The following is a 72,089-nucleotide window of genomic DNA, read 5'->3' as shown; positions in this document are numbered from 1 at the left end:
TAAGGTGCTTAGAACTGTGATTGGAACATAACACATGCTCAAAACATTTTAGATGCTGGTAAAAATGGCTTAGGTTTATAGCATCCTGGAAATTCACATGGTTCTCTGATTTTAATCTGGTAAGTTTGTAAGCATAAAGCAATTTTTCCAGGAAGGCACATAGCCCTAACTCAACTTTGTCATGATAGGATGGTTCCTTTTTAATCCTCTTGACAGGGCTACCGGCACAGAAGTAATGTTATACTACTTGCAAAATAAAATTAAGAGATGTATATTTAGCTCATTTATTTAAGGAGAGTCACTGTTTTACCCTTCTTCCTTTCCATTTCTGAAATGAATTTTTCTAAAATATTGAAAAATAAAGACAAACTATAAAGATTTTCCTTTAGTTGTTTTAAGATCTTTGCCTAGTTATTTCACATGACATTATAGAGATAGTCATGTCTGAGAAGTGGGGTGCAACTCTCGAAACACTCTTTTCTTTTAACTTAGCCTTTCAAACTATTAGTCTTCTTTGTCCTTCAAATCATTTTATATTGCATAGCCAGACAAATCCAATTATTTTCTTAATGCTGAGGTCTGTGACTAACATTCATTCCTTTGGGATTTGGTTAGAAACATTAAACCTGCATGATGTATAATATGAAGCAGAGCATATTTACTAGCTGTGACCTTTATCATCCATAGCATCAATAAGCAGTTTAGACAAAGTCGGGGAAAAGGTCAGGTTAAAGATAAAGAAGCTGGTCTCAAAGAATGGCCTTTAAGTGATATTTAATTTAATTGTCTGTTTTATCTTAAAAATTATGGAACCTTTCCCCTTTCTCCATAACCTGTGTCCTACATCTCCCATTCTGTGATTCTAACTACTGTACAACTTTGCTTAGTTGTGCTTTTAAAATCATTTTTTAATCAATTTTGCTACATGACAATGATACTTTCTGATGTAATAGAAAAAAATATCTTTTTCATTAAGATAATTAAGAGTGTGATGTGTGTAAATGTATAATACGTTTAATATTTCAACCTTTAACTTCCCTTATGTTCAGCATGTCTTAGAATGTGTTGTTAGTACAACTAAATTACCCATATATTTAGCTATCCTACTGCAGTTTATTTACTCAACCAGTAGTTATCCATTTGTTTTAGAGTACTAAGCATTCACTCTCTAACACTTTCACTTGTACCTCATGTTAGTTTGACTCCTTTACCTAGCCGACCTTGTTTTGACACAGTTGTCACAAATGTAAATGTTTATAGGAGCCAGGCAAATACAATTAATGCCCAAAGCAGGTGTAAGATGATTTTTTTTTTTCTTTGAGACAGAGTCTCACTCTGTCACCCAGGCTGGAGAGCATTGAGGTGATCTTGGCTCACTGCAAACTCCGCCTCCTGGGTTCACACCATTCTCCTGCCTCAGCCTCCCGAGTAGCTGGGACTACAGGCGCCCACAACCATCCCGGCTCATTTTGTGTGTGTGTGTGTGTGTGTGTGTGTTTATTTTTAGTTGAGACGGGGTTTCACCATGTTAGTCAGGATGGTCTCAATCTCCTGACCTTGTGAAACGCCGCCTCAACCTCCCAAAGTGCTGGGATTACAAGCATGAGCCACCGTGCCCAGCCAAGATGAGTATTTGTATGTGTTAAGTTATGTTTTCAGGGAGCCATATAATACAACGTGGAATTAATATTATTTTGCAAAGTATAGCGTATACTTTTTGAGTGATAATGTCCTTTTTTTTTTTCTGTGAGCAACTGATCTGCTAGATTTAGATGAGAAAAACTTATGCCAAGCTCTTACAACTATGTCAGAATTTCCTCAAAAAAATTGTCCATGTGGAATTCTGGCCTGGACCAGAACAAAGCTAGCCCAATGTCTAGGCTCTGTGATTATACAGCAAGACTCTTGACTCATTTGATTTTTGGAATTTTACACAGCAGAAATGGGCTCTGTTCACTTTTCAGGCTAAAAGAGTACATGATTTTGGTTAATATATGTTAATGCTTCAAACCTCCACATACTGAGTTCCATCTTACAGAATACATTGCGGCATCCACAGTAAGTTCATTGCATAGAACCCATGGAAAGATTCCCAGGTGCACATCATCACTAGGGGACAGAGGCCGTCTTAGTGGATGGCCTTTAAGGATCTTGATCTTACTGTCCACTACATCACTCTTGCCCTCACAGATTTTCTTTTTTCTTTTCAACCAAATCGTTATACTCAAATCTTTATTTTTTTCCAAGAAAAAATAAAGTACTCTAAATCTTGTTAACAGACAGGATTCTAGTAGCAAATGATATAAATAAAATTTTAAAAATAGATACATAAAAGGAATAGTCATAGTAACCTTGAAATTTATTTCAGGGCTACACCAAACTTGTATTTTATTTAATTGTAATTTCTTTGTTTTCTCTTTTTATTTTATTGTATTCTTTTTTTAAACAGAGGCAGGGTCTTCTTATGTTGCCCAGGCTGTTCTTGAACTCCTGGGCTTAAGGGATCTTCCTGCCTCAGTCTCCCAAAGTGCTAGTATTACAGGCATGAGCCACCATGCCTGGCCTTTAATTTCAATTTCTATCAAAAATTTAGCATAAAAAAAGTCTTTACAGAAACAAAAAAGCTTTTGAGACATGCTAGTAGGTGTTTAATTTATTGTGGTACCACTGCGGTTAACTTTACCCCCCCACAAAGTATTTAAAAACAGTTGCTGACCCAGAAAAATGCTCCCCAACCTCTGAGCGATATGCATCTGCTCTCACTGCACCAACATTTTATTGTGGTCCCCAGTAGTGTTGTCCCCAGGTGAATTTTTTTTTGCAGCATCCCAATTTACTAATTCTTAATTAGTAAATTAGGATTTACTAATAATTTGATTTTTAAATGTATTATAAATTGACCCATAGGGAGTATAGTGATTTATTAATGAAGATCTAGAATAATAGATATAGAAATGGTACTTATTTAGTTTTTGTTCAATCAGTGCTTGTGAGGTATCTTTATACTTTGTGTAAAGTGAATGAGAATCACCCCAAATCATTGTGTCAGCATCATTCTGGTACCCTAATTGCAAACAATTCAACAAAAGTAATGTTGCGCTGAAGAGAAAGAGTGATACATGTCTGAGCCCCACTCTTGGAACCTCAGCCTGGTCAAGGCGCAACATGGCCTCATATGTGCAAGTTCTGAAACACCTTGGGGCATGTGTTTCACTTCACTGGTCTGATACACAGGCAGAGAATGAGAGAACTCCTGGAAGGAGAGAAATGGGTTCAGAGCCCACACATTTTTCCAGTTCAGCCTCTGGATAAGGAAACAGCACTGCTTTCTTCAGCCCCACCATGTCCAAGATACCAGCACTGGGAGACATAGAAAATTTCCAAAAATGCAACTCAAAGTCACAGCAAAGGCATTGTTTGCTATGGTCAGAAACTATGCTGGACCTCAAAGAAGATCTAACTCAAATCATCCCTGAACTAGATTTTATTCACTACTGCTCAGTGGACACAAACTAACTGAAAAATAAAATCCGCTGGGTAAACTACCATTCTAAAATGATCAAAACAGCCAGACTTGAGTTTTTCTGTTACCAACTGCCTCATCCTAACTCATTTCTATACATACATCTCCTAACTTGCTCTCCACTGTCAGACTGCTCTCCTTTTTCTGTCTAGGTTCATCAGGAACCTGTATCTTAACTGTTGCTGACTGTTAGGACAACTTGTCTTTATAAACAACACCTTTATGTTCCCAGTCTTCCCAACACACTGGCACTGGCATAAGTCTGACTTTCTCCTTACCTATTGGCTTTCTTCCTCCTCCCTCTTAATATTATTAAATTTTACTTTCCCTATGTCTGGTTCATGATTATCAAGAAGCTATTTAATCTGTAGAACAGGTTTGTGAACATGTATTGGGGAGTTGGAGCAATTTAATGAAATGAATTAAGACTTCAGACGTAAATAGACTAGTTTTGGCCGGGCGCGGTGGCTCACTGTGCTCAAAGTGCTGTAACCCCAGCACTTTGGGAGGCTGAGGCAGGTGGATCACTCGGTCAGGAGTTCGAGACCAGCCTGGCCAACATGGTGAAACCCTGTCTCTGCTAAAAATACAAAAAAATAGCCAGGCATGGTGGCACATGCCTGTAGTCCCAGCTACTCAGGAGGCTGAGGCAGGAGAATCACTTGAACCTGGCAGGCGGAGGTTGCAGTGAGCCAAGATCGCGCCACTGCACTCCAGCCTGGGCAGCAGTGTGAGACTTCGTCTCAAAAACAAAAAAAGACTACTTTCAAGTGCCTGCTTCCTGTGCTTCCGTAATACAGAGAATGCACACACTTTGGGAGTTTTATACATCATAAATGAGATGGCTGAAATGACTAGCAATAGTGTCTGGCGTATGACTATTATTTTAAAGCTTAATAATCATTAGAGTGACATGAGTCTGTATAAAAGTATCTTTTGTGGAATCTAATAATATAAAAGACCAAACCCTTAGAAAAAATGTGTGGTCATGTTAAAGGGTAATTGAAGATGAAATAGAGAGGACAAACTTGGCTGTTTTTGCTTAGAGGCACGTTTACCATCATATTCCCCATCCTTGTCTTTCCTTGAACACTCGCAAAGTTGCTTTGAATCAATGACTGCAGTCAGACTTGGCTTTTAAAAAATTTTAGTTGCATCAAGAATTCCTCCTGTTCTACCATATTGTTCCCCCTGAGCTGCCATGATGTCTGAAAAATCTCACTTGTGAAGCCAGTATTTTGAGTTAATTGTAGTAGATGCTTCTTTCAATCCAGGGAAGTTATTTGAGTGGGATAACACATTAAACCATTATCATGCCATTAGTCTCTTGAATGAATTAGCTGTCACAGTACACAGAGTAAAGCCCCTAGGAAAAATGAAGGGCAAGCAGTGATGAAGAAAAAAGAATTTTTTGTGTTTAGATTTTGCTGTCCAGTTGAGCAAAGTTCACATGAAAAACCTGAATGAACTCTGTATAACTTAGAGTCCCACTGAGGATCAAGGATCAGGGAGGGCAGAGACAAATTGGTAGAAAACAAGGCTTACAAGAGGTCTTGATCCTAAACAATACATCTCCCCACTCCAAAGCATTTTTCTTACTTTCCTCTTTTTATATTTTAGTAGGTTCAAAAAATCTATATTTTATAATCTATGTTGTTAATTACATGGAATATTTTATTGAAGGCAAGCTATTTAATGTTTATGATTAGAGTAGATATAGTCTCTGGCACAAAAATACACACCTATATTCAATGTTTTTGAGCACTTTCCACACATCAGTTTCCTTGTAAGGTAAAGGTAATTCAGAGAAAAAGAACTTAAGTTTTCTAGCCCAGCCAGCATAACACTCTAGTGCAAGTCAATACATTCAAGACAACTAAATTGCAGAAGAACTCTCCCTTTAATATTTCAGTCAAATATCTCATCTATCAATCCTTGACTTATCCAAATCCAAGCAATTTGTTCATCCCCCTATAAAAACACCATCCCTTGCACATACCTTGTACTGTGCTTACCACCCTGAGTAACAATCATATTTACATTTCCATCTCCAGAATTAAATCTTAAGTTTCTTTAAAGCCAAAGGTCAACTTTTGTTGAATTCTGTGCCTTTAGTACCTAACACAGAGTTTGATTTGTAATGGGCACTCAAATATTTAATGAATGAATAAATGAATACTATAATCACATCACAAACTGTCTTTGAAGAGAGCATAAAAAGACAAAACATTAATTCTAGCAAAGAGGAAGGCATCACCGAGGAGATGACCTTCAACTTGGATTTTGGAGGCTGGGATAAATTATGCTAGTATACAATCAGACAAAGCTCAACAGATTCCTAAGCTGATTCTAAATGCATTCATCTAAATTGCTTAGAGTGTCCAAACACAATCTAAAGACAGCTTGTCAAAATAAACTAGAAATTGCTTAGAGAAATATGTTGAAGCTGAAGGCAGAAAAAGTATTTATTTTTCAAGCAGTGTAAGAAGGAATTTATGGGGGGGAAGCTAAGAATATTCGTATTAGTGAACTTCTATCAGCACCATATACCACGGTGGGCCTTTTCCCTGGATTTCAGGGCACACAGCTGAAATCTGCATGAGGCTGTGTTGCGAATGATCCTTTAATAACGCAATGAAGGTGAGCTGACAGGCCTGCAGCAGTGTGTCACGTGATTGACAGGATTTGACACACGTTGGGTTCTCCTCATATGGAACTTGTCACTGGTTTTTAAGCTTATCTCTCTTCTTGCCTAAAGGGGGCAAATCAGCTTCCTAATGTTTTTCCAGATATTTTCATGCTGAGACCGGAATGATGTGTGAGGAAATCTTGCCTAGAAATAGGAAAAACATGTCATGATATTATTATGGCCAATTTGACGTAGATTGGTCCAAGGAAACCAGATCTCCTGTGAAATTAGCTACAATAGCACATTTACTGTACTGAATGGCAATTTTGTGATGTATGACCATAGAAATGACCAATCTTGGTGTATCTTGGCAAGTAGCAAGCCAAGGATCTCTGAGTTAGCCCATAAAAAAAAGATTTTGAATATCATAAATTTAACTGTACTCAAAAATATTGTTTTGTTTGTTTTAGTTTAAAGAGATTTAGAGTCATTCCAGTGATGATGGTTAGTAGACTTGGGTAATTTTTGTCTGTTTTTCAAAGTGTGCTACATTTTAAAGAGTTTACATTAGATAAGCCATGGAAAGAGAATCCCACAATCATGTTTTAGTGTCCCCATGAAGAGAGACTATGATTTCACTGTACTCTATCTTTACCTGACCACATTGGAATTACTGGTTTTTCAGTTACACATGCAATATTTTAAAAGGATCAAAGATCAAATGGATTGTGCAGAGAGGATAGCTATAATTGAGACATGTCTGAAAACCATGGCTCATGAGGACAGATAATGTGGCTAGGGATATTGAACCTGAAGAAAAAAATACTATAGAGATGAACATGATAGCTGAAGAATTATTGATCGTGTACAAGATGAAATTAACCTTTTTAAAATTTTGTTTCAGAAGGACTAGTTATAGTGAAAAGGTAAAAGTTACAAGAGGATAGGTTTTGTTTCTAAAATGGTCATGGGTAAAGAAAACTAATCAACATTGGGATAGATTACCTGGAAAAATATTAACAAGGCTGTGTGCATGGACACTGAGCATGATCCATCTGGCTTATTGTAAGAGATAGTTGGGTACTAGATGCAAATTTGGACTAAATAACGTTATTATTTCTTCATATCTGTAAAACTGACCAACTAGATAATTAGAGATTACAAAGTCATAATAATAAACATGGTATAGTATAAGACAAAAACAGACAATAGTTCAGTGAAATAAAAGAGGAAGCTCAGACACAGAAACAAGAATCTATAGAACCTTAATTTACAATAATGGGTTCCCACAGATCAATGAATAAAAGGTAACTTTTTATTCTATAATGTTAGAAAACACTAGCACATTATATGGGAAAAAATAAGATTGGATCACCACAAGCAACACATAAAAAAGAGGATTGCAAAAGAATTAAATACTAAGTGTTAAAGATAACACTGTAAAAATAATAGAAAGGAATTTGGAAAGTATCCTTATGATAAGGAAGAACTTAAAATGTCAAAAGTACAAACCCTAAAGCAAAAATCTTATTTAATTGTATTATTAAAAAATAAGAATGGATGTTCATAAAGGACTCTGCACAAAATCAGAACTTATGTAACATAGTGGGAAAAAATATTTGAAGCATACAAATGGTAGAGCAATCAAAGCTAAAATTCCTGAAAAAGCAACAAACCAGCCACAATGGAAAAAATGTCAAAGGATATGAAAAAAAAATTTACAGTCAAAAAATAAGAAAAAGCTAAGAAACATACATGGGGGTGCTCGAAATCATTTGTGAATAGAGAATTCTAAATCTAAAGGTAATGAGATATCATGTTTCACCTATTAAATTGCAAAACAATTGGAAAGCTGGATAATACAAAATGTTGGCATAGATACGAGATGTATGATTTCCATGTGCTGCTGCTGAGAATGTAGATTAGCATCTCTGAAGGGATGCTGTCATTTCCTAAAAAATAATGTATGCCTTATGGTCCAGTAATTCTACTCCTTGGTGTACATTTCTAAAAAATTATCACACAAGTCACCAGACAGATATGTATATAGATGTTCATTTCAGCAGCATTTGTAGTAATAGAAATTTTGGGGCAACCTAAAAATGTTTTGCTAGAAGGGTAGAAAGAACAAAGTAGATGTAAACCATGAAATACTCTGCAGTGTTGAAACAATGAATTAGAGGTACACAAAAAACCATGAATGTTCTTAGAACATATAGATATTTACAGAAAGATGGATGATAGATCAATCATATATAACATGATATTATTTAAGTACATTAAAATACATATACACAAAATGATGCACATTTGCTAAAACATACGCATGCAAAATATACATTAAACATATTAGTATTAATATCGGATAACCAGGGATGAATAGAATAAGAGAATAAGGAAAAACAAAAACAAAAAAAGGGCTTTGCATACATCGTTAATCACTGCATGGATCAGTGCCCTGAACTGAATTAGCATAATTAATTCAGCCAATGCATCTGAGATACAGAAATTAAAATAACAAAGCAATGAAGTTATATTTTGTTTTCAGGAGACCTAGAGACTCAGGACATACTATTGCATGTGTTTCTAGACATTTCAGCTGCTATTAAACCACAACATTTACTCAGATCTCCTAAGAAGGTGTACGACTTTATTTTCACCCCATGGAAGGTCTCAAGTTTTTGCCTATATAATGCAGATTTTTCTAAGGAGTTTCTTCCAGCTTATTATGTGCATACATATATGAAAGAACAGCAAAAGAGAATTATCTCTAGATTCTTCACTTTGAAACAGTTTCCAACTATGTACCAAAATATTTCAATCACTTTTAAAGGTTTCATTTTTTAATGGAAGAAAAGTTTAATTTGAAGATAATATGAAACCACTATAATAGCTTATTAAACATAAAGGATAAAAGAACTAGTGAAGCTTTAAAATGGTAATTAAAAGAGCTGATGTGTGTCTAATGCATTTATTCAGCGTCTTCTAGCAGTAAGTGAGGATAATGTTAAAAATTTTGCCTATATAGTAAAGTTACTATTATTGCTGAAATTTCTATCTCCATCAACTGTCAAAGTCCTGTGCTATTGCTGCATTGGAGCCACCAAAAATAATAAATGATATACTCAGAAATCCAGACACGTGGACACATTGCCTGCAGCAACCCTACATGCCTCCATATAGGGAAGTACACAGGCTGTGTTGCTGTCACATAACTGGGGAAGGAAGGGGTTGTAAATGTGACTTTCAGAGCAAAATGAAACTAAAAGTGACAAAAATAATTTAATGGTTCTCCATATATAGGACATCCATTCTTTTTCAGGATGCTTCTAAGTTTGCAAAGAAATTTACATGTATTAGTGATCCACTGTCTCATAAATATCTGTGAGATAAGTAGAGTGGTATTATTTGGATTTTACAGAAAAGGAAACTAGATCTACAAGGACATTTTTGTAAATTTGCAGAAAGGCACATAGTTGTCATGCTAAGGGGTGATTTGAACACAGGTTTCCTGGTCCCAAGTCAGAATCATTTTCTCCAACACAATTTAAAATTTCCATCAGATCATAAACAATTTCCTCAAGTTCCTCAAGTCCTCTCTCAGCTTGAATCAGAAGTTACATTTCCATAACACCTGCAGTTAGGGAAACATATAACTTATAACAGAGAGGGGTGGGGGAGGAGCATGAGAGACTGTGATAGAATCATAGAATATTTTGGCACAATATAAGGTTTGAAGTGATACTTTCAAACTGGATTTATGTTGATTTGGTTTACTTTTATGGGAATAATTAGCAATCCCTGTAGAAGGATTAAGGAATACATGCTTTCAATAAAATATAAAATGATATGATTATGTTGGTAGATTGATTAATCCATACACTGCCTCATCTTTAATTTTATTTGATGATTCTATTGCATAATAGTGTAGAAACAGAAAAATCACAGAAAACTAAATAATGAACAGAAAAAAATGTAAATTTAGAAATATAGTACTAGGTTCTTCTGCATATCAGAATAGTATTTTTCCACGTCAGAATTGTATTGACAACAACAAAATGTCATTATGAGTATGTAGGATGCTGATTTGTTTGTAGAGAGCCTATCTTAAGTGACTGTCAGGAGAAAGAAGAGACCCACAAGTCCTTGAGTAAGCATGGAGTCTCAGAAATCCCTGCTCAGAAAAACATCTCACATAATTTCTATAACTTGTGATTAATCTGGCTAATGGCTGCTTTTAGCAACTGCAAATAGCCCAGGGTGAGAGAGAAGCTATTTTATAGAATATTCACAGGTTGGTATCAATCATTTTAATTAAATTGGGGTTTTACCAATTGTAGATGTTGACCCACTAATGAGTCTCCATGAGCAATTTTTAAACATAAAGTAGAATGAAAAATGAATAGAAGACATAACAGTGGATTGCAAGTGGTATGGGTACAATCTTTTCTGTGAAATGTTTGTTTCAGTTACTTCATGTATGTGTTTTTGTGTTTATATTTAGGATGTAAAGTCTATTTTTATGGTTCCTAAATTTTTAAAGCCAATGAATGCTGTGAACTTTATGCCAACAGCTTAAGAAATGTTGATGGAGGCAGACAAGAAGAAGTAAGGAACTGAAATAACAAGTTTCTTTGAAGCCTATAACTGTTGAAGGCCAAAAGAACCGTGGATACTGATGAGCCTCAGAAGAGTCCACTATGACATAAGGGATTAGACACTGGTGTGTCATGTAAGATTCTTGGATTAGTTAGGAATGCAACTCAATCAAGTCTTCCCCAGTTCAGTCAATTTTCTACAGTTTAGATCAGGAGCCTGCAAATTATTTTGTATATATCTCAAAACTTAAGAATACTTTTTACAATTTTTAATAATGGAAAAAATCAAAAGAAGAACATTTTTGTGACATTTGAACATTATGTGAAATTCAAAATTCTCTATTCATAAACACTCATCTAGCCAACACTCATTTGCCTATCACCTATGATTTCTTTGGCACTACAACAGTGTCAGAGTTGAATTGTTGCAAGAATGTATGGCCAGCAAAGCTTAAAATACTTACATTCTGGCCCTTTGGAGAAAATGTTTGCCTACCCCTAGGTTACTCCAGGTTCATTACAATGTTTAGAACCATCTCATACCATCAGACTGGATCACAGAGCAGATTGAAACATCTCCTCCTAATTCCATGTTTAAAGACATCACCTTAACAGCTTGGCATTACCATATAGGAGTATTTACAACACTGAAATCAATACGTAAAAATTAGGGGCTTTTTTTGTTTTGTTTTGTTTTTTAACCTGAGAACCAGTTGTTAAATATTTGTCAACATACCACTGTATTAAAAGCATACTGGAAGCACTTAAAATATGTGTGATATTTTGTTTGGTAACAACCCATGTGAACCATATTTTTCCATATTTTAGCCTTGACCACTTATACCACACAAAATTGCTTTCAGGATGAAATGAAATTAGGCAGTTGCATACTATTTAAAACAAAAACAATAATTAAAAAAACACACACATACACTGAAAGTGTAAGACTTCTTTAATATTATCTCTGGAGATTTGAGGTCATTTCAAAACAGTATAACCTAAAAATGTGAAGATGAAGTCTGATCTTTGGATTTCACATAGGGTAGCTGATGTTATGCTCTTTGAAGTTCTTCTCAACATTGTCATTTTCTTCAATTTTAGTTAAAATGTTGTTCACTTTAAGACTTTTTATTATTATTATAGGAAGGGACTGTTGGGATCATTTTTACTCAGTGTGTTTCAGTTGACACATTTGGTCATATTCATTTGATATTAAAAAATGAAGGTATAAGCAGAGGGATATACACAAATGTGTGCTATCTTTTGTATTTCTTGTTGAGTTCTGAACTGATACCTTGTGTCACTGTTCGCCTTAGAATTTCAAGCATCTGTAGAAACCTTTAGCCTTGGCCAGGCGAGGTGGCTCACACCCGTAATCCCCACACCTTGAGAGACGGAGGAAGGCAGATCACCTGAGGTCGGGAGTTTAAGACCAGCCTGACCAACATGGAGAAATCTTGTCTCTACTAAAACTACAACAAAATTAGCCAGGCGTGGTGGTGCATGCCTGTAATCCCAGCTGCTCGGGGAGGCTGAGGTAGGAGAATCGCTTGAACCCGGGAGGCAGAGTTTGCAGTGAGCTGAGATCACACCATTGCACTCCAGCCTGGGCAACAAGAGCAAAACTCTGTCTCAAAACAAAACAAAAGAAAGAAAGAAAGAAAAAGAAATCTTTATCCTCATCAGATAATTTATATACTTCAAATCTCCAAATAGCATGTGTTTTCCTTCTATTACCAAAATTAAAACATTATAATCTTCTCTTGAATGCATTTTTAATATAGAAATAGTTGTACTATTATAGTATAATATGACAAGGTGAAAAACACACAATGTTTGAAATTATGGGAATCCTGGCCTCACATTTTACTTTTCTTAATTACTTCACCACTAAAATGGTCATTGTGAAGTCGGCAAGGAAGGGTGCTGGATTTCCATGTCAGTTTCTCTATCTCCAAAGCTTTCATATTGGGTGGCCTGAGATGGAATCTCTTCTCTGTCATTTAATAGCTGAGCTACTTTGGGCAAGTCTTTTCACTTTCTAAGCCTCCATTTCTACATGGGAAAATGTGAATAATGATAGGGATTCATGTTAAAACTAAATAAGTTAGTAGAGATAATACATGTGAAATATTTAATAAATGTGAACCATTGTTATTTTCTACTGTGGTATAGGCTGTTTGTGTACATTCTCATCCTGTATCCCTCTCTTGATTCTTAAACTTACTGATATTCATTAGAATTAAAGTATTAAAGAATTTAACATTTGCAGGTTTTTTTGGATTTTAAAATATGATGGTAGAGCATAAATTATCCGCTAGTCCTTGATTATGATTCTCGTCTCTTTTATTGATGCATTTTTCTGTTATTTGATCGCTTTCTACTTGATTAGTGTCTACTTTTAGAGATAAAAAGAGCAGGGGAGACTTCTTATCAGTGCATTTTTTAAAGTGTGATTTGGGAACTTTAGCTTTCAGCTATTAATGTCTACCAAAAGATCTTTCTGAATTTGAATTTATTGGATAATTCCATAGAATAGCTTGAATCTACACAGAATGAGAAAAATAACTGTCAAGTGGCCAGTATCCAAAAGTTGAGCAAGTTCACGAGAGATCTGGTTGTTTAAAAGTATTGGTACCTCCTCCCTCTTTCTCTTGCTCCCACGCTGGCCATGTGACGTGCCTACCCCCACTTTGCCTTCCACCATGATTGTAAGCTTCCTGAGGCCCTCACCAGAAGCAGATGCTGAAACCATGTTTGTGAAGTCTAATATCTAAAGTATAAAGATGGATAGTGCAGCTATTTTGAAATAATAGAATAATTGGCTTGTCAAAATTGTATGCTAAGCTTTGTGTGATCTGTGACAATCTAGACTGTTCATCTTTTCTAATCTGCCTAATTTACACAGCTGTACATAGCAAACTATATTTTTTGTTAAATATTATATTAGTTTATTTTATCTGAAGTGCCTTTTTGCTAGTTTTTGGTTTTTATTTGCTATTTTTTTAAAATATTATATTAGTTTATTTTATCTGAAGTGCCTTTTTGCTAGTTTCTCTGTTTTTTTAATTTGCTGTTTTATTTAGGCTTTTGTAGTCATATTTATTAATGAGGTTGGTGGGAAGTTACTTTTTAAAAAAAATTCCATTTTTATTTTAGATACAGGAGGTACATATGTAGGGTTGTTACATGGGTATATTGGACCCAGGTAGTGAGCACAGTACCCAATAGGTAGTGTTTCAACTCATGACCCCCCTCCCTCCTTTTCCCCCAGTAGTCTGCAGTGTCTATTGTTCTTATGTTTATATCCATGAATGCGGAATGTTTAGCTCTCACTTATAAGTTGGAACATGTGGTATTCAGTTTTCTGTTCCTGCATTAATTCACTTAGTATTATGGCCTCCAGCTCCATCCATGTTGCTGCAAAGGACATGATTTTATTCTTTTTTTCTTTTTAAAAATTAACGCCCTGTTCAAAATTTTCTCTTCTGAAAGTTCTTCCTCATCAACCTGTAGTAAGAATTATTTCTTCTTCAGTGCTCTCAATACATTTTTTCACATCTCAAACACTTTGAATTTTAATTAATGTCTTGTTTTATTTCCCTTGTATTTGTGAGTTTCAGAGGATAGTGACTGTTCCTTACACATTTTTAGACGAGGATTTAAATGCATTTTTTAAAATTTTAGTTTTTATACTCGTGTAGCAGAATACAAGATTAATATACAAAAGTTGAACACTTTCCTATGTACTACCAACGAACAATTGGAATTTGAAATTAAAACCACATCATTTATATCAGCATAAGAAATTGAAATACTAAGGTATAAATCCTAAAAAGTATATACAAGATCTATATGAGAAGAGCTACAAAACCTAGATGAAAGAAATCAAGGCCAGGCGTGGTGGCTCACGCCTGTAATCCCAGCACTTTGGGAGGCCTAAGCAGGTGGATCATGAGGTCAGGAGATCGAGACCATCCTGGCTAACACAGTGAAACCCTGTCTCTACTAAAAATACAAAAAATTAGCCGGACGTGGTGGCGGGTGCCTGTAGTCCCAGCTACTCGGGAGGCTGAGGCAGGAGAATGGCATGAACCCAGGGGGGCGGAGCCTGCAGTGAGCCGAGATTGCACCACTGCACTCCAGCCTGGGTGACAGCGAGACTCCCTCTCAAAGAAACAGGAAAGAAATCAAAGATGATCTAAATAAATGAAATGATATTCTAGGTCCTTGGATAGGAAGACTCAATATTGTCAATATATAAGTTCTCCCGAACTTCATATAAAGATTGAATGCTATCTCCATTAAAATTCCAGCAAGTTACTTAGTGGAAAGTGACAATTTGATTCTAAATTTCATATATAAGGACAAAAGACTCAGAGGAACCAAGATAATATTAAGGAAAGAGAAAAGCAAAATCAAAGGACTAGCACTACCAAACTTCAAGTCTTACTATAGAGCTACAATAATCAAGGGAGTGTAGTATTGGTAAAGGAAGAGACAAATTGATCAATGGAACAAAATAAGGAGCCCAGAAATGTACCCAAATGAATATATTAAATTTATATATAAAAAGGAAGCAAAAATAGTCTAATGGAGACCGATAGTCTTTTCAACATATGGTGCTAGATCAACTGGATATTGACATGCAAACAGATGAATGTAGGCACAGAACTTACACCTTTCACAAAAATTTACTCAAAATGGATCCCGGACCTAAGGATAAAATGTAAAACTATAAAACTTATTGAAGATAATATAGGAGAAAATCTAGGTGGTCTTGGAGTCACGGATTTGGCAATGACTTTTTAGATACAACATCAAAAGCACAATCATTGATGTTAAAAATGGTAAGTTAGATTTTATTAAAATTAAAACAAAAACCCCTCCTCTGCAAAAGACAGTATTAAGATAACAGAAAGACAAAGCACAGATTAGGAGAAGAAATTTGAAAAACACATATTTTTAAAAAAAGTATATCCAAAATATAAAAAGAACTCTTGAAATACAAACATAAGTAAACAACCCAAATAAAAAAGTGGGCAAAAGATCTGAATACATATTTCACCAAGGAAAATATATGGATGCTATATAAACATATAAAAGATATTCAACATCATATGTCATTCAGAATTGCAACTTGAAACAACAATAAGATACTACTACATGCTAATTAGAATGGTAAAAATCCAAAGCACTGACATCACCAAGTCGTGGAGACAATGTGGAGCAACAGGAACTCTCATTCACAGCTGATGGAAAAGCAAAATGGCACAGGTTCTTGGAAGACAGCCTGGGTTTCTTACAAAGCTAAATATGTTACATCACTTTTACTAGCAGCTGCTTTCTTTGGTATTTATGCAAATGAGTTGACAACACATGTCCACACAAAAAAGTTGCTTGCTATTGTTTATAGCAGCTTCATTCATAATTATTCTGAATTGGAAGCAACCAATGTGAATGCAAACTGTGGTGCACACATACAATGGAAGAATTCTTCAGCAGTAAAGAGAAAGCAGCTATCAAGCTAAAAAGAGACATAGAAGAACCTTAAATACATATTGCTAAGTGGAAGAAGCCAGTCTGAAAGGTCTACGTACTGTATGCGTTTAACTGTATGACATCCTATACAAAACTATGGGAACAGTTTAAAAAAATTAGCGATTACCAAGAGTTTAGAGAGAGGTAGGGAGGGATGAATATGTGGTACATGAGGGATTTGGGGGGCAGAGAAACTATCATGTGTAATATTCACTGAAATAGTAAATTCAAAATATCATACTTTTGGCAAAACCAGTAGAAACATATAACACAAAGAGTGAAACTTAATGTAAACCATGAACTATAGTTAATAATAATCTATCAATATTAGTTACTCAGTTATAGCAAATATAGCACAAAAATGCAAGATGTTAGTAATAAGAAGCACTGAGGGTAGAAGAGAGGGAGTATAGAGAATCCTTCTTATCTTTACATAATTTTTATTCTGTAAACCTCAAAATGCTCCAAAAATAATACCTACATGAAGTATTATGTACCATGACCTCTTGGGATTATAGAAAGAAAATAAGATTTGTTTAGCATCTGAAAAATAAATTAATGTAATAAATCGTAGCAATTTAATAAAGAACAAAAACCACATGATTATCTCAATTGCAACAGAAAAATCCTTTGACTAAAATCCAACACTCTTTCATAATAAGAAATCTCAAATACTTGAAAATAAAAGGGCAATTCCTCAAGCAAATAAAAGGAGTCTATGAAAATTCCATGAGAAATATTATAATTATTGCATATTTCCCCCTATAATTAGGAACAAGATAAAGATGTCCGCTCTTACCACTTGTTCTCTTCATTGTGCTGAAGGTTCTAGCCAGGGCAGTTAGGCAATATAAAGACAATTTTTAAAAATGAAAATCAGATTGGAAAATAAATAATAAATTTATCTTTATTTGCAGATGACATGGTCTTATAAATAATCTTGTATGTAGTCTATCCTATATAATACTCTAATAATCTAGTAGAACTAATAAATGAGTTCATAGAGATTGCAGAAGACAAGAACAATGTATAAAATCAATTATATTTATATATACATACCAGCAAGAAAAAAATAAAAAATAAAAGTTTAAAAAACGTATTTATACTAATAGAATCAAAAAGAATAAAATACTTAGGAATAAATATAAGAAAACAAATATAAACCCAAAATTGTAAAAGCATTAAAGGGTTGTTGAAAAAAATTAAAGAAGTCTTAAGTAAATGGAAATACATTCTATGCCCACAAATCAGAAGACTTAATATTATCAACAGTAAGACAGCAGCACTCTTCAAATTGATCAAAAGATTCAGCACCATTTTTTCTTCATGATCTCAATGGTTTTTTGTTGCAGAAATTGACAAGCTAATCCTAAAATTTGTATGAAAATGCAGGAAACTCAGAATAGCTAGAACATTTTTGAAAAGAAATTTGCAGAGCCCACACTTCCCCATTTCAAAAGTTAAATTAAAATGGTGTTGTACTTGCATACCACATACAGACAGACACATAGATCAATGAAATAGAACTTGTACAGCCCAGAAACAAATCCTCAAACTTATGGTCAATTGACTTTTGATAAGAGTGCCAAGGCAATTCATAGAAAAATAACAGACTTTTCACAAATTATTGCTGATACAACTGGATACCAAATGCAAAAGAATAAAACTAGATCTCTTCCTCACAATATAAACAAATATTAATCCCAAATGGATCATAGACTAAGTGTAATTGCTAAAACTATTAAATTCTCAGGAAAAACACATAGAAGTTAATCTTCTTGATTTGGATTAAAGCCTTCTTAGTTATAATACCAATAGTATAGCAATGAAAAAAATAGTTCCATTGGACTTCATCAAAATTAAAAACTTTTTTTTCTTCAAAAGAAAAGTGAAAACTTAACACACAGAATGGGGAAAAATATTTGTAAGTCACATATCTGATAAAGATCTGTTATCCAAAATATTTAAAGGAATTTTACCACTCAAAAATAATAATGAAAACAAAATAAGCTTATTAAAAATTGGCAAAAGAATCTGAATAGGCATTATTCAAAAAAGGTGCACAAATGGCCAATAACATAAATAACATTTTTAACATAATTAGCCACTAGGGAAATGGAAATAAAAATTACAAGATACTACTTCACACTTGCTGGAATAGCTATAATCAAAAAGAGAGGTAATGACAAGTATTAGCAAGAAATATGAAGACATCAGAAACCCAATACATTTCTATTGGGAATGTAAAATGGTGGAGCCATTTTGGAAATCAGTTTTGCAGTCTTCAAATTTTAAACCTAGAATTACCATATAGAGCAGTATTTTTACTACTAAGAATATAGACAAGTAGAAACATACATTCCTACAAAAACTAGTACACAATTTTTCATAGCATCATTATTAATAATAGTCATAAAATGTAAGCAACCCAAATATCCATTAATGCATGAGTAAATAAAATAACCATACAATAGAAGTTTTTGACAATAAAAATAATAAAATGCTGATACATACAACAACATGCATAAAATTTGTAAACATAGTGCCAAGTGAAAGAAGACAGTCACAAAAGATTAAACAACTTACATTGTATGTAAGAATGTTCGGCCGGGAGAGGTGGCTCACGCCTGTAATTCCAGCACTTCGGAGGCCGAGGTGGGCGGATCACGAGGTCAGGAGATCGAGACCATCTTCGCTAACACGGTGAAACCCCGTCTCTAATAAAAATACAAAAAAAAAAAAAAATTAGCCGGGCCTGGTGGCAGGCGCCTGTAGTCCCAGCTACTTGGGAGGCTGAGACAGGAGAATGGTGTGAACCCTGGAGGCAGAGCTTGCAGTGAGCCAAGATCGCGCCACTGCACTCCAGCCTGGGCAACAGAGCAAGACTGCGTCTCAAAAAAAAAAAAAAAAAAAAAAAAAAAAAAGTGTTCATAAGAGCACTATTCATAGTAGTCCCAAACTGGATGGAAACAATCAAAATGCCCATTGTCTGTAAAATGGGTAAATAAGTTTTAGTGTTTGCATACAATGGCAACTACAAAAAATATAAATGCATGTAATGTGAACAGAACACATAAATATTATGTTAAATGAAAAAACATAAAATCGTACATATTTTATGGTTCCTTTTACAGACGAGTGAAAACTAGGTATAATGAATCTGCTATATTTGACTTCAGGTGAATAGTTACCCTGTATTGGGTTACTCATGAGGTTTCTAGGTTCCTTGTAAGACTGTTTCTTGATCTGGATGGTGAATTCATTGGATGTGTTGATGTGAAAATGTATTGAGCTGAACTTTTCTGTAATTTGTTAAACTTCATTGAAAGTTTAGTAAGTTCTCTTTTAAAGAAATAATATCATTTAATAAAGAAATCTAGAACGGTTTTAGATAAATTTTCATCAAAAGTAATTGAAATAATATATTCAGCATAGATGAGTTCCAGTTGTGGACAAACTTTATTTCCTGAAAATGCTAAATTTATAATGTATCACAGTATAAAGCTTACAGAGGAAATTCTTCAGATGTATTTAGTTTGCAAGGGATATGACATCTTGCAATATATGTTGTATAGCTAAATACCTAGCTGCAGAGTAGCCAAATGGTCATTGAGTCAATCAGTAACTGATGGGTGCATTTCCCACCCAGTTAAACTGGGTAACTCTCAGAATGTAAAATAATTATATTCCTCTTCCTTAAGATTAACAGGTGGAAATATGACTGTATATAATATAAACTGAGACTATATAGTTCAGCATAGAGTGTTAATTATGTTTTGGGATTAAAAAATTTTTTTTGGACTGAGATTTGCAAAGAAAGATTTCATGATTCTAAGCTTGGCTTGATTTCTGCTTTCTTTGCTATTTTGTTTGGGGTACAGACCAAAGGAAGTGCAATATTCACTTAGGCAAAAAAAAGAAAAAGAGAAAGAAAATATTATTCTAAGAAATAATAATAGCACAGAATATGAAACCATATAGAACATGGGGCATAACAGCCATTTAACACAGAAGAGAATTAAAGAATGAAAAAATGAGGGTTGAGAAAAAGGTAATAATAGTACTAGATGTGGACTTTTAGAAATACCTTTAAAATAATTTATAACAACTAAGCTGAGGGAAAATATTCCTTAAATTAAGAATTATAAAATATTGTCTGGCCATGATTTAGTTTTCAGAGGTATGACAGAAGATAAAAGCAAGTGGATTATAGAATTAAAATGTTTATCATACAATACATACAAAATAAGGAAAGAATTAATAACAGTAACAAAGCCTTTATAAGTTATGAAAAGTATACTAGTGGATAATCACTATAGGACAATTACAAAAAATAGAAGAGTATAATGAAAAAGGAATGAAATCAAAGTCATCATCTTTCTAATTTTCTATTCACTTTTAAATTAATAGCCTTAACCTATAGAGAGTAATAAAGGAAAACAGGTCATTGATTTCTTCTCACTTTAAACCTTGTGTAAGCAATAGAAAGACTAAGCTATTTAACATAGAATATAAAGTATAATGAATAAATTAGGTGGTTTTCTGTGTTATCAAATTAAATTAGCCAGAGGTTCTCTATTCCAGCTGTAATTTGACTCACTCAGAGATCACTGTATTTTTCAAGTTCTGAAGCTCAGGTCCTGGATCAGATCAGTTAAATTACCTCTCTAGAGGTGGCAGTATACATTTTTCCATTTAATCCTCAAAGAAAGTGAACATCAGTGAAATAGGCTTTCGCATTACCCCTTTTTACAGATAAAGATAGTATGGCTCAGAGAAGTTAAGCAAGACTGAGAAAGCTAGTCAATGGCAGTATGGGACACAAATTTGATTTATCTGATTCCATGTATGATATTCTTTCCATTTGACTGTGAAACTTCACCATTGTTAGTGGAATTTGAAATAAGACCTCAGGGCCACTAGCAATTCTTTAGAAATTACTGTGGTATAAAAAAGGTCTCTGAGGGATGCAAATTGCTAAATGCAGTCTAATGGAGGATGTCAATTCATACACGGGGTATTATTGTGCCCTGTGATAAGACTAACAGGGGAATATATAAGGTTCTTAAGGAACACGAAGAAGAGTGTTTTAGCAAGTGATACATGGAGGAGAATCTCACCCTTTCACTAAGCTCCCTGTTTACAAAATTTGGCTTTAGTTAAAATGGGGGCTTATTTTAGGACCCTGAGATATTTCAGTAAATTCAACTGAGGAAATAAAACCTGACCTTCCATGTCCTAGAAAGTGAGCAATTTGTTACTCTGTGTTGTTTGGGAGGTGGGTCTCCTCTTGTCTGTCTCCCTCTGCACATTGGCTCCACCTGCTTCTGAAGTTGGGCTTTATATTTTTACTCATAGCTTCTCTGCACAGGTGAAGACTCCTCTGGCTACACAACATTCCTTTTTACCTTTCCCTGCTTTATATTTCTCCACTGCACCATCTTATATACTCCATACCCTCCTTGTCTATTTACCATCACTTTCCCTGACCAGGTGGCATCACAGAGGAGGTATATTTATCAGTTTGATTCACTGCTGTGTCCTCAGTACTTACTTAGTATTTGACACATATAGAGCCTCAATAAATATATGTTGAATAAATTAATGAGTGATTAATTAAATGGAGACTTCTTCAAAAACTTAAACTTTTTCCTGATGATTTGAGATTTACTGATATTGATCAGGAAATTAGTTCAAGCTCAAGCTTCAGTATTTCTCTTTGTTGTATTTGACAAAAAGAATTTGCATTTACCTATTTTTAGGCTTCAGATATATATTTTTTTCTTAATTCTCTGGAATAACTAATATCACTAATTTCTTAACTTCAAGTTTATTGTACTGAGGTAGCGTCATGATCAAATGGAAAGACCAATATACTTGGAATTACAGATTTGAAGTGGCATCCATACATTAAACCCAAGGGATTTATTGTTTTAAGTGGTGAAACATGCAAAAGATATAGCCCATTTTAAAAGTGGTAATTATTAATTTTTTCTATGAAAGTGTATCTTGTTCATGACTATTAAAATTGTTTCTAATTTAAGGCTATTACATGTATGAACATTCTGCTATGAACATTCATGTATGTTCATAGCAGTTTGGGACATGTGCTGTCATTCCCTTGGGTAAATACTAAAGAGCATAATGGCTGGATCCTATATAAGGTTTATGTTTAACTTTTTAAGGAAGTGCCAAATTCTTTCCAAAGTTAGGTAGTACTTTACATTGCACCAGTGGTATGTAAAAGTTCTAGATCCTCTGCATCACTGTCAACACTCATCATGTCTCTTCTTTCTAAATTTAGCAATTCTTACAGGTGCACAGTTATACATCACTGTTGTTTTAATTTGTGTAACCAATGATATTCAACATTTATTCTTGTGCTTATTTTCCATCCACATATCTTCTTTGATGCAAAATCTATTAAAATATTTTGCTCACTTAGTTGTGTAATATTATTCAGTTTTGAAAGCTCTTTATTCTGGATATAAATCCCTTTTCATCCTTTTCATATATATTATTAAAAGTATTTTTCTCAATGCCTTTCGTGTGTGTGTGTGTGTGTGTGTGTGTGTGTGTGTGTGTGTGTATACACACACACAAAGGTAGACTGCTGCCTCATCCAGTGCCTCATTGGGATGTGTCTGGAGTCTTGGAAGCCTTATTACCCACGTCCTCCTACAAATAGACCTTGAGAGCTTGTTTGGAGATTCTAGCAGGGGAGCACAGCTACTCGTATACCCTTGACAGAAGACGCATCTTCCTCTATCAAGGATGGTTGTCCTCTTCTGCCAAGCATGCAGCTTCAGGAAGAACGCACATGGAGCAGTGAGGGAGGAAGGGGACACACACCTAGCCAGCTACGTCAGCCAAATCAACCCTGATGATCAATGGGGTGACAGATGTCACAGCCAGATCGCCTTCACATCCTGCCTTTATTAATACATTCTCTTAATGGTGTTAGTAAAGGAACGTTTTTTAATTTTAAAGAAACTACATTTATCAATATTTTATTTTGTAGATAATGCTTTTGGCATCATATCTAAGAAATATTTGCCTATCCCTGGGTCCTAAAAATGTCCTATGTTTTCTTCTAGAAGTCTTACAATTGTAAGTTTTATCTTCAAGTTTATAACACACTTTGAGTTAATGTTTGTATATGGTATGAGTTATGGATTTAAGTCAGGTTATTTTAACTTAAGGATTTCCAATGGTTTCAGTAACATTTACTGAAAGACTATCTTTTTTTCACTAAATTGTCTTTGTAATTTTGTTGAAAAGAAGTTGTCAATTTCTTGGTTCTTTTTCTGGATTTTGTATTTTGTTCCAATAGTCAAGTTTTTATTCATTATCTCAATGCCAAACTGTCTTGTTTATTGTACTTTTATAATAATTCCTAAAATCAGTCAGTGTTCATCTTCCAATTTAACTCCTCTTTTTCAAACTCTCTTTTGGTAATTGTAGGTTCTTTGAATTTTTGTATAAATTTTAGGACAATCTTATAAATTTATACTAGAAAACTGCTGCTTTTTTCACTTGGGATTGTGTATTGAATCTATGGTTCTATTTGAGAGCAACTGATAGCTTAACAATACTGAATCTTCAACCTGTGAACATAATGTACTTCTCCATTTATGCAGGTCTTTAACATTTTTTCTCAGCTATTTTTGATGGTTTTCAACATGTAGTCATCTTACATCTTTAAAAATATGTATTTTACATATTTCATAATTTTCATGTTACTTTAAATGGTATTTTTAACATTTCAACTTCTATTGATAGTGTGTAGAAATACAGTTATTTTGTATTTAAGAGTATTGTGATATTCTGTTATTTTTGCTTGTTTGTGTGTTCAGCACCTTCGTGCATTTTTAACTACTTCCACAGAAACCGGTGATTTTCTACTCGACAGAGATTGAGAATTTTAGCAGAAATAGAAGAGAGGTACTCCTCCATCAAAGTGAAACCACAAAAATCTTGTTTACCTTGCACTTTCTGTTTAAACACGGTTGGACCACATAGCAGCCAGATCAGTTAGAAAGGCTGCTCTTTCTTCTTCCTGTCCCTGTCTTCTCCCATCAGTGCACAAATTCTAAACCACGGGACTACTTGACTCTCCATTCTAGGGTGGCTGTGCTAGGAGTCCGTGTTCCTATAATGGATACATTCATGTACTTGGAGAATATGATCCCATGTCTATTTCCTTTAGAGAGAAGCTCTGAAAATATATTTGATAGTGAATGATCTGGAAGATTATTCCAATTTACCCTTCCAACATCTGTTTTCATGATCTCCTTTTTCTGCACTGTTTCTTCTACACTATATATTCTGCCACAGAGTGGCAAGGATAATTCAACTTGAGTATATTTTAGGTTAAAAAAGTGTTATCGACTTTTTCATAAATTATAATATACCTCTATGTATCTTTTTCCCCTTTGCATTTTTATTTAGGTTATCATGTTCTATAAATTTTATCAAATAATACAAATTAGATGAGAATGTGAAGATAGTTGATTTAAACGAGGATATCTAATTTATATGAGGATAATAGTTAATATACTATTTTTTGGTAAGGTATTAATTTGTGTTCTTAAGTTGAACTTTTATAGTTCACTATCCTATTTAAATGACAAGAGCACAAGAATTAAAGCAAGTAAATATTGAAATTCTAAAAACCCTTCCTGAAAATTCCAAGTTTTATCAAGGAGCTAATTTTTACAAAAGACTAATTTTGTACATATTTTAATTTTCTAAAATATGACGTGCCACTTCTTGTGTGTGTTTCAGTGTTTGTGAGTGTTACATATTCTGTTTCCTGAAAATAACTTGGTTTATTCAGCAAAATACAGTTCTGTTTTTTGAAGCAAACTAGATTCCTTCTTTTCAAAGTTTGATAGAAAGCATAGATATTTGCCTCTGAAGTTTTCCATAATTAACTTGGTTTGGAAGATATGTTTGAAAGTATTGATTAAATTATGTCCTTTTTCCACCTTTGTTTTTTGTTTTTTGTTTTTTGTTTTTTTTGAGACAGAGTCTCTCTCTGTCGCCCAGGCTGGAGTGCAGTGGGGCGATCTCGGCTCACTGCAACCTCCGCCTCCCGGGTTCATGCCATTCTCCTGCCTCAGCCTCCCAAGTAGCTGGGACTACAGGTGCCCCCCACCACGCCCGGCTAATTTTTTGTATTTTCATTAGAGACGGGGTTTCACCGTTCCTTTTCCTACATTTAAGCTCTCAGATAATTGAGAATATGCAATAACAAGGAAATGAGATACTAGACCAATTTGAACTAATATAAACAAATTTCCAATATTCATCTCAAGCATAAAAATACTTATGGGATCATGTTGGGCTTAGTTCTTAATTAGATCTTGAAGCTCATTTTCTTAACCACATTCCAACAACTTTGAATGACATTTTAAATACTCTGTTGCCTTGGTGTTTTATATCAATTAGCATTGTTGTTTTCTAGCTTACTTATTATTTTTTACTTATGAATTTATTAGTCTAATGACTTCATATGTATTATATGCTCATATTACCAGATGAATTTTGAGTAAGTTTTTAAATTATTTTCATTCTTCTTTAGTTAAATGGTCTCTACAGAAAACAAGATAAATTTGCATATATTCCATATGCATGCTGAATTGAGAATGCAGGTTTTTCTTAAGCAATACCCAAGGTAGTTATTTAATACTCAAGCATTTTGGCAATTTCTTTATATGCTGCTGTTGACTTTTACTGGACTAATTTCTCTATAGGCAAAAGTAAATGGCCAGTGTTAACTCAGAAGATTTTACAAGTTTGTAGTTTTACATAATTATACATAAAATAAGTCATTCAAATTTGAAGAAGTATTGAAGTTTTAATAAATTATGTTAAGTCAAGTTTAAAATCAAATGTATGCTGATTTGGGTCCAATAATAGGGATAAAATATTAAAAATTAAAAAAAGAGAAGAAACAACAAAACAGTAGAAAATGGAGAACCTAAGATTAGCAGTTGGAATTTAGATGATGTATTAATTTTTCTGGAAATCCATGTTGTTTTCTTCATTGTGTCACTTACAAACAAATATATCAAATAGTGCTTTATCAAGATAGTATTCATTTTTATATTTCTGCATTAATTAATCAAACATTTATTCAACAACATCTGTGTGCCAGATACTTTGGTAGGTACTGAGCATGCAAAAAGGAGCCAACAATATAATGGGGTAAAAACCTAGATAAGCAACTGACTCCATTCCTGTAGAGTAGTAATACTGTCTGCCTAACTTGTAATGATTCTTTAACTTTTAGCCGTAATATCACTTTTTGTAGACATTGTTCCTTGAGTAATATTCCTTACTTTCAACTGTATTAAGAGACACTACTAGGTATTTCCTCAACATTCTGTTCTTTCTTTATTGTATCACTTACCACACTTTAATGTAAATGCTTGTTTTAAAATCAAACATTCTAAGCTTTGGCAGGACAGATCAAAACTGCCTTGCTCATATTTATACCCCTTGTTCCTATCACAATACTTGGTGCGTGGTGTATGTTTACTATAAGTAGTTGAATGCATGCAAAAGGAAGAGGGAGGGAGAGAAATGCAGAGAGGAGAAACAGGGATAATGAAGGAAAAAGAAGAAAAGGAGTGAGGAAGACAAATCTCACACTGAAAACCTCCATTAAAGTCTGTTTTGGATTAAATTCTCAATTTATTTTCAGATAAGTCAAATTTACAGATAGAATAAACAATAGAAGAAGCTAAAATTCCTAAAAAATATTATTTCCCCTAAATATGCTCTGGCGAGGGTTCTGGAGACAAACATGCACATGAGGTCTCATTCTACTTTCAATCTACCACCAAACTATTTAAACAGTTTGAAGAAAGCTCAGTAACAAAATCATAGATAAAAATGTCTATATTCATGTATCAGTCAAATGTCTACCTAAGCAGACCAAGATGTAGGAAAATTTCAAAATGTTATCTATCTAAACAGACTGTATAAGATACCACTTAGAAAAATCCAAAAGTCATTTTCATGTAACAAATCCAATGTCAGAATTCCAAATAAAATATTTCCAAATGGGTAGGAAATTATATATATATAATTTTTATATATAAAAAATATATAAATTATATATATAATTTTTTACATAAAAATTATATATATTTAATTCTATATATTATATTATTTATATAAAACTGTTAAAATTATATATATAATTGTATATAATATATTATAAATAATATATAAATATATATTATTATATATAAACATATAAATATATATTATTATATATAAACATATAAATATATATTATATATAATATATAAATATAAATATTATATAATAAAAAATTATGTATAATTATATTTAATTTTAGGTTAACTTCACACTATGAAATATATATGTATGTACATACATACATGTATATATGTATATACATATATAAATATTATATATAATATAATATATAATATATAGAATATATTTATATAAAATTTATATATAATTTATATATTTATATAAAATTATATATAAAAGTATATACAATTATATATAATTATATTTAATTTTAAGTTAACTGCGCTATGAAATATATATATACATGTATATGTATTATGTACATAATTTTATATTATATATATAATATTTATATTTATATATGTATACACATATACATGTATATATGTGTATACATATATATTTCAGTGTGAAGTTAACTTAAAATTAAATATAATTACATGTACATATATGTATGTACATATATACATTTTCATGTGCATATATATGTATATACATATATGTACATAATTTTATATTATATATAATACATTATCCTTATATTTATATATGTATGTACATATATACATGTATATATGTACATACATATATATTTCATAGTGCGAAGTTAACTTAAAATTAAATACAATTACATGTAGATATATGTATGTATTTATATACATTTTCATGTGCATATATATGTATATACATGTACGTACATATATACATGTATATATATGTATGTACATATATATATTTCATAGTGCAAAGTTAACTTAAAATTAAAACAGAAGGTTTTATCTTTTCTTTGGTACATTTTCTCTCTGATGCTGTATTTTCAATATTTTTTACAGCTAACATACATTATATTTCTACTTACACAAAATAAAGACAAATGTTAATAAAAATAACAATGTGGAATTGAAATAACCATAAAATCATAAAGCAAAATATTCTCATGTTCATATTTGAATATATACATAGCTATATATGTCCACTGATTGTCTTTGTTAAGAATAACGTAGTATATATTGAATTATGCCCTATTTAATCAAAGAGATTATTTTTCTAAACTGGGCATAGATTTGCCTTGCCCATATATTCTTTGTCTATATCATTTTATAACTTTGCTGCAACATCTTCTGGAAATTATTATTACAGTTAAAAATTGAAATACCTGGGTCAAAAGTTTACATATTTTCCAGGATCTTGAAATATTTTGATACATACTTGCTAGACAGGTTGCCTATTTCATCATTTCTATATTAAAACTGATTATTATAATTCTTAAAATATGTGCTAACTTGATAGTAAATAAATGATGGCTTACATATTCTCACTTGAATTTTATATTTGTTGATAGGATGACTAAATACTCCTTTATGTATTAATTAGAGGATTTTTGTACTATTAGTTTATTTGCATTATTTTATTCATATTATTTATGTATTTTTGTTTCATACTTTGTAAATTACTTGTGTAAAATATTTTTGCAAATCAAAATTAAGCTGTCATCTTTATTCAGCAATATTTAAGCCTATTATATAAAGATATATGGAAATATTAAGTTGATCCAGATAGAGAAGCATTTTGAACCCAACTTGACAAATTAATATGTCTGAGTCATAAATAAACTATCTGGATTGCATTTACATGCTGAACTTTTAATCATTAGTCTAAGCTTAAGCTATATCAATCTATATTCAGCTACCGGAGCTTGGAAAATTGAAATATAAAATTAACAAGGTAGAAGTTTTGCCAATAAATCTGTTATTTTTACTGCAATACAGGGTAACCATTTATAGTACTAAGAAGAGTTGCTTTCAATCTCTAATATGCTTCTTTTGAAATAGCATCATTGTGTTTGTGGCAGTAAATGGTTCAAAGTGCACCTAATACATTCAGAGTTCACCAAATTCTTTGCATTTCCAATCTGACCCACATCATATTTATTGGGCTATAATGACTATGGAACACAACAAATTCAGGATGTTTCTGGAAAGGCAAAACCTCTTCTATTAATAATGCAGCAGTTGAACATTAAAGTACTGTCACTATGCTAGTTTATGATGTGATAAAATTGTTAAAAGTACATTACTATGTAACTACAGAGGTATATTGGGCCATAAGTGTATTTTAAGTACTAAAGAGAAAAAGGAATTAGATAAGGAATAAGATAGCTTTTATAAAGGTTAAAAAAAAGAGGCATATTATGTGCTATCAGACAGGAATGATAGTTTGTGTTTATGTAGTGTGCATTGCTAAATTCTGTGTGTGTGTACATGCATGTGCCCATATGTGTTTATCTGCACACACATATGTGTGTGCTCATGCAACTATGTGTAAAGGTGGCTTCCAGATTTCTCAGCTTGTAGGCGAAGGTGCTAAAGACATATACAGTGGGTGAAAGGAAGTATGGTGACTGTATGAAGTCAGGGTATGAATATTTCTGAGAATAAAGCAGAGAGTAGAAAAACGTAAGTGTCCATAACTACTGGTAAACCCTGCAAGATGTAGACTAGTTTGTAGCACAGTGCTGATTTCTCTCATAGAAATTATAGATTTAAATAAAAAATTGATTTTGAGAGTATTTGTTTTGTCTGTATTTGTTTTCTATTGCTGTGTTACAAATTACCACATTTGGTGTCTTAAAACAGCACACACTTATTATATAACTGTTTCTGTGCCTCAGGAGTCCAGGCACAGCTTAGCTGGGTTCTCTGCTCAGGGTTTCACAAGGCTGCATTCAGGATCTCTACCAGGCTGCTTTGACATCAATAAGCTTCATTAGGGAAGAATTTGCTTCCACGTTTATTCAGGTTGTTGATAAAATGTATTTCCTTAGCATTGTAAGATTCAGGTGGCTGTTTTCTAGCTGGATTTTGGCTGGGGTGACTCTTAGCTCACAGAAGTCACCTGCAATTCTGTGCCATGTGGCCCTTTCAAGACCAGGAGGAGAATCACTCCAATCTCAAGAAGGGCGCAGTTGCTCATTTAAGGGCATTAATTTGAATAATTAGGCCCACCAAGAATGATCTTTCTTTTGCTTAATCAAAAATCAGCTGATCTCATTGAACTAAAAATCAACCTGAATTTCATCTGCAAAATCTATTTATCTTTGCCCTATATATCACAGGAGTAACATCGTATCATATTCACAGTTTTCACCATACTCCAGAGTGTCATTATACGGGGCATGGGCATATGCCACAAGAAGCTGAATCTTGAGGCTCACTTTACAATTCTGCCTGCCGTGGTGTCCAAGCTATTTTAATAACTGATTATTCCTCCAATTACCAATATTGTCATTTGTTTAGAAAATGTTTCCAATTTTCTTTTATTACATCATTCTAATTCTCTTACTTTTATCTATTCCATTGCTTCATTTCTTGATTTTTTCACTGTGCCAAGACCCTTAAAATTGATAAACTATTACACAGAACTGCTGGCTGCGGCTTAGCCTTCCCCTATAACCCACTGACCACTTCTGTACACCGTACCTTGTAGAGGCAGCATGAAAAAAAGAAAGTAAATACATTTCCTACAGACAGATCTGAGTTTGAATCTTGATTATCTTACTAATTATAAGGTCTTGAGTAAGTGATTTTATATTTTGAGTTGCAGTCTCCATGTCTGTTAAGAGAAATCAGTGTTTACTTTTGTTATAACTAGAAGGAGAAACTATATAATGCATGCATAACACCCAGTAGAATAATTGGCTCATAGAAACTAATCGATAAATGGAAACCCATTCTCTGAGTACAAATATCCTTTAGCACTGGTTCTAGGTCTCACACTGCTCAGGTTTTGTATAAATAATAAATTCTATTTATCAATAACATCTATGTTCTAGACCATGTATTAAGTATATTCTTCACAATTATCTCATTGAATGATGTATTACTTTCCTCTGGTTGCTATATTAAGTTACCACAAACTTGGCTTAAAACACGAAGTTATTGTTTCATAATTCTGGAAGCCAGGAGTCCAATACCAAGGTGTCAGTAGGGCCATACTCCCTCTGAAGGCTTGAAGAGAGAATCCATTCCTGACCTCTTTTATGTTATGGTGGCTCCAGGTGTTGCCTCCCTTGTGGCCACATCACGTCAATCTCTGCCTCCATGGTCACATTATTTGCTCCTCTTCTGCATGACTCTCTTCTGTGTGTCTCTTGTAGGGATACTCATATTAGATTTAAGGCCCACCCAGTTAATCCAGGATAATTTTCTTATCTTAAAATCCTTAAATTAACTTCACATGCAAATACCCCTTTTTCCTAAATAAGATATCATTCACAGGTTCTAGGGATTAAAACAAGAGTATTCTCTTTAACGGACATCATTTAGCCCACTACCAGTAACAATCTAAATTTTAAGTACTACTATTATTTCAATTTTATTGAAGAATTAGCCATGTCTCAGAGATGTTTAAGTACTTTTCCCAAAGTCATAGAGCCAATTAGTGGTATAAGGGTTGGGAGGGGGGCTAGGTATACATTTCTGACTTCAACCTTGTGCCCTGAAACCCCCACTGTGCAGTATGCTCTGGCACAAGGAAGCAAGTCCTAGAACTCTTGGGAAATCATATCTTGGAGGACACATCCATCAGTAAAAAAAGAACATTTTACTCTTTTTCTCCTTACATAAGCTTAGCTTGACTTTCTGAAACTGTCAACATTATTTCTTCTAGTGAAAATTAACCTGAGTGTGGGAGTGAGAGTTGAATTGCTTTAAATTTGAAGATGTCAAAGTGAGGGTCGAGTAGATGCCTATCTTGGTTCTTTAATTAGAAGATCTTAGAGTTCGGTGCTAAGGATTAAAAAGCAGGGTGAATCACTTTACCTTTGTGCTGTGATCTTTGATGCTTTGTTGCTGACCCTTCACTACCACAAATTACAAAGGTCAGAAACTATTTGGAAAAGAAAGTTTGATGTTATGAAGAAGCACGTTGCCTCCCATGCTTCCCCACCATTCCACTTTTGTCTCATTTTTCCAGCTAACCTAGATTCCTTTCATCTACATACTGTATTTTATTGGCAATTATGATAATTGGTTAATATGTCTCAATTTGTACCTATATTTTTTCTAATCAGAATAAATTTCCTTCCTTATAAAACTCTTACCAGATCATCTAATTAGAGTCTTCCCCCAACCTCAGCAACTAGAATTCACTTTTATGTATTTGCACTGCATATGTATTTTTGTGATGACCATAGAATAAATGTACAAGTCACACACTTTAGTAGAAAAGTCTTGGGCTGGGATAACAATTGTTGTCTATGTTCTAGTTTCAGTTCTGCATTAATTAATTGCATGCCCTCATCTGAAGGCCAAGGTGACTTTTTATGCTTTTGCTTTATTTGCAAAACTGAGATAATTACTGTTTCCTGACTCAAGGCATTATTATAAGTATAAAAGAACTTACAAAGTAGATGTCAAAATGCTCAGAAAACAAAAAAGTTGTATGATTTTAACCAAAAAAAGATAAAAGAATACAAAACAATTGAAATAAATAAATTAAAAATCTACAGAATTATTTGGATGTTTTTCTAAGTCAGGAGATTCTCTACAGTTATCATAGTCTATTTACATGCCTTGGCATTCTCTGCTAATGACATTGGGATAATCAAGATTTCAGAAGATTTTTCATGTTGTTAAGTATAAATTTGACTCTACTGAAGATAATTCCTCCTATAATGGCAATTCTGCAAATTCTAAGAAATGCCTTTGGAAACTGATTCTAGCCTCCATTTCCTCTTAGCCCTAATTTGCAGGATTGTTGCCACATTTACTCTCTGTGAAAGCTCATCAGCCAACTCCAGGGAGCTTTAATTCTCAGGCAGTAACATCAATAGATAAGTGGTTGAATAGTAACCAAGTATGCAGCCCCCTTCCAAGAGAAGGTGAAGATATTTGTAGTGTGAATGAAGGCAATTCAAAAGTATTTAAACTCAAATGATTAGTGGAACTGTCCAGGGACCAAAGGGACTTAAGTGGATGTGATAAAGATCCACCTGCTGTTTTTTAGAGAGAGTTCACATTTAAAACACAAAATAATTAAGTGTTTTAATTTTGATCCCCCTAGTGCTTCTCCTTTTAAGAACACAGCAGGGTGGGTGAACATAATTGGCATCATTTGGAAGGTTGAGTGCTAAGGTTGTAGCAAGTTCTCTGTTTGTAGATGAAAAATGACATTTTGGTTTAACATCTTGCTATACTTATCCATACTTTGCTCCTATTCTAATTTTTAAGCAGAAAGATTGTGCCTACCTCAACTTCAAAAAGCAGCCTCAAATCTTCAAAAGCTAGGGTAAACTACGTCTTTCATATGAGAGACTTAACAGTATGTTCACCTGGGAAGAAACCCAGGCAAAAAATGTTTGTGTGTGTGTGTCTGTGTCTGTGTGTGTTCTCTGATATCACTGTAACTCAGACAAGATGTTACACTACCTTTATAGTTTTATTTCACTCTAAAACTCACTCATGTATTATTCAAGGCCTTCTATGGTCCCTTTGATTTCCTAGTTAACTAAATCTTTGAATTAGGCTCACATACCAGGAATAATTGAATAACAAAATAGACCCTTTTTCAGTTGATACAGTAATAATAGAGAAATATGAAAGAAGAAGCTCATCTTAAAAACAGAGTCAGACTTCTTTACCAATGCACTGAAATTTCATTCCAAAATAGTGCCTGTCATGTTGTAATTTGCTTTCTATAAATAGTTGAAGGTTAAATAAATGAACAAGTTTTCTGCATTATTTATTCCTGTCATGTAACACAGCATGGCAGCTTCTGACCCTGCCCTCAGCTATATAGCTTGAAGATAAGATGATAGACATGGAATGGGTTAGATTCAGTGTTTCTGTGAGGATATTTCTATTTGATTTACCAATGTCAAACAAATGTTTTCTTTGTGTTGCAGTTAGAGGTGTGTTGAATTAAGAACCTAAAGACCTTGATTCTATATGGTATTCGAATACTTGACCTATTTATCTCATATACAAAATGGAGATATAAGCCTATAAATCGTTGACATTTTGGCACGGGTGTTTGTTAATGAAAAACAGTATGCAGCCAATACAACTATTATATTTTTTTCTAAACAATAAGATAGGGCTATGTTATTTAAAACAATAGCTAAATATTAATTCACCACATTCATTAATATTTCAACCAGGGACTTTTTTTTTGAAATTTATCATTTTTTTAAAAAATTGATGTATAAATGTATATGTATTTATTATGTACAATATGATGTTTTGAAGTATATATACATTATGGAATGGTGAAATCTAATTAACAAATTAATTACCTCAAATAGTTATCAGTTCTGTGGTGAGAACATTTAGCATTCACTTTCTTAGCATTTTAAAAAATACAATATATCATCATTAACACTGGTTACCATGCTATACAGTAGACCTTGAACTTATTCCTCATATCTAACTATATATATGTATCTTTGACTAACATTCCCCAACTCCTTATCCCCCACTAACCACTCCAACCTCTGGTAAACCATTCTACCACCTTTTTACTCTCTATTTCTATGAGATTGATGTTTTTAGATTCCAAAGCCAGGAACTATTCTTCAATCAGTTCACCATTCCACATAATTATTCTTATATTTTTATTTATTTATCTAATATAATGCATTGTTGTAACCCAACTATAATTGATTAGTAAATAAATAAATACAACAAGATTTTTCTTGTTTCAAGGGAAACAATTTTTAGAGATGTTTTAAAATTGGGACATCAAAAAAATCACAGCACTGTAACATTGTAAAAGGGGAGATAAATTGGGAATAAAATTAAAATACACAATTTTAGAAATAATGAAACTAGGAATGCAAAATATTTGAAGCTTGTTGAAAGTAGTAATCTTCCAAATCAAAATGGCTTAAGAAAAAATAAAGCATGGCGTGGACATTATTGCATCACAAAATGAATGTCCAGAAATATTTTGAACTTTAGTTATAGCATATCTGGATCAAGTGCTTAAATAATATTGACAGAAAATGTTTTTCTCTCCATCTCTTGGCCCTGCTGCCATCTATGTTGGCTTCATTCTCTGAAGGGAAATTTCCTAGTGCCAAAATGGCCATTGAAAGACCCAGGCTTACTTTCAAAATCTAGCAACCTAAAGCAGAGTTTGCCTTCTATCAATAATTAAAGAAAAAGCCTCAAGACTGAGGCCCATTCTCTTGGACTGATCAAGCTAAGTTCACATGTATACTTCTGAACCAATCACTATGGACAGGGGAATATGGGAATCTCACTAGCAGCTATGGATGTTGAGACCAATCCAGGAGGTAGAAAGTGGGGTGAGGATTATTGAATCCTAGGTGCAAAAAATCAAAATAATGAGCAGTTACATAAAGAAGGGATAACCAATGCTGCAAAGGCAAAAATCAATAAATGTCCACTACAGAAAGGGGCACAGCATTAACATAACTTTTTAGAGAATGGAATAAACTGTTTCAGAGAAACACAAGAAATATAAGAAGACATCAAATCCTCATTAAAATTAATCTTACAGGATATTATACTGCAGAGTGAGTACTGTCAGTTACTTGCAAGATGCTCAAGAAGATGTCAGAAGAGTAAGGTTGATAATAAGAAAACACAGATGCAAACCTGTTTTTGGCATACCTCAGGAAGAAAATTTTAAAATTCAGGCACAAGGAAGCTTCAGGTCACAGTTAAATTCATTGTTATAGTACTATTTGGTAAGTAAGTATTTAGTTCATCCAGCACCATGTAGCACTAAGGAAACTGGAAGTATTTTAATGACTGTAACCAGCATTATAGTGACATATTTGAAAGCGTGAGTTCTGGAGCTGAATTGTCTGATTTGAATCCTACATTTTCTCTTTGATATCTATGTAAACTTGAGAGAGGTATATATTCTCTGTGTCCCTTTGTTTACTCATTTAAAATATATATAGCCAGGCGCGATGGCTCATGCCTGTAATCCCAGCATTTTGGGAGGCCGAGGCAGGTGGATCACCTGAGGTCAGGAGTTCAAGACCAGACTGGTCAAGATAGTGAAACTTCACCTCTACTAAGAATACAAAAATTAGCCGGGCATTGGTGACACGAACCTGTAATCCCAGCTACTTGGGGGGCTGAAGCAGGAGAATCGCTTGAACCCAGGAGGCGGAGGTTGCAGTGAGCCAAGATCGCGCCGCTGAACTCCAGCCTGGGTGACAGGGCGAGACTCCATCTCAAAAAAAAAAAAAAAAAAAAAAAAAAAAAAAAAAAAAACATAAATAATGTATATAGTATTAGAAACGAATTTATAGGGCTTTCTCAAGAGCTGTGAATAGTCTGAAAGTTTAAGGTTGTCTCAAGCTAACAAATTATCCTGTTATAGTTTCATGAATGCTGATAGAAGACAAAAGCCTCCTAGGTCAGAGACAAAGTATTTAATTTTTCATGGCACATGCCATTTCTTCTTTCCCTCAAAGTCCCATCAGAGCAACGTGGAGAGGTTCAGATGGATGATACACATATGGTGAATTTGTGTTACAGCTGAGGATCCCTGAGGGTAGGAAAGTCCAGTCTTTTCTAATAAGCTGCAAGCAAACCTACCTGAATATTTTTTCCTGAAAGGAGACATAATCTTTATTTTATGGGGCAAAAAGCAAACTAGTTTTTGCTCGGGAAGAAGACAAAATATCTGTCTTCCAAGGCTGTTCCCTACACAAACATTTTTAAAAAGATAATCCAAAATAAAAAGGCAGCTATTACCTCTAATTCCAATAACAAAAGAAATATAAGAGATCTATAAAGGATTTTTTCTTATGTCTCTCAGCAAGTTGTAAGTGAATAAACACATTTTTATTATTAAATATTTTAAACTATTATTATAGTTACATATTTTATTGATCTATTTAGCTGTCATGTATATGATTTATTATAATCATATCTGACTGGCCCAATTAGTGTGAATAAGACAAGTAAAATTGTATAAGGGCACAGGTGTTCAGAAATTGAATTAGGTCCCAGAATAAGTTCCTAGTAAGTAATCATTTTATTTCTTTGTTCTTTTCTTAATAGAGCTTACCTCAGGTTTAGAAGTTTCCCACTTTCAATTTATTTCCCCCATGCTGACTGCTATAGTTGGAATGTTCGTCCCTTCTAAATTCACGATAAAACCTAATCCTAAATGCAGCAGTATTGAAAGATGGAGTCTTTAGGAAGTGATTGGAGTAATTAAGCCCTCACGAATGAATTAATCTATTCATGGATTAATGGACAAATGGGTTAACATGAGAGTGGGACTGGTGGCTTTATAATAATAATAAGAGAGACCTGAGCTGGCATGTTAGTAGTCTCATATCCCTCGCCTTGTGATGCCCTGCACTGCTTCGGGACTTTGAAGACAGCAACCACCAACAGAAAGGCTCTCACCGGATTGACCCCTTGACCTTGAGCCTTCCAGCTTCCAGAAGTGTAAGAATCAAATCATTTTTTAAATAAATTACTCAATTTTACATATTCCATTAAAAGCAACAGAACATAAACTAAGGCACTGACTTAATGTACTTTCATATAAGAACTTGTAATGGACAGAATAATTTAACTTCCTCTATATATGTAAACAATTTTTGTGCATTGTAAAAGAATCGTGATGATAACAATAATAATCCAGAAGAGTCCTCCATAAGAGTCCACATTATCTCTGCATAATACCTTTTCTGCTGATTTCATGAAGAATTGCTTTGTAGTTAAATTAGAAATATTGAAGAAAATTAAGAAATACTAATAGGAAAAGGTTAGATATATGAGAAAATATGAAGGTTTAAAATTGCAGAAGAAATGCTAGCATATAAAAAAATAGTCAGTGATAAGATAAAGGATTTTATTAAGTTAGAATAAAACAATTTACATCAGCCAGCCATAAAATATGACTCATTAAGTCTTTTTTACAGTTGTAGAAATAATTTTTAAAAACCCAGTATGTGAAACCAACATAGAAAATACATGGAATGAAGACCATACATCATGGGGTAATGGTGGCTAAGAATGCAACTAAACTCAAACATCCATTAATCGGCCCACCAAGGGATAACCCTGTAGCTGCCAACAAAGTTGAATTTTCTGTCAGAAGACCAGATGCTGTTCTGTTTAAATTAAAAGAAAATAAAGTCCCTGAATTAGTCTGTAGCCTGTGGCATCTATTTTCAAAAGTGGAATAAAACAATATCTAGAATAAGAATCAATAAACCTTTTGGTAAAAGCAAAAGGTTAGCAAAAAATAAAAACGTAGTAAGGGTATGCTTGGGTACATGTAGGGTTCTGTATATAAAAATCTATTGCAAAATAACAATACCTCTTAATAGTACAGTTCTTTATCCTTTTTCAATAGAATTTCCAATGTAATATATTAAAATATGTTAGTTTTGTTATGGCTATTATTCTGCCATCACTTTACAGGTAAAAAAGTTGATGTCAGAAAAAATAAGTAACCAATGACACTTAATAAAACTAATTTTAATCTAAGAACATAAATTTCCTAGAACCAAGAAAGCATCAAACTGGAAGTTAATAGATGCCAATTTATTTTGGAAGAAACTGAATCTCCGAACAGACCAATAATGAGTTCTAAAATTGAGGCAATAATAAATAGCCTTCCAACCAAAATAAAATCCAGGACCGAATGGACTCACAACTTAATTCTATTAGATGTACAAAGAAGAGCTGGTAGCATTTATGCTGAAACCTTTCCAAAAAATTGAAAAGGAGGGAGTCCTCCCTAACTCATTCTATGAGACCAGCATCATCCTGATACCAAAACCTGGCAGAGATACAACAAAATAAAGAAAACTTCAGGCCAATATCCTTGATGAATGTCAATGCAAAAATCCTCAACAAAATCCTGGCAAACTGAATCCAGCAGTACATGAAAAAGCTTATCCAACATGGTCAGGTAGGCTTCATCCCCAGGATGCAAGGTTGGTACAGCATACGCAAATCAAAAAATGTGATTCATCACATAATTAGAACTAAAGACAAAAACCACATGATTATCTCAATAGATACAGGAAAGGCTTTTGATAAAATTCAACATCCATTCATGTTAAAAACTCTCAATAAACTAAATGTTGAAGGAACATACCTCAAAATAATAAGAGCCATGTATGACAAACCTGTAGCCAACATCACTCTGAATGGGCAAAAGCTGGAAGCATTCCCCTTGAAAATCAGCTACTTTTTTTTCATTTTACAGGTAAAAAACTTGATGTCATAAAAAATAAGTAACCAGTAATACCTAATAAAACTAATTTGAATCTAAGAACATAAATGTCTTAGAACCAAGAAAGCGTCAAACTGGAAGTTAATAGATGCCAATTTATTTTGGAAAAAATTGAATCTCTGAACAGACAAATAATGAGTTCTAAAAATAAGGCAGCAAGGATGCCCTCTCTCACTACTCCTATTCAGCATAGTATTGGAAGTTCTGGCCAGGGCAATCAGGCAAGACAAAGAAATAAAGGTATTCACATAGGAAGAGAGGTAGTCAAACTATCTCTGTTTGCAGATGACATGATCCTATATTTAGAAAAATCCATAGTCTCAGCCTTAAAGTTTCTTAAGCTAATCAACAACTTCAACAAAATCTCAGGATACAAAATAATTGTGAAAAAATCACCAGCATTCCTATACACCAACAACAATCAAGCCAAGAGACAAATAAGGAACAAATCCCATTCACAATTGCCACAAAAAGAATAAAATACCTAGAAATAGAGCTAACTATGGAGGTGAAAGCTCTGCAAGGAGATCTGCAAACCACTGCTCAAAGAAATCAGAGATGACACTGACAAATGGAAAATCATTCCATGCTCAGGGATAGGAAGAATCAATATTGTTAAAATGGCCATAGTGCCTGAAGAAATTTATAGATTCAATGCTCTTAAACTACCATTGACATTCTTCACAGAACTAGAAAAACTATTTAAAATTCACATGGAACCAAAAAAAGAGCCCAAATAGCCAACACAATCTTAACCAAAGAGAATAAAACTGGAAGTATCATGCTACCTGACTTCAAACTATGCTACAGGGCTACAGTAACCAAAACAGCATGGTATGGGTACAAACACAGACACACAGACAAATGGAACAGAATAGAGAATGCAGAAATGAGACTATACACATAAAAACTATTTGATCTTTGACAAACCTGAAAAAAACAAGCAATGGGGAAAAGATTCACTATTCAACAAATGGTGCTGGGATAACTGACTAGCCATATGCAGATGATTGAAACTGGAGCTCTTTCTTACAAAATCCCTACAAAATTTAACTAGGGATAGTTTAAAGACTTAAATGTAAAATCCAAAACTATAAAAACCTTGGAAGACAACCTAGGCTGTACCATTCAGAACATAGACATGGGCAAAAATTTAATGAGAAAGAAGCCAACAGCAATTGCAACCAAAGCAAACAGCAATTGCAACCAAAGCAAAAATTGACAAATGGGATCTAATTAAACTAAAGAACTTCTGCACAGCAAAAGAAACTATCAACAGAGTAAACAGACAACCTACAGAATGGGAGAAAATGTTTGCAAACTATGCATCTGACAAAGGTCTAATATCCAGCATCTATAAGGAAATTAAACAAATTTACAAGAAAAAAAACCACCCTATAAAAAAGTTGGCAAAGGAAATGAGCAGACACTTTTCAAAAGAAGGCATACATACAGCCAGCAGTCATATGAAAAAAAGCTCAACATCACTGATCATTAGAGAAATGAAAACCAAAACCACAAGATACCATCAAACACGAGTCAGAATGGTTATTATTAAAAAGTCAAAAAATAACACAAGCTGGTGAGGTTGTGGAGAAAAAAGAATGGTTATACACTGTTGGTGGGAGTGTAAATTAATTTGTCTGTTGTGGAAGACAATGTGGCGATTCCTCAAAGACCTAAAGACAGAAATACCATTTGACCCAGCAATCTCATCACTGGATATATACCCAAAGAAATATACATCATTCTGTTATAAAGACACTAGCATGTGTAAATTCATTGCAGCACCATTCACAATAGCAAAGACATGGAATCAACTTAAATGCCCATCAACAATAGAATGGATAAAGAAAATGTGGTACATATACACCTGGAATATTATGCAGCCATAAAAGGATGAGTTCATGTCCTTTGCAGGGATATGGATGGAGCTGGAGGTCATTATCCTTAGAAAACTAACACAGGAACAGAAAAACAAATACTTCACGGTCTCACTTATAAGTGGGAGCTAAATGAGAAGAACACATGGACACATAGAAGGAAGCAACACACACTGGTGCCTTTTAGAGGGCGGAGGGCAGGAGGAGGGAGAGGATCAAGAAAAATAACTAATGGGGATTAGGCTTAATATGGGGGAGGCATGAAATAATGTATACAACAAACCCCCATGACACAAGTTTACCTATGTAACAAACCTGCACTTGTACCTCTGAACTTAAAATAAAAGCTTAAAAAAAGAGACATATGCCCTCGAAGTTTTCTTCAACTTTATTCAGAATTTAATACAAAGGCAATGTTTAATCAGAAGACGACTCTTGGCTCCTTTATCTTATCCAAGACTGTATTACTGAAGTGGCAAAAAGCCTAATTGCTGACCAGTTTTACTTCACGAATATAAGGTAATCTTTATTTTAAAGAGCAATGTGTTTAGATTTGGTATTAATTCCATGATAACATTTTACCATGGCTACATAGAGTAAAATAACAATAAGAAAATATTTGGTCACACTCAAGTATATCACTTTCCCAAATATATTTATATGGAAATTTTTAAAATAATTTATAATTTCTTTTTATTCTTGTATAACTGAAAAAAAACAACACAATTTAATAAACTTAAATCATGACTATATTTTCTTAGGGAATGTGATGAAGGAAAAGTAAAAATTGAATTGGAGAGCATTTTAAATATCATAGGAGTTGCAGGCTTCCTTAGCTCACCTTTTAAAACATGTCAGTAATTATAGTTATTGAATCTCCCCAATTCATCGCCTCTGTCCAAAAAAAATCTATTAGGGGAACAGATGAATTTTAGAAAGCAGTTTCACGGCTGCAAACAGAAGCCAAAAATCACAAAACCGAATGAGCTGAAGCAAATTTAGAAAATGGCAGTGGTTGCAGGCATGAGGTCTTTTAGCAATATATGCCTATTAGTGGTGCACCAATCTGCATGCAAGCCCTGGCTCTGGATGAGATGCCAGGGAGGCCTAATTGGGCCACACTTGTCAAATCAGTTATTGAGGATTAGTAGCACGATATCACATATAGGACAACTCTGCAAATAAATGTCCTTTTTTTCTTTAGGTTAAGATATGTTCCCTAACATAATAATAGTTAATAATAGCTAATGTCTTAATATATCCTTAATAAAATTTTAGTTGTATTAAATACAAGGATACAATAATATGATTTTGTTTTTAATTAGAGTGTTCTAAAGATATTCTAACCAAAGATTAGAGGCATAGTAATATACTCATGCAGTACAGTTGAAATCTGTCATTAATCAGGTTTTTTTATGTTTGTCTCCCCTACTTGAATCTTAACTCCTTCGAGGATAAAATTCATCTTTTAGCTCCTACACACTCGAAGAATGCCTGGTAGTGTTTGTTGAAACAAATGGAATTGAATTGAAATGCAAAAACAGCTACTTACTTCTTACAGATTCTGCCCAAACTATAAACCATTTAGAAATATATTAAGAATTAACGGTTTATGAATTTCTGTTTTCTGGCTTGAGTTCTTTGGATGGATTTCAACAAAATCCTCCCTAACTTGTATATAAACTCTTAAAATAAGACCCATGCTTTACGTATAGATAATAATCGGTGTTTTTTGGTTTGTTTTCTGAATTATTTTAAATGTTTCTAATGATAACTAATTTTGACTCTAGAATGTTAGACATTTTTTAGAATATCATTTTCTTACACAAAATGAATAAATACACTCAAAAATGGAGTTTGGGGAATTATTTTTCACAATACATTATAATTTTTCTTTATCTACATTTATTTTTCCAGTATCCTAAATAAAAGTCAAAAAGCATTTATATTTATATGTATTCAAAATAGAGTGGTTGCCATTAGCCAAAAGCAGCTAGTGCATAACCAAAAAAATATTTAAAAGCCTACTTTTAGTTTGCAAATCTTATTTTTATTACCTCTTAATTACTCTCTGATTTCCTATATGCCACTCAAAATCCATTAGAGAAATAATGGCATGAAAGCAAGAGTGTTAGAATTCTCTTAGAAACTAGAGCTTCCAGATAGAAAAATGGTGTGCAGAAGGGAAGAATCAATTCCACTTGATTCTTCAAATGTTTCATAGTTTTCAAAGTTTATTTTCCTCAGAATTGTTGTAGAGTTTAATGGACGGAAGTGAGACAGAAGACATTTTGTCACCGTCTTACTCATTTGTTAAACATTCTTTAAAACCTTTTTTGTGTGAAAGACCAAAATGGGTGTAGGGCATTCGTTAGCCAGGAAACAAACAAACAAACAAACAAAATAAACAAACAAAACCATGGTGTCTGCCTTCAGTATATGCATTTTAGATGGGGAGGGGTTAACTATATAATTAATGAATACAGAATTGCAATTTTGGCTAGTGCTGTGAAGAAATGCCTAGAACAACAGGAGGACTTGAGATATTTAGCTTAAATGACAAATATGAGTAACTTAGGCAAAAAGAACAAGGGTTTCCATTTTGCTTTTTAAAAACATCATCATCACAACACATTCACAAATATTTTCACTAATATGCCATTATGCAGAAGAACATTAATTCATACCCCAGGGACCTGAGGACACAGTCAAAAGCTTTTCACCAAAAGAAAGATCTCAGTGTTTTATTTACTTTCAGACTGGAATCATCTCACCTTTCAGTTTGCCCTGATTGATCTTAGTTTTATTCTTGTTGTTATGGCTTGTTTTAATGGTTTACCAGTTTACTCTCAGCAGTGTGGTAGTTAGGACCATAAATTATACTGTCATTACTTCTTTACATTCATATCTTATCCTAAATATTCATGAAAACATTTCATTTTGCACCAAAGTAAGCCTGAGTTATAGCACATACAGAAAGGTAATAAGGAAGACATTGTTCAAGATGGAATTATTAGTCTTACAGTGGTAGCAATGTGATTGAAAGCAATTTCAATAGATGATTTAAGGACATAATTTTAAACTGATTTTTATAAATACAGATAATACAGCCTCATATTTGGTGACTCCAAGATATAGAAGATGAACACAAACAATTGACCACAATTACAGGAATTTTAGAAATAGAAACAGATAGGATGAGAGAATTACACAGCAACCAAGGACAAGGCAATACTTATTGCTGTTATTAATTTTAAAAATACCATTGTTTTACATTTTTATTAATTTTCCACTTCATTTCACAATCATTAATTTATTCTCTTATTTATTCAGCAAATACATTCTGAGCACCCAATATACACATTAAGCATAATTCTGCTCAATGTGGCCAGGTATGGTGGCTCATGCCTGTAATCCCAGCACTTTGGGAAGCCGAGGTGGGTGGATCACTTGAGGTCAGGAGTTCAAGACCAGCCTGCCAACCTGGTGAAGCCCCATCTCTACTAAAAATACAAAAATTAGCCAAGCATGGTGGCAGACGCCTGTAATCCCAGCTATTATGGAGGCTGAGGCAGGAGAATCACTTGAACCTGGGAGGCAGACGTTGCAATGAGCCGAGATCACACCACTGCACTCCAGCCTGGGCAACAAGAGGGAAACTTGGTTTCAAAAGAATAAAAAATAAAAAAATAAAAAATTCTGCTCAATGGTTTGGGAATATGATGGGGAATAACACAGAAAAAAAAAGAAAAAAGATCTGTCTTCATGGAGCTTAGAAGCTAGTATTTACTCAGTTTTATATTTTAGAATAAGTTATAAAAATAGCTAAAATAAAGTAGTACAGTATGTATGTGAGGGTAAACTCACTGTAAGAACTTGTATAAAGTCAAGGTTAAGGAAAAAGGAGTCAGACAGGCAGTAAATAGTCTTTCTACGATTAGGTCTTAGAGTAGTCTCTGGGCTTTGTAGACAAGAAGGATATAAGGAGACTCCATCAGTAATCAGATTTGGCCCCTAAGGAAAAAAAAAGTCCTCAGAAGGCCCAAGAACTTTGTAGCAACAACTTCTAAATATACATACACACATGAAAGAACTTTAAAAAAAATGATAATGGAAAGTATTCAGTGGTTCCAAAGCCCAGGTCCACAGAGTTACTGCACACAAAAGTAAAGCAGAAAACTTGAAAAAAAAAAAAACCCACACAAATTCTCAGACATTTTAAAAATAGTTCTCAGGTGGTTCTGAAATACAGTTTGCTATGGGAAGCCCTGATACTGGGCAGGATTTTTCAATAAATTGGAGCAGACCTTATATGGTAAAATATGTTTGAAAACAGAAGTTAATTATTAACTGACTAGAAAAATTAAAATATAAGAACTATAGAATATATAAAATAAAATTTAAAAAAATCAATTTATTCAATAAAGCTATCCTAAAGCTTTATACCAACACATGACAAGAAAAGCCCTAAAAAGGACAAATTAACTATTACTTAAGAAATAATAGTTATAGAAAAACATTGCAGAACTGGCTGGGGGAGGTTGTTGGAATCATCCCAGTGTCCTACTTGACCTAACTGGAGCTCACCCAGACAGTTCCCAGAGACTTGGGAGCATTTGTTCATCTTTGGAGTGTGCAGATTCGTTGAATAACAATTATGCTTTTGTGTGGGGCTTAAAACACAAATACAGAAATTTTAGAAAATATCTGACTACATGTAGTCAGGAAGTACTACTCCCACTGAGAGAGACCAGAATCTCAAGTAAACCAACATATTTTAGACAAATCTTTAGAGATAAAAAAACAAAAAACAATAGAGAGGCAACACAGACACTGAGGCTCTGTGGGGTTGCTGAATGCCTAGGCTAACTGCAAGCCCTGAATGGCTCCTAGAGAAAGGGGTGACTGAAGGAATGGTGGGATAGCCTACTCTCACTGTAGACCTCTGAGATCCTAGCTATAAAAGATCCCAAGACCCTCATGGACATTTGAACTGGCGTGGGGCATCTGCCGGGAGAGTAAGCAGAGACAGAGCTCCAGCCTGCATGGACCCCAGGGGATTTTGCATGCAGGGTAGCTGCAGTAGAATAAAGCCAAGAGTACCCATCCCTCAAGCCTCCCCATATTTCTCCAAGTAGCTCTAACCTTTGCTAACTGCTGGGCCAAGAGAAAGCATGGCCAACTTTTCTGCAGGACTGGGGCACATCTGTTCTGCGGTCCTTCCTGTTCACCAGCTCCTCCTAAGGCCCCTAACTTGCTGCTCCTGCAGTTCTATGTGCACACTCCAGCCTGCGTAGCCCAGGCTGAGTTCTGTGCCATTAATCCATCATGATACTTTCCTGGAAGCCTGGAAGCTCTTTGGATCCCCTAGCACAGTTGGCTACTGACCCCAAAATGCTGGAGGAAGAAGCCATGGGCCAGTCCCAACATCACAGGGTTGCAGTGTGTAGCCCAGGAGTACCAAGCCAAAATCTATGGCTGGTGCTCAAGCATTCAGAACACTGAGAGGGGTGAGATGTATGGGTTTGTGGGCCAGCATGGGAGCAGGGTGTGCCTCCCTCCACACGGCCAGTCTGGGAAGGGTGTGGCCCATCTCCCAGCCTCAGCTTCTGCCCAAGGGAGCCCTTCAGTCTGGAACATGTAACAAAAAAAATATGGGCATAGTGCCAGTAATTGGAGGGTCCTCCTCCAGTTACTTGATTAGGGGATCATCTCTCTCCCCACTGCACCACAGAGGACAGTTGTGAATGTGCTGAAATGCAAAAGCCACATGGTTGAGTAAGAGCCTATATAACAGACATTACTCTTAAGCACCTTGTAGCAGACTGCTGCCCAAAATACAAAACCAAAATGATTATGCCAATAAGCAGTGCCTGTGAAAGCCAGGTAAATAATCCAGCCACATATAAAGATCCTGTACAGAGAGCGCCTTGGCCCTCTGAAAGCAATCAGAAATGAAGCCAATTCACTATACTCAACTTACACCGAAGTTAAAGGAACACCAGCCCATTCAGTTGAGAGCAGATCAGTGCAAGACCTCTGACAATTCCAAAAGCAAGAGTATCCCCTTACCTGCAAACAAGCCCATTAGTTTCCCAGCAATGGTTCTTAACCAGTCTGAAATGACTGAAATGACAGACAAAAAATTAAGAATGTAGACGGTAGGGAAACTCATTGGGATTCAGGAGAAAGTTGAAAGCCACTCCATGGAATTCATGGAATCCAGTAGAACGCTTCAAGAGCTAAAAGTCAAAATAGTAATTTTAAGAAAGAATCAAACTGAAATTCTGGAATTTTATCACCAGTAGTAATAAAACATGCAAATTGAAACAATAGTATTGGTTTTGCCTATAAAACATTTTATGGACAAGTAAAGTGAAGTAAGTGAAATATATCTTTCATATGTCACCATTAGGATTAAAAATCAGTATATCATTGTGGAAGTAGGTTTGGTGTCATATATCAAATGTCTGAAATATTTTCATCATTTTTTACCTAATGTTTCCACTTTAATTAATTTGTCCTAATGAAATAATCTGAATCCACAATGCATAAACACAATGAGGCTATTGTAATTGATGACAGTATAAAAAACAAAAATAATCAAAGTTCACAAAAAATAAAATTAAAACATTTGTGGCACATTCGTAGACTGGAATTCTCTAACTTTTATAAACCTTGTTTGCAGGATTATATAATGTCTTAGAAACATAGACTTTTTCATTAAGTGAAAATAAAAATAATTCAAAAGTTACATGAAATTATTATTTGGAGAAAAAGTTCCAAATTTTATTTTCAGTATGGCCATAATTTTGAGGAGAAAATAAACCTATGCTGTCACACCTATTGATTCAATACTTGAAGTAACTGTAAGAGAATTCTAATAGAAGTTTTCTCTGAGAATGGGTATATGAGTAATTTTACATTTTAAAATACTTTTCTCTATTTCTCATATGTTATTATTCTGAACATGTAGTAATTTTATAATATGAATGATTCTGAAAAGGTTTAATAAAATATTCTGTCCTTGAAACAATTAATCTTATAAGAACACCATGTTTATATTATTCAGTTATGCAGACGTAAGTGACATAGAAGAACTCAGAGGATAGGTTTCAAAGTTATTCGCAGAATTTTACGTCATCTATATATGTGATTGTTATCACTGGTTTGTCATTAGATAAAAAGAGGCACCAATGATTTGCCTGTCACACATCTCTATATTTCTTTTCCAGGAACCATGACAGAAAGAGCACTGACAACCAGGATTAGAAATTCACCAGCAAATTTATACCATCTTGTAAATGAGATGTACTTAGTAAATCAATAACCTTCCCCTTTTCCCTACAGCTTAGCCTGCTTTAAAAAAAAAAAGAAAGAAAGAAAAGAAAAAAATTGCCATAAGCACAGGGGTAAACACTGTGTACAAGCATCTTATGGAAACATAATATATATCCTCGTAGAATTCAGATCACAATAAACTTTTAGTATTGCTTTCTCAATTGTGGGTAGGATGTGCTTTATTAAATGGCCACATGAGGCATAACATCATTTGAGAGCAAGATTTCACAATGTTTTCCACAACTAGTCATTTACAAGCCTACTGAAGGAGGAAGGAAATTGGGTAATTGTTTGCATTCTTAAAAGCCATCAACAACAACAACAAAAAAATTCCTCAAGAAGAGGAAACTGCACTTGTGTAGCTGACAATGAACCCAATTCTGTTTTTCATTGTGCAGTTGGTCTTCCTTAAATGGAGAGAAAAGAAATCTTCTCAATGCTTTCTTGAGTTGTCTACAAGCCAGACTTATGTTTAATTCTATAATAGAAAAACACACAGAACTAAGCCTATAATGATAAATCTGCATTTTCCATGTAGTTGCATGTAGTCAACAGTGTGTGTGAAAGCACATCCCAATAGCACATCAGAAATCTATCAATACATTATAAAACTCATGTGTATGCAGAGAAAAGCCTATTGTTTTCCAAAAAATATTGTAAACCCTGTGGAGGATACAGAAGAAACCTAAAGCATGATATCTGCCTTCAGCAAGATTACAATTCACCTGTAATGGTACAAATTTATTGAGTGTTTTCTCTCTTCCTGAAACTGAGCTAAGCACTTTGCAAAAAATTGCCTTACTTAAGCCTTAATAATCCTTGAAATACATACTATTATTCCTATTTTACTATAATAAAAACCAATTCCAAGAGGTTATTTATCTTCCCTACAAAGATATATTAGTAAGTGATAGAGCTGGGATTTGAAACTCTGTTAGATTCCAAAACTTATTATTTTAACTATCATATCCGAGACTTCACCATGAGTTATCTGGATAATGCTGGTCTTCACAAATAGTATAATTTGGCTAAAATAGAAGACATGTGTAAAGAACACATATTGTATTAAATGCTATTTGAAACTATTCTCTTTTCTCTAGTTAAAAACATGGGCTAACTGAATCTCAAATAATAAAAATTGTAATGTATATTAAATTTAGCACATTCCATATATTTGCACGTAAAGTTTTTATTATATGTTCTGACTTGGCATCTAACTACATTTAGACTGCTAAGGTTTTTATTTTTGCTGTAAATCAAGGCATGAATCAAGATTGTTTAAACATCCACCTCTCCCGTCATGCATTATTGCCAACACCAAGGTCAGCCATTGCAGTACCTGTTGAGAGTCTCCAATTTTACACACAAAACGATGGTGAGTATACTTTATTTTATTTTTATTTTTATTTATTTTTCTGTATGCGTTTTTTTTACGTTAAGTTCTAGGGTACATGTGCACAATGCGCAGGTTTGTTACATACGTATACATGTCCCATGTTGGTTTGCTGCACCCATTAATTTGTCATTTACATTAGGTATATCTCCTAATGCTATCCCTCCCATAGCACCCCACCCCACGACAGGCCCCAGTGTGTGATGTTACCTGCCCTGTGTCCAAGTGTTCAATTCCTTCCTATGAGTGAGAACATGCGGTGTTTGGCTTTCTGTCCTTGTGATAGTTTGCTCAGAATGATGGTTTCCAGCTTCTTACATGTCTCTGCAAAGGACATGAACTCATCCTTTTTTATGGCTGCATAGTATTCCATGGTGTATATGTGCCACATTTTCTTAATCCAGTCTATCATTGATGGACATTTGGGTTGGTTCCAAGTCTTTGCTACTGTGAATAGTTCCACAATAAACATACATGTGCATGTGTCTTTATAGCAGCATGATTTGTAATCCTTTGTGTATATACCCAGTAATGGGATCTCTGGGTCAAATGGTATTTCTAGTTCTAGATCCCTGAGGAATCGCCACACTGTCTTCCACAATGGTTGAACTAATTTACAGTCCCACCAACAGTGTAAAAGTGTTCCTATTTCTCCACATCCTCTCCAGCATCTGTTGTTTCCTAACTTTTTAATGATCGCCATTCTAACTGGGGTGAGATAGTATCTCATTGTGGTTTTGATTTGCATTTCTCTGATGACCAGTGATGATGAACATTTTTTCATGTGTCTGTTGGCTGCATAAATGTCTTCTTTTGAAAAGTGTCTGTTCATATCCTTTGCCCACTTTTCGATGGGGTTGTTTGATTTTCTCTTGAAAATTTGTTTAACTTGTTTGTAGATTCTGGATATTAGCCCTTTGTCAGATGGGTAGATTGCAAAATTTTTCTCCCATTCTGTAGGTTGCCTGCTCACTCTGATGGTAGTTTCTTTTGCTGTGCAGAAGCTCTTTAGATTAATTAGATCCCATTTGTCAATTTTGGCTTCTGTTGCCATTGCTTTTGATGTTTTCATCATGAAGTCTTTGTCCATGCCTATGTCCTGAATGGTATTGCCTAGGTTTTCTTCTAGGGTTTTTATGGTTTTAGGTCTAACATTTAAGTCTTTAATCCATCTTGAATTAATTTTTGTATAAGGTGTAAGGAAGGGATCCAGTTTCAGCTCTCTACATATGGCTAGCCAGTTTTCCCAGCACCATTTATTAAATAGGGATCCTTTCCCCATTTCCTGTTTTTGTCAGGTTTGTCAAAGATCAGATGGTTGTAGATGTGTGGTGTTATTTCTGAGGGCTCTGTTCTGTTCCATTGGTCTATATCTCTGTTTTGGTACCAGTACCATGCTATTTTGGTTACTGTAGCCTTGTAGTATAGGTTGAAGTCAGGTAGCGTGATGCCTCCAGCTTTGGTCTTTTTGCTTAGGATTGTCTTGGCAATGCAGGCTCTTTTTTGGTTCCATATGAACTTTAAAGTAGTTTTTTCCAACTCTGTGAAGAAAGTCATTGGCCCTTGATGGGGATGGCATTGACTCCATAAATAACCTTGGGCAGTATGGCCATTTTCAGGATGTTCATTCTTCCTATCCATGAGCATGGACTATTCTTCCATTTGTTTGTGTCCTCTTTTATTTTGTTGAGCAGTGGTTTGAAGTTCTCATTGAAGAGGTCCTTCACATCCCTTGTAAGTTGGATTCCTAGGTATTTTATTCTCTTTGTAGCAATTGTGAATGGGAGTTCACTCATGATTTGGCTCTCTGTTTGTCTGTTATTGGTGTATAGAAATGCTTGTGATTTTTGCACATTGATTTTGTATCCTGAGACTTTGCTGAAGTTGCTTATCAGCTTAAGGAGATTATGGGCTGAGACAATGGGGTTTTCTAAATATACAATCATGTCATCTGCAAACAGGGACAATTTGACTTCCTCTTTTCCTAATTGAATACGCTTTATTTCTTTTTCTTGCCTGATTGCCCTGGCCAGAACTTCCAACACTATGTTGAATAGGAGTGGTGAGAGAGGGCATCCCTGTCTTGTGCCAGTTTTTAAAGGGAATGCTTCCATTTTTTGCCCATTCAGTATGTTATTGGCTGTGGGTTTGTTATAAATAGCCCTTATTATTTTGAGATACGTTTCATCAATACCTAGTTTATTGAGAGTTTTTAGCATGAAGCGGTGTTGAATTTTGTCGAAAGCCTTTTCTGCATCTATTAAGATAATCATGTGGTTTTTGTTGCTGGTTGTTTATGTGATGGATTACATTTATTGATTTGCATATGTTGAACCAGGCTTGCATCCCAGGGATGAAGCCAACTTGATCTTAGTGGATAAGCTTTTTGATGTGCTGCTGGATTTGATTTGCCAGTGTTTTATTGGGGATTTTTACATTGATGTTCATCAGGGATATTGCTCTAAAATTCTTTTTTTGTTGTGTCTCTGCCAGGCTTTGGTATCAGGATGACACCAGCCTCATAAAATGAGTTAGGAGGTATTCCCTCTTTTTCTATTGATTGAATGGTACCAGCTCCTCTTTGCACCTCTGGTAGAATTCGGCTGTGAATCCATCTGTTCCTGGACTTTTTTTTGGTTGGTAGGCTATTAATTACTGCTTCAATTTCAGAGCCTGTTATTTGTCTATTCAGAGATTCCACTTATTCCTGGTTTAGTCTTGGGAGGGTGTATTGTCCAGGAATTCATCCATTTCTTCTAGATTTTCTAGTTTATTTGTATAGAGGTGTTTATAGTATTCTCTGATGGTAGTTTGCATTTCTGTGGGATCAGTGGTGATATCCCCTTTATCGTTTTTTATTGCGTCTATTTTATTCTTCTCTCTTTTCTTCTTTGTTAGTCTTTCTAGCAGTCTATCAATTTTGTTGATCTTTTCAAAAAACCAGTTCCTGGCTTCATTGATTTTTTGAAGGGTTTTTTGTGTCTCTATCTCCTTCTGTTCTGCCCTGATCTTAGTTATTTCTTGCCTTCTGCTAGCTTTTGAGTTTGTTTGTGCTTGCTTCTCTAGTTCTTTGTATTGTGATGTTAGGGTGTCAGTTTTAGATCTTTCCTGTTTTCTCTTGTGAGCATTTAGTGCTATAAATTTCCCTCTACACACTGCTTTAAATGTGTCCCAGAGATTCTGTTACATTGTGTCTTTTTTCTCATTGGTTTGAAAGAACATCTTTATTTTTGACTTCATTTCGTTATCTACCCAGTAGTCATTCAGGAGCAGGTTGTTCAGTTTCCATGTAGTTGAGCCGTTTTGAGTGAGTTTCTTAATCCTGAGTTCTGATTTGATTGCACTGTGGTCTGAAATAGAGTTTGTTGTGATTTATCTTCTTTTACATTTGCTGAGGAGTGCTTTACTTCCACTTATGTGGTCAATTTTGGAATAAGTGCAATGTGGTGCTGAGAAGAATGTATACTCTGTTGATCTGGGGTGGAGAATTCTGTAGATGTCTATTAGGTCAGCTTGGTGCAGAGCTGAGTTCAAGTCCTGGATAGCCTTGTTAACTTTCTGTCTCATTGATCTGTCTAATATTGACAGCGCAGTGTTAAAGTCTCCCATTATTATTGTGTGAGAGTCTAAATCTCTTTGTAGGTCTCTCAGGACTTGCTCTATGAATCTGGGTGCTCCTGTATTGGGTGCATATGTATTTAGGATAGTTAGCTCTTCTTGTTGAACTGATCCCTTCACCATTATGTAATGGCCTTCTTTGTCTCTTTTGATCTTTGTTGGTTTAAAGTCTGTTTTATCAGAGACTAGGATTGCAACCCCTACTTTTTTTTTTGTTTTCCATTTGCTTGGTAGATCTTCCTCCATCCCTTTATTTTGATCCTATGTGTGTCTCTGCACATGAGGTGAGTCCCCTGAATACAGTACACTGATGGGTCTTGACTCTTTATCCAATTTGCCTGTCTGTGTCTTTTAATTGTGGCATTTAGCCCATTTACATTGAAGATTAACATTGTTATGTGTGAATTTGATCCTGTCATTATGATGTTGGTTTCATTCTCCCCATCACTTTCAGGTACACCAATCAAACGTAGATTTGGTCTATTCACATAGTCCCATATTTCTTGTAGGCTTTGTTCATTTCTTTTTGCTCTTTTTTCTCTAATGATATTAGCTGGTTATTTTGCCCATTAATTGATGCAGTTTCTTCATAGCACTGATGGTCTTTACAATTTGGCATGTTTTTGCAGTGGCTGGTACCGGTTGTTCCTTTCCATGTTTAGTGCTTCCTTCAGGAGCTCTTATAAGGGAGGCCTGGTGTTGACATAATCTCTCAGCATTTGCATATCTGTAAAGGATTTTATTTCTCCCTCACTTATGAAGCTTAGTTTGGCTGGATATGAAATTCTGGGTTGAAAATTCTTTTTTTTTAAGATTGTTGAATGTTGGCCCCCACTCTCTTCTGGCTTGTAGAGTTTCTGCTGAGAGATCCGCTGTTAGTCTGATGGGCTTCCCTTTGTGGGTAACCCGACCTTCCTCTCCGGCTGGCCTTAACGTTTTTTCCTTCATTTCTACCTTGGTGAATCTGACAATTATGTGTCTTGGGGTTGCTCTTCTCAAGGAGTATCTCTGTGATGTTCTCTGTATTTCCTGAATTTGAATGTTGGCCTGCCTTGCTAGTTTGGGGAAGTTCTCTTGGATAATATCCTGATGAATGTTTTCCAACTTGGTTTCATTCTCCCTGTCACTTTCAGGTACACCAATCAAACATAGATTTGGTCTATTCACATAGTCCCATATTTCTTGGAGGCTTTGTTCATTTCTTTTTACTCTTTTTTCTCTAAACTTCTCTTCTTGCTTTATTTCATTAATTTGATCTTCAATCACCGATACCCTTTCTTCTACTTGATCGAATCAGCTATTGAAGCTTGTGCATGCATAATGTAGTTCTTGTGCCATGGTTTTTAGTGCCATCAGGTCATTTAAGGTCTTCTCTACGCTGTTTATTCTAGTTAGCCATTCATCTAATCTTTTTTCAAGGTTGTTAGCTTCCTTGCAATGGGTTCAAACATCCTCCTTTAGCTTGGAGAAGTTTGTTATTAGTTACCTTCTGAAGCCTACTTCTGTCAACTCATCAAAGTCATTCTCTGTCCAGCTTTGTTGCTGGTGACCTTGCTGGAGAGGAGCTGTGATCCTTTGGAGGAGAAGAGGTGCTCTGGATTTTAGAATTTTCAGTTTTCTGCTCTGGTTTCTTCCCATCTTTGTGGTTTTATCTACCTTTGGTCTTTGATGTTGGTGATCTACAGATGCAGTTTTGGTGTGGATGTCCTTTTTGTTGATGTTGACGCTATTCTTTTCTGTTTGTTAATTTTCCTTCTAACAGTCAGGTCCCTCAGCTGCAGGTCTGTTGGAGTTTGCTGGAGGTCCACTCCAGATCCTATTTGCCTGGGTATTCCCAGCAGAGGCTGCAGAATAGCAAATATTGCAGAACAGCAAATATTGCTGCCTGATCCTTCCTCTGGAAGCTTTGTCCTGGAGGGGTACCTCCCTGTATGAGGTGTCAGTCTGCCTCTACTGTGAGGTGTCTCCCAATTAAGCTACACGGAGGTCAGGGACCCACTTGAGGAGGCATTCTGTCCATTCTCAGATCTCAAACACCATGCTGGGAGAACCACTGCTCTCTTCAGAGCTGTCAGATAGGGATGTTTAAGTCTGCAGAAGTTTCTGCTGCCTTTCGTTCAGCTATGCCCTGCCCCCAGAGGTAGAGTCTATAGAGTAGGAAGCCTTGTAGCCCTGAGGTGGGCTCTGCCCAGTTCGAGCTTCCTGGTTGCCTTGTTTACCTACTCAAGCCTCAGCAATGGTGGACGCCCCTGCCCCTGTTGGGCTGCTGCCTCTCAGGTCGATCTCAGACTGCTGTGCTAGCAGTGTTATCCATATATTTTAAAGAAATTATTTCAATTCTATGCAAAATTTTATTTAAATTTAAATGTATTCAATTATCAATATGCCCCAAGCAGATGTTCTATTGTCAAATTTATATGACCTGATTTATTTTTAGTGACTTTTGCTGAAAAATAATCTATTAAGACTTATTCATAATGATATTTCACTGTGATTTAAAATATAAATACAAGTAAAATATATATACAAGTAAAAGATAATGACTTTTCACTGTTATTTAACATATATGAATACAAGTTACATATACAAGTAAAATATATTTTTTCTACAATATATTATATATTCCTATTATATATACATGTATATGTGTGTGTGTGCATAAATATATATATGTGTGTGTATATATATATATATATATATATATATATATATATATAACCTGGAGAAGTTTAGGAAAGTTGCAATATAAAATTTTATTGCGACTATTCCAATTTCCTGGTAGTGCTGGTAAGTATCTAGACTATGTCTGGCAGTTATCCACCAAGAATAATACTGAGTACTTGAAACTGTATAGCCCACCGTGCAAGTCTACTGCATTGTGATAAAATACCAAACATTGACTAAACCATGTCAAACTTAGTGTGCTAAGTCCAAATTAAGAGGACCATACTGGTTCCAGATATTTGGAGCTTATGTTGTTCATTTTTCTCCAAGTTGAATAATGTAAACTGTTCTCAGTTGTGCGCAAAAGGAGAGATGTAAGTATTGATGCCAGTTTAAGTAGAACTGAGAATCAAATTCTGGGGTTAATAGAGAGAAACATGAATTCTTTCTGCAAAGAACTGATTGATATGGCTCAGTCAACTGATTATAAATTTCAATGTGACCTGGGAATTATTTAGAAGTTTCCCAATATTGTAGTTTGGAAGGAGGTAGGGAGTTCATCCTGATCAGGCAAAAGTGTCAGATGCATTCAACAATGATCAAAGATTTACTATGAAGATATAATCACAACTCTCTTTAAGAAAAAATAAATATGAAAACACAAGTTAGTATTCATTTCGGTAATGCAAAGGGCTCTCTTCATTTACTTACATAGACTTTGCAAAAAAATTATTTAAAATTTATATGTGTGGCAAGTATAATAATTTCCAGTCAGCATACTCGATTGTTCAATACAAGCACTACAAAAATCTGCTCAACAACATAAACACATTGCCTCAGAGCCATCTTACGAATTAAATAGTTTGTTTCCCGGAGAGAGAAAAGTATAGAACAAAATTAATAGTATAGCTACTGTGTCTCAATGGGGAACTACCCTCAAGCCTGAATCATTGCAGAAGAAGTGAACAGAGCTGATTTTAGTGAGCAGGAGAGTGAAAAATGCCTGTGAACTCAAAAGAGAGGCGTAGGAGAGTTGAGATTTGGTACCATGTTGTTAATTAGCTAACTTAACAGAAATGAAAGTCATGTAAATGCTAATTAAGCGAAATTGATGTGAATGATCTCCGTCTTCATTTTTGAACACTGCCAAAGCAATCTCTGAGCTCAGGAATCCAGCTCTAGAGAACACATTTCCATGGGCTGGATGCTGATAAGAGGCATTGATTTCAACTGTTCTTAAAAGCATGCTTTTCATCCTCCGGTGGTTTGCCAAGCCCAGCCATCCAATGCCAGTCTTGTCTTGAGAGAAACCTGCTTTTTGTGAGATTGTCAGACATATTAAAAGTGGGAAAAAATTGATAATGCTCTCATTTCATTATCTAATTATAGTGCCCCCTGGCCTTAGTCAGCTGCATTGCTGACTTACAAAGTACGATGAGCTTACCATTCTACCCAGAGCTGAAAAATACAAAGTGTGGGACTTTTGTGTCTCATGTTAAAAATTTATGACTTTTTCATATTGCTTCTCATTGAATTAAGGCTGCATTTTATCACTTCACCTTGCACATATTAAATGCATATACGAGTGTTTATAATCCAAGGAATCTAAGAAAATGTGAAAACATTCCATCTTGTTTTGGTGTGCTCACTTTCAGCAAATTTAATTGTATGTAAATCACAGAAATGAACAGAAGAATTGGTGATTGTAGCCTAAAGTCTGTGACAATTTGTGTATTTCATCCTTGCACAGGTAACAGAGTAGAAACCAGGAAAGTTCTAAGGAAGTTTAGAGGAACTATTTGAATAAATTAAAATAACAACAGTGACCATTGAGTGCTCTCTTTATGCTAGTGACTACACTAAACACATATATTATCAGTTTCATAACAATTCTCTATTAAATTATAACCCCTGGCCATGTACAGTGGCTCCTGCCTGTGATCCCAGTATTTTGGAAGGCCGAGGCAGGCAGATCACTTTAGGTCAGGAGTTTGTGACCATCCTGGCCAACATGGCAAAATCCCATCTCTACTAAAAATACAGAAAAATAGGTGGGCATGGTGGTGCGTGTCTGTAATCCTACTTGGAAGGCTGAGGGAGGATAATTGCTTGAACCCAAGAGGTGGAGGTTGCAGTGAGCTGAGATTGCACCACTGCACTCCAGCCTGGGCGACAGAGAAAGACTCTGTCTCAAAAAAAGAAAAAAAATATATAACTCCAATTTCGTAGTAAATTAAACTGAAACACAGAGAATTTAAGTAACTGCCTATGATCACAGAATTAGCAAGAGGAATAAAAGGGCTTCAAACGCAAGCCTCTCTCTAAAGCCCATGCTGACAATCTGAAAAACATAAACTGCAAAATATAAGAAGTCTTGTCTCCACTGACATTCTTCCTAAAAAAAATCTCATTTGGGGAATTTCCTGATCATACCTCTTAAGCAAAGCTCATACTATTGACATTGAACACTAGTACAAAGTACTTGATATTCCAGATATTGCTGTTTCTTTTTACAGAATTTTAACTAGTGTATATTATTAATATTTGATACTTACATTCTCAATACAGGCAACTAGATGAAATACTAGGGAGGTCAAAACCTCTTTTATATATTTTTAACTTCAAGAGTTTGAGAATTTATTCTCTATTTTATTAGTTGTAACAATTTTATGCCTTCATTGTCAAGTTGAATAATTAATTGTTCAAAAAAACCCTCCTGGAAGACAAGAATTTATACAGTTTTTCAATTCAGTCTAAGATATGTCTAACCATGGCATAATTGGCCATGTCTGATAGATTGATTGGTAAGGACAAGACGTAAGTGTTTTTTGCATGAGGTGCAAAGAACCCTTCAGAGAAAAAAATTACCCTTAGAGGACACCACATAATTCTGCACAAGGAGAAAGCTTCTCTGGAACTGTGAAAGGAATGGACCACTGAAAGTATAGTCAGATGTGTGACACTCAAATTTGCCCTCTGACTCATTTGTTTTGGGGACTAGGATTGAGTCCCAGAGATAGTTGGGCTGAAGTATAAAGCCTGGTAAAATATATTCCCTAAGAGCTCAATAGCATACTGAGTATACAAGATATCATACACAATGAAAAGAATATAATATGCTTACAAACACAGCATTAGTGTGCTGACTGCTCCAGATGATCTCTGGGTGTAAATGGGTGCTTTGACATATTGAGGGACCATACTTATACTGCCAGCAACAAGATCCAGTACCTTGGTGTGAGGACCCATCCTGCACCCATGTAGGGGAACTCAAGAGTAGTGGTGCCCAGTGCCTGTTATTTGGTAGCAGCAGAAATTCATGTCAGTGGCAGCACTGGTACAAAAACTACTTTGGAGTTTCACAGGACCCCTTGGCCCAAAAAGCAGATCCTTTACACAGGACACTCAACTATTGCACTGATGATACAGCTTCTTGAATATGTTAGTGGGTTTTATTAAATGGAGTGACAGCAGGAGAGTGGGGAGAGGAAATGGGCAGGCACTAATGTAGGTATTGAAATCTACTTCTCATTCATCTGGTGGCAGACTATCAACCAGGGTCTTCCTTTGAAGCTAGGAGATGTTTTGAACAGGAAAACATTTCTGACAAAAGTGAGTAGTTGTAAGACAAGGGAAGAGAGCTTTTTTTTTTTATTCAAATCATGAAAACTATAACACCCTTGCTAGGAGAATACCAAAACTATTTATTGAGTTCACTTTTGCAAATGAAAGATTATTTATCTTGGATTCATAATGATGTATTGCAAAACCTAGGCTGATATACATTTAGTATTTGTGAAATAAACATTATATAGTTGGTAAATAAACACTGTTTTGTCTCCTTTTCCACTTATGTGCCTTATTCATAGTCATCTTATTAATTATATGTCTTCAATTTCATTGCCTAGAATATCTAGCAAGAGGCCAGTGAGGCCTAAGGTGCAAATTTTAAAGGGTCACTCACTTTCAGAGTCGTACAAAAGTTGACCTGGTCTTTAATGGCCTCACCCTAGTTCCAGCTCTGGAAGACATCTGTGTCATATTCTGATTTAACTGAAATGCTTTTGAAATTTTTCCATTAAGTATAAAATTTGGTATAGGTTTTTGAAAGGTACTCATTATTTGATTAAAAAAAGACCTTTGCATTTTTAGTTTGCTATTATTTTTAAAAATTGATATTGAATTTAAACAATTTTGTATTAATTGAAATTCTCGAGTGTTTTTATAATCCATTATTCAGTTAGTACAGTATGTTTCATTAATACATATCTATGATGTTGATTCATTGTTATGTTCCTGAGCTAACCTTGTTTTTTGTAAAACCCAAATCAAATGCCACTTTTGATCAATCATCCAAAGGCAATGTATTTCTCTCCCCTCTAAATTGTTACAGAACTATATTTACCCTTTACTTTAGCATATTCTACCTTGTATTGTATCTGGATATGAACATGTTATCTCTCCTACTTCATTTTTCCTCATACTGCAAAGAATAATGGATTAGAAGCCAGAGAAATTGAAATAAATCCAGGTCTGCCACTTTATTATTTATAAAGCTTAATTTCTCTTTATGTAAAGTAGAGATAATAATTCATGGATTGCCTGCCTTATAGAGGTTTCCTAAGTACTTAAGTGAGATAGGTTGATCACAGTATTTGAAAATGTAGAAAGCTTCATACATATTACTTTTATTATTAATCATTAAGCTTCAAAACCTGCAAAAATTTTGCTCATTGTTAGCTACGCTTAAAAGTAAAAATGACCTTGAAGAGGTCTTCACATTTCTATTTTAATGTCATATCTATCCCTGGAATGAATATGTAATAGCAAAAATTATATTGAAAATTATCAGTGATTTTTTTCATGTCCTGTTGGTCAGATTTCCTTGTGGCTCACCATACGATCTGTGAATGGCAGCCATATCTTCCAAGAGATGGCAGGTACAATTGGAGCAAAGTGATCACTGATCAGCGTTAATCTTAAAGATTAGTTTTGGAGATCCTGTGAAAAAATGATCTTGAATGAAAGAATCTGTGAAATGGGGGTTTTAAAACTATGTATACTTCCTTCTACATTGCCAAAATAAAGCTGAGCATCAGTACATCCAACCTTGTAATAAGAGTGGGCATAAAAAACAGTATATTCTGTGGGGTAAGTAAAACAGAGCTATATTACTTCCGTGAGAAGAGAGAGAAGAACCGATGAATCCGTTAGCCATTGCTATGTAACAGACAATACCAAAACTTAGTGGTTACCAATGATTATTTCCTGTGTCTCTGCCGGTTATGTATTGCATTATGCATTATGCTGTTGTTCTCCACATGGTTTCTCATCTTTAGCATTTTATCTCAGACATGCTTTACAGAGGACCAAATAGACAGAACTAAACTATAAAGTGGAACTAGAAGGGAATTTTCACAGTGTTACTTTTGCTGCCTCATTTTATTGGTCAAAGCAAATCACTAGGCCAGCCCAAGTTGAAGTAGTGGGAAAATAGATGCCATCTCTTGATAGGCAGAATTGCAAATTCACATTGAGAAGGATGTAAATACATGGAAGGATGAAGAGTTGGGGAAATTTTTATAATCTCCACACCTGTCAATGGCAAAATTCTATAATGGAATGGTAACCGAAAAGTAAAAATCAAGAGGGCTTGGCCTTACTCTTACTGGTAATGTGGAAGGTGACAGCCACAAAAGTCCAATGACCAGTAGGAAGTTGTAACAGGAACCTTGATTAGAATATTCATCTCTCATTGCTCCCATGTGTAGTGAAGTAGATCTGATTAGAAGTTTCTGCATGCCCTGGGAGAGACAAGATAGTGATAATCTTGATCATTCTTGAGAACTGAGATATGCTATGCAATCACACAGCAAGAAGCTATCTGCAAAAGCTGGGCTAAAAACCCAAACAAGAATTATATAATGTTGCTAACTCATACAGAGGTCTGCAGCGTTGATAAGAGATTCAGAAAGAATTATCAGGCACTGGCTGTATGAAGAAACAATGTACTTGATCTCTAGCTCATGGATCAGACCAGCTAAAACACTGAAGTAGAGACTAACAAAGACCATAAAGATAACACACAGACTTAATTGATTTACCTGCCCCTCTTCCACACATGTATAACAAATCAAGTACACCACCCTGTATTTGTTCGGGAGGAGAAAGATTTCTATCTTGGAGAAGTGTTGGGGGTGAGAGCAGAACACTGAAGACTGAACGTTTACTCTAGAGACAAATTTTATCTGAAAAAGAGATGTGTATTTCAGAAAGCATTGTGATAATACTATTTGACAAGGTTTTTGTTGTTAAGTTCAAATTTCAATATGAAATACATAAAAAGTCAGATTTTCTTTGCATATCAGAGAAGCAGTAAGGTACACGTCCAGATTTTGTGGAGGCTCTGTTAAAAATAAATACAACAAAATGTATTACTTTTACAAATTGTACACAAACATACAATCATGTGACTCCTTGCAAGTGCTCCTTGTAAGTTCTTAGAAGAAGGTATCTATCCAAGTGTTGTGCCTGCAACTTAAGCATCATTAGCTCCACAGTAAATCTGTCTTGGTAACAGCAAATGAAATATGAGTTTTTAAAAATATATTGTATTATCATTATTCCTCTCTCTTCTTTCTACAGGAACGATTCTATAATGAATAGGTTAAGTAATACTTGCATCTATTAGGTATCAAAACAAAGGTATTAAGGTATTCAGAATAGAACATACTATTGCAGGGAAATTCATTCTCCTCTAAGTTTGAATGAAAAGTATCACTTTAAATAGATCTTGATTGGAAATTACCTTAAACATGTCTTCAAAAGCCTTGAAGACTAAAGTGTCATATGCTAGCAGCAATGCCATATGAACAGGGTGGCTACAAGTCCCAGAATAAAGAAAGCCAAAATATCCTAGGCTTCACAGAGGTTGTGGAAAGAGGGGGCACCATGGCCCAGTCTTCACATAGTTAACTCTCTATGCTTCTCAGATGTAAACATCATTTCAGCTTCATAAGAGGGTCTCTGATACGCATTACATATTTCTCCTCACCTCTCATATAATTGCCCTTCAATTATCTGAATGTAGTAGAATATTGAAGTTAATGTTCTGCTTCAGTAAGCCCACATCTCAGTCTCTTTTCCTCAAATTCTGTTTAATCTTTCATGGTCCTAGTAGCTAAATTGTGTTCACAACAACCTTTGTTTGTGGGTAGTAGTTAATGTTACACTGAATGTTCTTGCCCAGTTCCAGTCTTTAGCCAGGACCATGGAATGGGATCATCTCCCAACAGACTGCCTTCATCATTCCCATGGAAGGATTACATTGTCTTAGTCCATCTATGCTGAAACTGCTGTTTTATGATTTCTGTCAGTTGTGACATCATAATTAATATACAATGCTGTATTTTATTACCTGAGTAATTTTATTTTCCCATTTATATGTAATACAAGAGTTAACCCAATTAAACTTCGTTCTACACATTTTTCAATATTTTATAACATTTCAAGATTTTAATGTAATTTGTTATTATTTTATATACAAATGATTATATGAAACATTCCCATTTAAAATTCAGGCTTGTCATTGTCCTTATTTAGATTTAATTAGTTTTTTAGAATCACATTTTATGACTATGCATACTAAAAATTACAAGTTTTCATATTCTCCTGTTAACTGACTAAACAACTTGTCCTATATATTCCTTTTTTTTTTGCCTCATACTTCACTGAACTGTGAAAACCTACTCAACTATTTGAAATGGATTTTGCAATATTACTGATATAATCTGAGATTCCAATCTGCCTTCTCACCATGAGCTCACTCTAAAAGTTTCAGAGAGATAAGAAGATAGATAGCTATGGAGGATTTATGACTTATTTTATACTACTTCTTAAAAATTGCAATATAAGGCAATCCGCTCATACAATTTTGACATTCTTCTTATATAGTCAAGACTATATTTAGGAAAACATAGAGAAGTTGAATCTATCTAATTTTCAAGTCCTGACTAGCATTTTCTTCTTAACAATGGCTAAGCTACTATGAATACAAGTACTTCCACTGCAGTAAGAAATTCTATAAAATAGATATCCTCACAAGCCCCTGTTTAGATAGCATTTAGTTATTTTAATGATGATGGTGTACTTTTAGGAAGTACTATAACCATCATGTTAGAGATTCTTGCAACAAAAATGGCTCACATCATTTTAGAGGGATCAAGCAGGTGGACTTGGGCCCACCTTCTAGAAATGTGAAGTGTGTCTGCCCAGTAAACAATTATTAACTCCTCCATTTAAATATTTACCAGACAACATGAATGAAAGGAAAACATTTTGTAAAGGAAATGAAAACCAATGTATGTTAGATATTATAACAGAAGGAAATTGTCAGGGGGTATATAAAAAGTCAAGCTTGGGGGTATAGATTTAAATTTTAAGTATCTCTAACTCACACTTTGTGTGAGCCAGTCAAGCCACTTTTTCTCTTTAGGACTTAGGCTCCTTGTATGTGGTATTCTGTGATTAGGCTCAATTAACACTTTACAAAATGTATTCCATAATCCCTACAGACATAAAATGATCTATGAAAAAAAGGAAAGAAAAGCAAGCAAATAAGAAAGAAATATAATATAGAAGGAAAGGAAAGGAGAGGAGAAGAGAGGAGAGGGCAGAGGAAGGGAGGGGCGGGGAGGGGAGGGGGGAGAAAAGGAATGAAAGGAAAGGAAGAGAAAAGGAATGAAAGGAAAGGAAAAAAAGCAAAAAAAGGAGAGAGCTGAAAGAAATTTAGAGGGAGTACACGCTAAATCAATAGATTAACAGTGCATATTTAATGAGACTGAGTAACTTGGCAGTAAGAAAATGTCTTACATTGTTTTGAAAAATTATTTTCTCACCCATTTAATCAGAAAATCCCTTCACACACTCTTTTTATGTAATTATATTAATGTACCAAAAAAACACTATTCCAAACAACATATCTCGGGAGATGCTTATATATAAAAGTTCCTCTAGCTTTAATAGGTAATATGTTTATCTGCAAGTGCTGCTCTTCAAAATTTTATTTTCTGATCTTAAAGCTTCTACATAAAAAATTTCCACCTCTCTGATACTCCACTCTCCTGTTTTGCCTGCACAAATGTGGTCACTGCCTTGGAGTTACTCCAGCTCTTCAGAGGGATGAACCACACACATGGATCATCTGACTGGCCCCTGCTCTGGTCATCTTCTTGAAATGTGTTCCCTGTCCTCTGCTAAGGACCCGCATGTCCCAGTCTAACACATTCTCCAGAGTTCACAGCAGTCTACAACTCTACTCAGGTTCGGGTTAGAGGCATAGAAACTAGGAAGCACAGCTCCCCCGCCCCACCTCCACCACCATATCTAACCAGACCTGAATTTGAGGTCTGCAAGAGAAAGAGCATTCCATTTTAAGAGGACGTAAAAATCTAGCTCTTTTGTAATCTTCCACAAATTCATAGATGCTTAAGCTGCAAACAAACAAAATAGCATCAAGAGGAACAACCACAACCAAAAATGTAAACCATAATTAGTATCCTTATACACTGCAATAGCTACAAAAAGATCTATTAAAACAGGCTGAAAAAAAATGTTTTTTCTCTTATATGAAGCTTTTATTCTGCCGCAGGCTGAATAGAACTCATGATGACTGACTTTAGCGTCTCACCTAGTCCTACTGCTTTCCCAACTGTCCTGGAATCCCTTCCCACTCACCTTTACTCCTCAAGGAAACACATTTTACTGTATATTATCTATAGTAAACATATTATTTTGTGTAGAGCTAATACTTACTGAAAGTCTAAACTCCTTATTCAATAAAATTTAATCTAAGAAAAATATTCCATTAGTTGAACATTTTCCATTTTTTAAGTAACCTAGTACAAACTAGGTTAAACAATAAAGGAAATATATTAACTCAAGTAGCTGAAACGTTTAAGGAAAGAACACTAATTTGGAAGTTCAACAAAGTTTTAAAACACTAGTTTCTTTCCATTATTTTCTTTTTACATTGGGTGGTATATGTTAGATCATAAAAACAACTTTCTTCATGGTAAATGATTGGCTATTCAGGGACCACACACTTTATTATTTATATTGAGAGGTGACAGAGCGCTGGCAGTCCTCAGAGCCCTCGCTTGCTCTCGGCACCTCCTCTGCCTGGACTCCCACTTTGGCGGCACTTGAGGAGCCCTTCAGCCCACCACTGCACTGTGGGAGCCCCTTTCTGGGCTGGCCAAGGCTGGACCCCACTCTCTCAGCTTGCAGGGAGGTGTGGAGGGAGAGGCGCGAGCGGGAACTGGGGCTGCGTGTGGCGCTTGCGGGCCAGCTGGAGTTCCGGGTGGGCGTGGGCTTGGCGGGCCCGCACTCGGAGCAGCTGGCTGGCCCTGCCGGCCCCGGGCAATGAGGGACTTAGCACCCGGACAGCAGCTGTGGAGGGTGTACTGGGTCCCCCAGCAGTGCCAGCCCACCGGCGCTGCACTCGATTTCTTACCGGGCCTTAGCTGCCTTCCTGCGGGGCAGGGCACGGGACCTGCAGCCCGCCATGCCTGAGCCTCCCACCCACTCCGTGGGTTCCTGTGCAGCCCCAGCCTCCCCGACGAGCGCCGGTCCCTGCTCCAGGGCACCCAGTCCCATCGACCACCCAAGGGCTGAGGATTGCGGGTGCACGGCACCAGGACTGGCAGGCAGCTCCACCTGCAGCCCCCGTGCGGGATCCACTGGGTGAAGCCAGCTGGACTCCTGAGTCTGGTGGGGCCTTGGAGGAACTTTATGTTTAGCTCAGGGATTGTAAATACACCAATCGGCACTCTGTATCTAGCTCAAGGTTTGTAAACACACCAATCAGCACCCTGTGTCTAGCTCAGGGTTTGTGAGTGCACCAATGGACACTCTGTATCTAGCTGCTCTGGTGGGGCCTTGGAGAACCCTTATGTCTAGCTCAGGGATTGTAAATACACCAATCGGCACTCTATATCTAGCTCAAGGTTTGTAAATACACCAATCAGCACCCTGTGTTCAGCTCAAGGTTTGTGAGTGCACCAATCGGCACTCTGTATCTAACTGCTCTGGTGGGGCCTTGGAGAACCTGTGTGTCCAAACTCTGTATCTAACTAATCTGATGGGGACGTGGAGAACCTTTGTATCTAGCTCAGGGATTGTAAAGGGCACCAATCAATGCCCTGTCAAAACAGGCCACTCGGCTCCACCAATCAGCAGGATGTGGGTGGGGCCAGATAAGAGAATAAAAGCAGGCTGCGGGAGCCAGTATTGGCAACCGGCTGGGGTCCCCTTCCACACTGTGGAAGGTTTGTTCTTTCGCTCTTTGCAATAAATCTTGCTACTGCTCACTCTTTGGGTCCACGCTGCTTTTATGAGCTGTAACACTCACCGCAAAGATCTGCAGCTTCACTCCTGAGCTCAGTGAGACCACGAGCCCACCGGGAGGAATGAACAACTCCAGAGGCTCTGCCTTAAGAGCTGTAACACTCACCGCGAAGGTCTGCAGATTCACTCCTGAGCCAGCGAGACCACAAACCCACCAGAAGGAAGAAATTCCGAACACATCTGAACATCAGAAGGAACAAACTCCAGACGCGCCACATGAAGGGCTGTAACACTCACCGCGAGGGTCGGTGGCTTCATTCTTGAAGTCAGTGAGACCAAGAACCCACCAATTCCGGACACAATATCAAGCAGGAAGAGTTAGGGCCTCACCTTTCCTGAAGGTCACACAGCAGTCTTAGGCTTTATTCTGACTGATTTAATTAGCTCATCTCTCATACATGAAGAGTAAAATAATAAATGTCTCAAGTCTTAGATTATCGATTACTATTAAAAAGGAACTGGACTGAATGGTTTGGAATAGGCCTACCTTTGGAGAGGAGGGTGGAATCAATTCCTTTCAGATCACATGGTTGGCTTCTGTAGAGATGGAAAAGAAGAGTAGAAGCTTGAGAAGCACCCACAATATGAATAACAGAGTGAGTCCCACAATATCAATACACACACACACACACACACACACACACACTTGAAAGTCCAGATTTCATAAAATAGATAATAAATAAATTTGAGAAAATTATAAACATTTCAATGGACAGGTCAAATATCAAAATGTCTACCAGACAGTGAGTTTCTTTCTGCGGTTTCCTGTCCCACATTCAGAATGTGCTGAAAGTACAACCCTTAGTTATTTTTTTATACCATGTAACATGACCTCTGCAGTTGATGGATCTTAGGGTGGGACTCACCCTAAAGCAGCAAATCGATAGTCTATAAAAGACTTAGAGAGCCAATTAGACTCTAATCTTCATTTAGTGTTGAGATACAGACAGTTAGCTGTTGGAGCTGAGGCAGGAAGAATGTGCCAGTCTCACAGGAAGCCAAGGTTATGAGGAATAAGAAGTTGGGAGACAGATAATTCATACAGATTAGAAAGGGAAGAATTCCATTCTTTGTGAAAGTAGATAAGAAAGTACAAGAAGAAACATAGGAAATAAAAAAAAAGAAAGGCATATGAAAAAGAAAAAGAAAGAAAGGTACATAACAAGAAGCCAAGTCTGGAATGCCTCCATTCCTAAAGGCTTCCATTCCAGGTTCTGTGACAGCAATTCTACTTCTCATTCGATATCCCTGCTGTTAGTGTTGCTCTCCGTATATTTCTTCATAACTATATACCCCCTTACATGTGGTATTGTCACTGAGTTTCTGTTCCATTTAAATGAAAGAACCAAACTGAAGAATATATTACAAAAGGATTATTTACTTGACTAAATAATTCACTCTGGATCTGATTTGAAAATAGTCTGCCCTTATGATATATTAAGATTTTACCTTAAAACTGTACTTGACATGCAATTTCTTAAAATTAAAATAAACCTTTTTAAAATGTGTTCTTTTAGTTTGCCTTCCAGAAATCTGAAGAATAAAAAAATGCATTCTCCAAAAATGTACTAGTGTCTCGCTAACACAAGCTGGACAAAACAGCCCTGGGCTGACAATACTTTTGAGCTGGGGAAATGTGGCCCTTAAATGGATGCTGTTTTTCTCACTGGTTAAGTCAGGGAAAGTTGAAATGACTATTTACTACATGTTAAACAGGACTGTTAATTGGCTTACTAATTTATTAGTAAATAAATGTGCACTCTATTTCTAATTTACAAAATATTTTTAAAGGCCTTTAGATGAAAACTATTAAACACTTCAAAATCACTGTTATTAAATAAAAGAATTTGATCCAGTTTTTAAATTTTGGTATTAGTTTGATTTATGAAGTCACAATTATATTCTGGACATGAATTATACTATCCTCCAGTACTTTTCTTTCTTTTCTGGAAATAAAGTGTACATTTAGTAAGGTCACATATCTCACCAACAGGGCAGAGCTGCTGACACACTGATCAGAACCAGCATGGAAATTTGCCTAGAAGCAGGGGTTCTGTTCTCCTAATTGACCTGCCAGTTTGAAATCTTTTCTTGACAAATGTGATTTCCTACAGAGTTGAAAATATTGTCCATCTTGCACTCAGATAGCAATTTAGTCTGAGACAACATCATGTTCAAAATAAAGCTCCTTCGTGAGAGAAAAAATATGGATTTTTAATGAAACAAAAATAATAACAGTAGAATTCAATACATATTGACATATCACTGAGCTATTATTTCTAAGGACATTTAAGTAGCTGCCTAATTAAAGTGTAAATTTACTTGGAGCGTAAATTTTTATTTCTATAAGAAACATTAATAATTGATCAATTAGTATGATAAATTAATCTGTAAGATGTTTCAATGTAGTAAAGATAGACTTACTACTTTGCTTCTCAGTGCACTTCTTTAGTCTGGACCTCTAAAACACCATGAGAAGTTTCAAAACTGTCTTCATGATATACCTAACTCCCATACTCGTAGCTACTATGGCAGATATAGTTGATTGGTGACTGGCTGTTTGGTACTACTCTCTACCCTAAAGCTAGCTCTGTGTGCAACTTCAACAGAAACACTTGGAGTGTACAGGAGTAACTTTCATGCCCTTCAAGTTATGCTCTCATTAAAAAATTTGGCATGGCACAGTGGCCCATGACTGTAATCCTAGCATTTTGGGAGGCTGAGGCAGGAGGATTGCTTGAGGCCAGGAGTTCAAGACCAGCCTGGGCAACAAAGAACAACCCCATCTCTACAAAAAAATGAAATAAATAAATAAATAAATAAATAAATAAATAAATAAATAGTCATAGTAGTGTGTGCCTGTAGTCTCTGTTACTTGGGAGGCTGAGGCAGGAGGATCACTTGAGCCTAGGAGTTCGAGGCTTCAGTGAGCCATAATTGCGCCACTGAACTTTAGCCTAAACAACAAATATATACACACACACACACACACACACACACACACACATATATACATATACAACAAATATATATATATTTGAATCTGTTATTCATATATATGTGTGTGTATGTATGTATACATACATACACACATTAATATCTCAGGTCCACAATCTATGTTGACTATGCACTACTGTGTTATATATTCCTGAATGAATAAAATCTGTAAAACCCAGAATGACATCAGCAAGATGACCAGCTAGAGTTAGCTGGTGCTTGTTTCCATTAGAATATGGAACCAAAACAACAAATAAACAACTGTATTTCAACTAGATTGACCAAAGAAATAAGATGAAGGGCACCACGGTAGTGGCAAAATCCTTGTGGAGCATAGCAGCCCAGTATAGCACCATAGAGAAGGGAATGAGTCATCCTGCCTCTGCTATATTGTCTATCCTACTGGATGGGCTCAAAGTTGGGGGAGGAGTTGTGGTTCTTGTGGGAAAAAGGTAAAGTGAATATTTCCAGTAGCCCCTATTGCTGACAGAAACACTAGCAATCCCTCCTAAAGGAGCAACTCCATGTCTTTACAGTCCCACATTCAGTTTGGAGAGTAGACAGATGTTCACACAGCTGTATTGTCTCAGAGTAGAAGCCCACATTGAGTATCCTATACCATCATGACATAAGCTGCTATGACTCAGTGCCATCTTGAAAGTGGACCCACTACTACAGTGCACCATTCCCCAGGGTCCAGTAGCACCTGACTATCCATCCCTGATGCCCCACTGTCATTCTACCATGTTCACACAGATGACTATAGCATCATGACCCTCACTGTCCAGAGCCTAGGCCACATGGAACAACTGAGACCCTGGCATGTGACCCATGTGGCACATCACCCACCGGGGAACAATTAAACCTGCACAGTGGAAAAGTCATTGAATAGCTGGCTGGCCACCTTGCCTTCACATACCCATGCGACACTGTTTGCCAATTCTCTCACCCACAC

At 35.2% G+C, this 72,089-nt stretch overlaps 1 pseudogene, besides 1 other annotated feature; it reads right to left on the bottom strand.

Annotated features, from left to right (window-relative positions):
- On the bottom strand, positions 22,893–23,221 carry RN7SKP62 (RN7SK pseudogene 62; annotated as a pseudogene).
- Positions 33,161–33,804: an enhancer, noted in NCBI's record as "OCT4-NANOG hESC enhancer chr5:100058179-100058822 (GRCh37/hg19 assembly coordinates)". NCBI's record gives its function as "activates a minimal SCP1, AML or CMV promoter by ChIP-STARR-seq in primed H9 embryonic stem cells {active_cell/tissue: H9 hESC(primed)}" and the evidence as "EXISTENCE:reporter gene assay evidence [ECO:0000049][PMID:30033119]".

Source organism: Homo sapiens, chromosome 5 (assembly GCF_000001405.40).
Source record: "Homo sapiens chromosome 5, GRCh38.p14 Primary Assembly".
NCBI lineage: Eukaryota > Metazoa > Chordata > Mammalia > Primates > Hominidae > Homo > Homo sapiens.
The sequence above is the reverse complement of the archived record's forward strand: the minus strand, read 5'-3'. Positions and strand labels throughout refer to the sequence as shown.